Source organism: Castor canadensis, chromosome 1, assembly GCF_047511655.1.
Source record: "Castor canadensis chromosome 1, mCasCan1.hap1v2, whole genome shotgun sequence".
Taxonomy (NCBI): Eukaryota; Metazoa; Chordata; class Mammalia; order Rodentia; family Castoridae; genus Castor; species Castor canadensis.
The window spans coordinates 77437816-77509904 of NC_133386.1; the positions used below are offsets into that span (position 1 = coordinate 77437816).

Here is a 72089-nt window from a genome sequence, read left to right on the forward strand (position 1 = left end):
TAAAGGCACTGCAGGAGCGGGCTCAGATGGAGTCAAGGACCATGTTCTTGGAAGCTGGTGAAAAGGGATCTTTGTCTCATAGTGTCAGAAAGCTTATGTGAATTTTGTCTACAGTTATATAGAAAGGAAAACCTGTAAACAACAAATCTGGAGTAGTTATCCAAGGAGATTTCCAAGCAAAATATTAAATCTGAGGCCTGTTTTCTTCTTGCCACGTATCATAAAATGCAAAAGGAGAGAAACTGAGGGAGTAACAGTTAAATGAAAAGGAAACAGGACTTGATGATTTGGTAAATTCTCAGAATAGATCACAAAAGATTCACTGGCGGAAAAGCATGCTGAGGAAAGAAAGCTGAGGTTGTGACTAGACAACCTTTGCTACAATGTGAAGATACAAAAATTAAGTATCTACTTTGTACCTATCTTAAACAAAATTTTTCTTTTCAAAAACAACAGGAAGGTAAAAGAGGTTCTGCCTGGGGTTGGTAGCAGTGGGAGGAGGGAGCATATTGGGAGGGGTGAAGGAGGGTGAATATGGTGGAAATTATATTCTCCCGTAGGAAAACGGATAATGAGACCTGTTGGAACTATTTCTAAGAAGCAGGGAGGAAGATAAACAAGAATGATGGAGGGGATCATTGACTAAGATATAGTGTAAGCACTTTTGTGAATGTTGCAATGTATTCCCAGTACAACCAAAATACAACAATTCAAAAAAATTAGTATCTAATTGTGTATGGATTTCTTTGAAAAGATTAGGGAGTATGACTTATGATCCCTTCATCCATCTGAGAAAAATCTAGGAATAGAGATGAAGTTCTTCAGGAATGATCTGTGGAGGGGCCTTCTAGCTAATGGAATGAATAGCAGTGAGCTATCCAGGAGACACACAAGGTTCTTGAAAACCTGTAACACTACTCCATTTGAACTGAAATGGACATGGAGAAGACAAGATAAAAGAAGGCGATCATACTCCTCAAATTCTACATTCAGGGAAAAGACTGACAAAACTATTGAGCTACACTTCAAGTTCATTCTACCCTTCAAAAAAAAGGAAGGACTGTTGCAAGAGGAAAACTTCAAGCCCACAAGTTATAGAGGAAGATTTGAATTTTATTTCATAAAAATGATGGTATGCTCGTTTTCCCAAATTTTAAATTTAAGAAACATTTTTTGAGGTACTGGAGTTTGAACTCAGGGCCTACACCTTGAGTCACTCCACAAGCCCTTTTTTGTGGTGGGATTTTTTTTGAGATAGGGTCTCACAAACTATTTGCCTGGGCTGGCTTTGAACCACGATCCTCCTGATCTCTGTATCCTGAGTAGCTAGGATCACAGGTGTGAGCCACTGACACCCAGCTAAGAAACCTCTTAAATAGCTTTCCACCTTCATAGGAAACAGCCCGTGATTTATATTTGATGAAATAAATTATGAATAACAAACTCATAAGTTAATATATCATCCTTTCTTACTCTCACTCTCTTGTATGAAAATAGTATCTATTAGTAAGAATTGTTAAAGTAGCCTTAATTATATACATATTCCACACATATCTGTTTAGTATTAGAGTCAAAAAATAATACTTCCCTGAAAAGAAATTATGGGAAAGGGATTTATTTGGTGAAATAATTCTTAAATGAAATTTCATGCATTTTCTAATTACTAGGATCCCAGAGATGACAGAATCAATATTGCCCACTCAAAGAAATTAGGAGGCATTATAGACATTAAATAATTTTTAAGGAAATGAAAATTGAATGTGTAAAAACAAGACCAGAGAAGATTCCTGTGCAATTAAATATTTATTTTGTAGCTTAAGCAAGACAGTAAACAAATTCATAATGAAAATGCCACCCAGAAATTAGCAGCTGGCCATGCACATGACAGTGTCTGCAAAACTAAGCTGTTACCAACACCAGTGCCTAGGTTCGAGTCCTTTGTGAAATTAACGCCATGTTGGCCACATGTCTCGAGTATCTTTCAGTATGGAATGTACAGCCAGCCCACTGACCACCTAAGCCCAAAGCCAGATGACCATCACTACACATCTGCCAAGTAAACAGACAGCATAACAAGTAGGATCTTCCTTATTCTGAAGTCATTGCTACAGCAGTGTAACCACAGAAATACCAACACAAAGACACACAGAAGGTGACCTCCTCACCTATATGACAACCTTCCCTACATCTCCCGGGAACGCGAGTGTCTGCAATGTGCCATGAGTTTATCTTCACTCCAAGTGGGACAGAGCTGTTCCTAGGTTTGAGCATGGTGACTGGAGGTCCTCAGAAGAGCTGTTTTAACACAACCCAGCAGAAACATTGACCACAACAACCACGTGTTTCCTGACATCCTGATAAAGATCCCCTGACTAAATTGTACCTCAGTTAAGGGTTGAGTGGAAGGTAAAGAGATTCAGGAATACTACAAGACATAGGAGGCAATGCCCTATTTTATAGTGCTTATGTATCTCATAAATTCACAAATTCACAAAACATCAGCATTGGGATAAATCATCTATTACAGACACATCACTAGCATTACAAATGTGGCCACCCAGAATGCTAAAGCAACTTGCTAAAGGTGGAAACTAATGGCGATTAGGATGTAGTATGCTAACCCTCATTCAAAAGGACTGACCTGAGTCTGTGGCCATATTTTTCAAAAATAAGGAAGATGAGATAGTATAAATACTTTATTCCAAAAAAAAGCCCCAAATGTGTTAAAAAGGCAAAAACAAACAAAGACTTCAACTTAATCAGCACTTGAGAGGGCTCTCTCTCTCTCTCATATACCCATACAATTTTGGTAGATGAACATTTTTTTGCCATACAAAGACAGAAACCACATCTTCAGAAAGGCACCGAACATGTGTCTCAGCCCACTTCTTTGCGTGAGGTCTGGGCAACTGGCTTATTTTCTAGAACTATGGGTGGCTCTGAAATCAGAAGATCATCCTCTCCAAAAGAGGAGTTCTGGTCCGTGTTCACAAAGTTAGGGATGTCAAAAGTCATGAGTCTGTTTAGCTCCTCCTCTGCCTGCCCAGTGCTTCTGATGGCTTCCTGGAGTTGGACATCATTGTCGATGGCTGTCGTCTGGTGACAAGCTTTGGCCCTGTCCAGGTGTTCCACTTCATTGATGTAGCAGTGAAAGAGAGACCTGGATTCCTCATGGCCCTGGCGAGAAAACACCTTGTCTGGCTCCAGAGGTTTTCCAAAGTCTGACACAAAGCTGTTCATTCTGAATCTCTTCTCCGAAGATTCTGCATTGCTATAAAGAAAAAAATAAATAAAAGGTTGGTTGTGCTGCAGTTCATTTGCCAGCAGGATCATGGTTTTCTGCATGCAGGGAAGGCCCACACTTTCCACCAAGCACCTACTGAATGTCTCTTTAAAGGCATGAATGTCAAGGCCTCAAGATGGGAGTAGTTGAGACATCCTGAAGACAAATACCTTGCTGGAGAATCCCCCAATATTCTACAGAACCCCAGTATATCTCAGTGGTGTTCTTGGGTCTTCTGCATCAGAATTACTTGAAGAGCTTTATAAAATGCAAATTCCTGGCCTGCAGACCCTCGGTCTCTCTAAAGACAGTTAATCAGTATTTTCGTAGATTCCCAACAGTCATTACTGAAGTTTAGAATCACTGGTCTTGAGTTGATCTGAGCAATAGTATGTCAGAGAGCTGCAATTAATATTTGGCACTGTAGTATCCATTTATCTCACTTGACTCTCAAACTGACCACTGTGGTCTCTTAGGACAAGAATTATTATATTCATTTTACAAATGTATGAACAAAGGTGAGGAGCAAATTACCTGCTTGCCATGCACCATCAGTTCAAGTGGGAATAAAACCCAAGTGTCTGATTCCTTATTTCATTTAGTGTGGAAGAAATTAGTAGTCAATGCTAATGAATGAATGGATGAATAAATAACTCTCAATTAGTCCTAACTGCAAGAAAGAAAGAACACAGCTGATCTGAAAAACTGATACTCCTCTTCTGTAATCACCATCCTTCCAGATCTATAAAAAGTGGCTTCTAAAGGAGAAGAACCATATCTACACATGCTTTCAAATCCAGAACAGACCTGGCAAAGGCAGACCCCAGAGTCTGTGTGCAATGAATGTGTAATCTCAGTGATTCCAGTTCTTTAATCTCTTCCTTCCCATCCCAGGACTCAGTACAAGGTGCTAATAACCAAATTCTTACAGGGTGGGGGAGCATGGATTCAACGACAGGTCTGTTTGGAAAATCTGGTGTCTGTCACTAAGCCCCAAAGTATCAAGAATAAATGTGCATGGCAGTGCACACCTATAATCCTGGCACTCAGGAGGCTGAGGCAGGAGGATTGCAAGTTCAAGTTGTAGGCTATACAGTGAGACCCTGTCTGGAAAAAAAACCAAATTGCCTGAATTTCAGAAGTCAGCAATCTTAAGAGCTTTGCAATCTAGCTAGCTGAGGGACTCTTATATCAGATTCATCTCTTAGCATGATTTCCTGGAAGCGATTCCTCTCAGAAACCTGAATTTTTCTTTTCTTTTTCATTACTAACAAGCCTAATTAACAAACTTCATTGCCTACAAAAAATGTGTTGAGAGGAATAAGAGTACAAATTCAACATGTCATGTATTTAGAATTCAGAGATAAATCATTTTAAACTGTGAAGGTACACTTTAATGCACATTTACAAGGTCGCTTTGTCTTTCAGTAAATGACTTATCCCATAATTGTCCCTTCACTTTGGTTTAAAGGGTGTTTGAGAACAGAGATGAGTGTGCCAGAAACCTGTGACCTAAGAAGTTAAAATGTCACCCAGGAAAAAGAGGGTTTCACACATTTGGAAAGAGTGTGATTAAAATCACCAGGGTCTGTACCATCCTCAGATAGCAGAGCCAACCAGCTCTCAGAAATAGCTTTTCTAGCTGCCCAGGGTACCAGATAAGCGTGACCCAGAAACCCACTGTGTGCAGTGGCCTTCCACCCAAGCTACCTTTCCTCAAAATTAAGAATTGGCGCTGGAGAACTAAAGTACAGAGACTATGAGCCAAGAGCATTTTGCCGATCCCCAGGGCAGAGCCAGGGCAGTGGCCCTCGAGTCGCCTCACCTGCCCCTGCCATTAAACCAGCAGTCGAAGAGCCGCCTTTCACTTCATTCCACTTCATTGGCACACCACAATTTGTCTGATTCTCCCTCCCTGAAAGCACTGAAAAGTGACTCTCTGGGCACTCAAGAGTCTGGTAATCCATATATACTCACTACATTATCCATTTCTCTGTTTTCATCAATTGATAATCTAAAGGACCTGTACAATAATCCTCCTTATCTGCAGTTTTACCTCCTGTGGTTTCAGTTACCTGTGATCTGAAAATATTAATGGAAAATTCCAGGAATAAACAATTTTTAAGCTGTTCATGTTGTTCTAATCAGCACAATGAGATCTCAGACTTACTCTGAGTATGTGATCATCCCTTTGTCCAGTGTATCCTCGCTGTAGACGCTACCTGCCACATGGCAGTTGAAACAGAAAGTGCATGTTAAGCACACATTCATAATTTTTATTATGGTACATTAATTGTTCTATTTTATTAGTTATTGTTAATCTCTTACTACATCCAGTTTGTAAGTTAACCTTTGTCATAGGTATATATGTGTAGGGAAAAGCAATGTGTATAAGGCTTAGTACTAGTTGTGTAGTTTCAGGCATCCACTGGGAGACTTGGAATATTTCTCTCACAGATCCAGGGACTGTTGTATATGAAAATATGATCATAGACACCACTTGTTTCCATTCAGTTACTATTCATTCCACCACTTGGTAAAATTTATATAATGTGAAGGGCAGAGATATTAAGTATAAAAAAGAATTCAATGAGTTTTTATTAATTTATGCATATACATAACCACAATCAAGACCTTAGAACATTTATTTCCTTTATCCTAGAAAGTTTCCTTCCATTCAATTTCCAGCCACTTTAGGCAACAATGCTCTGATTTCTATTTTCATTTGTTGGTGTTTCCTCTTTGAACTTCTAGTCAATTTCTACCTCCTATGGTCAATCTGTTTTGATTTCTATCACCACAGATATGTCCAGCCTGTTCTTGAAATTCATATAAGTGAAAGCATGCAATATATAGCATTTTGTTCCTGGACTATTTTGCTCATCCATGTTGTTACATGTAAGGAAAGCCTGTCCTCTTTCCTGCTGAGCAATTACCATTGTATAAATATACACAATCTGTTTATTCCCTCTCCTGTAGAGGGTCTTTGGGTTGTTTCCACCTTGGAGCTGTTATGAGGAAAGCCACCAAGAACACTGTTGAAAACTGTCTTTGTGGGTATATGCTTTTATTGCTCTTGAATAAATTCCAAAGAGTAGAATTACTGGGCCACATAGTAGGTGTATGCTTAGCTTTATAAGAAACTTTAAAGAGGTTTCCAAAGTGGTTGTACTATTTTACATTTCTACCACCATGTATGAGAATTACAGTTGTTCTGCATCCTTGTCGACACTTAGTGTTGTCAGTCTTTTTAATGTTAGCCATTCTTATGGGTATGAAATAGCATTGTGTGATTTTAATATGCATTTCTTTGATATCTAATAAAACTAATAGGTTGATCTTCTGTTCTGAAGTGTCTGCACAAGTCTTTTTCTCATTTTAGAAGCATTGTTATTGGAATGTAGAAGCTTATATTTCAAGTACAAGTACTTTGTCAGACATGCATATTGCAAACATACTCTCTTAATTTGTGACTTAGCATTTTCATTTTTTCAAAGGTGTCTCTTGACCAGAGTTTTAAATTTCAATTAAGCTTTATCAATTTTTTTCTTTTATGTCCAATGCTTTTTCTACTCTGAGAAATAATTCTCTGAGGTCATGAAGATATTCTCCTGTGCTTTCTTCTGTTTAATACACTAGCCAATCCCCATACTAGTATTTACATTTAAATTAATTAAAATTAAGTAAAATTTAAAATTTGGTTTCTTAGTCATATTACCACATTGCAAACAACCGATAGTCACCTGTGGTCAGTGATTACTTAACTGGACAACACAGAAAATGTTCTCATCAACACAGAAAGCTCTATTGGACAGAGTGGTTCTAGGGATTTGATTCATGTTGACATCAGGGTCAAGGTTCTTTTTTTTTACTGGTACTAGAGTTTAAACTCAGCCCACTTGAGCCAAGCCTCCAGCCCATGGTTCATTTTTTTAAATGTTGGCCTACTTGTTCCTATAGCTGTTTATCCAGTAGTTTAAAAGCCCCTAAACCACTTCTAAAATTTATAGGACTAAGTTTAACAAAGTATGTTCAAAAGCTGTCCATCGAAAATTTCAAAACACTACAAAGGGAAATTAGGGAAGATCTAAGTATATAAACGGACCATACTTACAAATTGAAAGACTTCAGGTAGGAAGTCACACAACCATAGACATAAGCTGCCTTCGCTTTTTGTCTGTTTATTTATTTATTTTTTGTGGTAATGGGGCTTGAACTCAGGGCCTACATCTTGAGCCACTCCATGGGTCCTTTTTGTGTTAGGTATTTTCGAGACAGGGTCTCAAGGAGTGTTTGCCTAGCTGACTTCAAATCATGATCCTCCTGATCTCTGCCTCCTGAGTAGCTAGGATTACAGGCATGAGCCACTGGTGCCCAGTTGTTTATGTTTATTTTTAATACCTATAATAATTGTTTTTTATATTTTGTCCAGATTTTATTGTTGATATTTGCAGGGTTATTCTACAACAAACTGCTCTGTCATTTCTGGCACTAGAACCAACTTGTCCTTCATGAATCATCCTCTATAAGAAGCCTTCCCTGACTCTTCCAATCTGAGGTAGGATTTCTCCAGGAAACACTGGAACATCTGTCTTCCTCTCTGTTTTCTCCCTATTTCTTTACTTCTCTGCCACCCTCTTAAGGTTATAAGCTTTTTAGGGCAGGCATTGTGTATTTCTTGACTATGTTCCTAGTATCATGGATGGTACTACAGCTGCTCAATACACTTTTGTTAAATGAATAAATGAGTGCATCAGTCATGAGGAGATCTTGAGACTAAGGCATACCTTATTTTTGGCAGCATTCCTCTTCTGTGCTCCTTCGAGGATGGAAATAAATTCAAGGTCTAAAACCAGAAGTGGATGACCTTGAATGGCAAGATGACTAACCCTGAGTGGAACTCCAGAGACAGTGATAATATGGGAGGTCCAATAAACCAAGTACATCCAGGTTTCTCTTGCATCAATATTTGGCAAAAGGAAGCCACCTTGTCTGTGACTGCCTCTTGCAATGCTACCCATATCCCCAAACTCTGCCCCAGAATCTTCATAAGGCTTCCTCCCACAGGTCCTTGGAGTTCATGGAGCACAGGGTATCTTGCACCTTCCACATCTAGCCAGCGTGGGGAGCTACAGAGGTTTAGATGCCATGTGGGTGACTTCTTGCCATTTGTTGGTAAGAAAAGCCTCAAGGAAGGCAGCGAAAGCATCCTACAGATGGTCCAAGTTCTAAGCAGTCTGGCTCCCATGAGTCATACTTGAAAACATAGTCTTAAATATTTAATGTAGTGTATGTCAAAGGATGCTCTCTAAAAAGGCAGTGGGACGTTTGGAGATAGATATTGTATTCAGTTTCAGAAAAGAAACATGCATTATTGTTAGGATATCTTTCCAATTTCATAAAACATGGACCTGTGGATGGCCTGGGCACCATCCCACAGGATGTATGCTTTCATGACAGAGAGAAGGCAGTTAGCTATAGCCTCATCTGCTCAAATTCAGGGACCATATGGAAAAATAGTGCTCACAGCATGTGTTTTAGCAGCTAAAGGAGATTAAAATCAACCTTTCATTCCATGGCTTTGGCTGTACCTGTGAAAATTAAAAATTATAGGGCCCGAACATCTTAAATTCCACTTAACTAAAATTATAGGTGGAACCAGAAGCCACCAATTTCAGCAACTGGAACCCTGAGAGAGATATTGACCAAGTTAGCAATTAACACCATGTTACGAAAAAACCCAAATTAGTAGAATTAGGAATGCAAAAGGGGAGATAACAACAAACACCATGGAAGTCCAGGAAATCATCAGAGACTACTTTGAGAACCTATATTCAAATAAATTTGAAAATCTAAAAGAAATGGACAGATTTCTAGATACATATGATCATCCAAAACTGAACCAAGAGGAAATTAATCACCTGAATAGTCCTATAACACAAAATGAAATTGAAGCAGCAATCAAGAGTCTCCCCAAAAAGAAAAGTCCAGGACCTGATGGATTCTCTGCTGAATTCTATCAGACCTTTAAAGAAGAACTGATACCAACCCTCCTTAAACTGTTCCATGAAATAGAAAGGGAAGGAAAACTGCCAAACACATTTTATGAAGCCAGTATTACACTTATCCCAAAACCAGGCAAAGACACCTCCAAAAAGGAGAACTATAGGCCAATCTCCTTAATGAACATTGATGCAAAAATCCTCAACAAAATAATGGCAAACTGAATTCAGCAACACATCAAAAAGATTATTCACCACGACCAGGTAGGCTTCATCTCAGGGATGCAGGGGTGGTTCAACATACAAAAATCAATAAACGTAATAAACCACATTAACAGAAGCAAAGACAAAAACCACTTGATCATCTCAATAGATGCAGAAAAAGCCTTTGATAAGATCCAACATCATTTCATGATAAAAGCTCTAAGAAAACTAGGAATAGAAGGAAAGTTCCTCAACATTATAAAAGCTATATATGACAAACCTACAGCCAGCATTATACTTAACGGAGAAAAATTAAAACCGTTCCCTCTAAAATCAGGAACCAGACAAGGATGCCCACTATCTCCACTCCTATTCAACATAGTACTGGAATTCCTAGCCAGAGCAATTAGGCAAGAAGAAGGAATAAAAGGAATACAAATAGGTAAAGAAACTGTCAAAATATCCCTATTTGCAGACGACATGATCCTATACCTTAAAGACCCAAAAAACTATACTCAGAAGCTTCTAGAAATCATCAATAGCTATAGCAAGGTAGCAGGATATAAAATCAACATAGAAAAATCATTAGCATTTCTATACACTAACAATGAGCAAACGGAAAAAGAATGTATGAAAACAATTCCATTTACAATAGCCTCAAACAAAATCAAATACCTAGGTGTAAACCTAACAAAAGATGTGAAAGACCTCTACAAGGAAAACTATACACTTCTGAAGAAAGAGATTGAGGAAGACTATAGAAAGTGGAGAGATCTCCCATGCTCATGGATTGGTAGAATCAACATAGTAAAAATGTCGATACTCCCCAAAGTAATCCACATGTTTAATGCAATTCCCATCAAAATTCCAATGACATTCATTAAAGAGATTGAAAAATCTACTGTTAAATTTATATGGAAACACAAGAGGCCACGAATAGCCAAGGCAATACTCAGTCAAAAGAACAATGCAGGAGGTATCACAATACCTGACTTCAAACTATATTACAAAGCAATAACAATAAAAACAGCATGGTACTGGCACAAAAACAGACATGAAGACCAGTGGAACAGAATACAGAATAGAGGATCCAGATATGAAGCCACACAACTATGAGCAACTTATCTTTGACAAAGGAGCTAAAAATATACGATGGAGAAATAGCAGCCTCTTCAACAAAAACTGCTGGGAAAACTGGTTAGCAGTCTGCAAAAAACTGAAACTAGATCCATGTATATCACCCTATACCAAGATTAAATCAAAACGGATCAAGGATCTTAATATCAGACCCCAAACTCTTAAGTTGATACAAGAAAGAGTAGGAAATACTCTGGAGTTAGTAGGTATAGGTAAGAACTTTCTCAATGAAACCCCAGCAGCACAGCAACTAAGAGATAGCATAGATAAATGGGACCTCATAAAACTAAAAAGCTTCTGTTCATCAAAAGAAATGGTCTCTAAACTGAAGAGAACACCCACAGAGTGGGAGAAAATATTTGCCAATTATACATCAGACAAAGGACTGATAACCAGAATATACAGGGAACTTAAAAAACTAAATTCTCCCAAAACTAATGAACCAAAAAAGAAATGGGCACGTGAACTAAACAGAACTTTCTCAAAAGAAGAAATTCAAATGGCCAGAAAACACATGAAAAAATGCTCACCATCTCTAGCAATAAAGGAAATGCAAATTAAAACCACACTAAGATTCCACCTCACCCCTGTTAGAATAGCCATCATCAGCAACACCACCACCAACAGGTGTTGGCGAGGATGCGGGGAAAAAGGAACCCTCTTACACTGTTGGTGGGAATGTAGACTAGTACAACCACTCTGGAAAAAAATTTGGAGGCTACTTAAAAAGCTGGACATCGATCTACCATTTGATCCAGCAATACCACTCTTGGGGATATACCCAAAAGACTGTTACTCCAGAGGCACCTGCACATCCATGTTTATTGCGGCACTATTCACAATAGCCAAGTTATGGAAACAGCCAAGATGCCCCAGCACTGACGAATGGATTAAGAAAATGTGGTATCTATACACAATGGAATTTTATGCAGCCATGAAGAAGAACGAAATGTTATCATTCGCTGGTAAATGGATGGAATTGGAGAACATCATTCTGAGTGAGGTTAGCCTGGTCCAAAAGACCAAAAATCGTATGTTCTCCCTCATATGTGGACATTAGATCAAGGGCAAACACAACAAGGGGATTGGACTTTGAGCACATGATAAAAGCGAGAGCACACAAGGGAGGGGTGAGGATAGGTAAGACACCTAAAAAGCTAGCTAGCATTTGTTGCCCTTAATGCAGAGAAACTAAAGCAGATACCTTAAAGCAACTGAGGCCAATAGGAAAAGGGGAACAGGTACTAGAGAAAAGGTTAGATCAAAAAGAATTAACCTAGAAGGTAACACCCACGCACAGGAAATCAATGTGAGTCAATGCCCTGTATAGCTATCCTTATCTCAACCAGCAAAACCCCTTGTTCCTTCCTATTATTGCTTATACTCTCTCTACAACAAAATTAGAGATAAGGGCAAAATAGTTTCTGCTGGGTATTGAGGGGGGGGGAGTGGGAGGGGGCGGAGTGGGTGGTAAGGGAGGGGGTGGGGGCAGGGGGGAGAAATGAACCAAGCCTTGTATGCACATATGAATAATAAAAGAAAAATGAAAAAAAAAAAACACCATGTTACAACTATCAAGAAAAGAAAATATGAAGAATACTTGCCAGAAAACTAAAAAATTCACCAAGAATTTTTGTGCCATTGCTTACTTTTGTCAGGTTTGTGGTCATTTTCATCTTGTCATCATGATATTGTGATGAAGCTAATGTGTTTGTAAGAAATCCTCCTGTGTCAGCCTAGAGTTTAGAAAACGCCCGTTTAATTGGATAGAACCTTGAGTCTTGTTTTTACACTGATTTCTTTTGAGAATTTGCACTTTAATTTTCAATTTGGACTAACCTATTGGCTGCAACAGCAGTTTCCCCTGACAGAATAAAGACTGTTCAGACTGTTCTGATTCTTGCCTTTTCTTCTCAACAGAGCTGCACCATGTATTCTCTGAGCCTATGGATTCTTTGCCCCTGAACAGACATCTCACACGAGGGCCCATTCAGTCCTCTGACACCCACACAGTGATTGTCCTTATTCCACATAACACCCCCTGCTCACCAAATTCAAACTCCCCCACCTCTTCTGCCTGATACCCTAACCACCCACTCTCACGTCACCTGACCTTTCCAGTGTCCTCTCCCATCAGTTCTCTTGCTGACCTTACAGTCTAGCCACACAAGATCTGACTTCCACCTCTGTGCCTCTGCCTGTACAGTCTGTCCACCTAATAAACACTTCCACCGGACAACACGGGTAATTCTCTGAGTCATTCATTTCCCTGGGGATTTTTCCAGGTTTATGAGCATGTTTACAAATGAAGTGTTTGCTGCTGGGCTGTCTCTGTATGACAATGACTGTGCTCACTCAGGGAAAGTGGTGTGCAGACCAGCCTGGCATTACCAGTCGTCACTTCCACAGGGTTTTAAAGATGTGTAAGCTAAACAAAGGCCTACAAAGAGTGAAACTTTCTGGGAGAAAATAATAACAACCACCAATATTTATTGAGCCATATCTATACTAAGGGTTTAATGCCATGTAATAAGCCCTCACAGAAGCGCTGAACAAACCTTTCTCCCTGGCAGTGCCTTTTGGTTGCTTTCATAGTAAAACTGACTTACCAGGGAGATGTCAGTCTATATGGGGCAGATTCTACTACCTCACAACAGCCATCAGCATGGTCCTAAGAAAGCCATAGCTGTGCTCTCAGTAAACACCTCCTAATTGATGGGAATTAAAGGCAACTCCTGAGAAAAGGGTTTGTAGACTGAACCAGATGCATAAAATTGTCAGATTTTCTACCTGTCAATAATGGTAAGCATCTTGAGATGACAGGACTTCCACATCAACTACTTGCAACACCTGCCTTTTGCCAGCTGGTACTGGAATCACAGTCATTGCCAATGTTGAGCACTAACCTTTTCCTGCTATTAGCCCTGGTTGCATATTTCCTATCCTTTAGTGAGTACCACAACCAGGAAAACTGCAATTCAAGGTAAAATGTGATTCCCATTCTTACTAGGTCATTAACAATCCTGTATTGATCCCTAAATAAAGCATAGATGAGGGGTACTTCACAAGAGCTATTTGAGGTGTATGATGTCTTAGATGTGATAATTTTTAAAAGAAGTTCAAAATATTCAACATAAAAATGTAATCCAAGCCTTTCCCATCATCACTCACTCTGTGTTTAGAGATTATGATAATGGACTGTAATGCTCTAAGGAGATAGCATTCAGAGTAAATGGCTCCTCAATTGAGAAGAAAGATGAAATGGTTCTTTATCCTCACCCTCCACAAAGCATCCACAGAAGAGCTCTCCCCACCCCCACACAACAGCGAATACTCCATGGGAAAGATGATCGCCATCAGAACTGCTTCTTAGGCCTAGAAGCTTTAAAGTGGTTTTCTCCCTCTGCAATCTACTTTTCTCATGCTCACAAATACTGGCTCTCTTCTCCTTCTGGGCTCACAGGATGGCCCTTTCTGGCCCAGGGTGGTCAGGCGGGTGTGTCTAATTCTGACCAATGAGCTATGGGAAGAAGGAGTATAGACTACTTTCTAGCTGCAGAACAGAAGGGCAGGCTGAGATCCTCATGTGTTCTTTGCCCCTGTCACAGTGACCCAGGAGGCTGAGAGGGGGTAGCTGTACACAGAGAAGTTTCCATCTTCCCCTCACCAACCCTGGCAGCCATGTAGTAGAGGAAGACTCAGACTTTGTTTTGTTATGCTGAGATTTAAGGATTCTTACTGTCTTATAACTCAGCCTAGCCTGACTATTACACATTCTTCCTGATGCCATACCAATATCACACTGCATTTAAAGTATAGTCCTGAGGGCTGATCCATTATTTTATTAAAAGTAAAAATGTTTCTCCTTCATCTTGTTAGAAGCATGCAGGGTCACAGCAACCCCTGTTTTATGACTGAGCATTGTTCAGAACTGCCACTGAAAAGAACTTACCGTCTAGTAGTAAAAGTGAACTGACAAATGGAAATGCAAGTCTTACCTACCCAAGGGCACCAGGACCTGACAGAAGTGAACTAGTCAGGGTGCTCTAGAGAAACAGAACCAGTTAGACCTGTGTCTGTGTCTGTATGTATGTGTGTATAGAGATTGTTTTTAAGAAATTGGCTCTTATGATTGTTGAGGCTGACAAGTCCAAAATCTGCAGAGTAGGCTGGCAGGCTGGAGACCCAGGGAAAAGGTACAATTTCAGCCTTCTGGAAGAATTCCTTCTTTGGGGAGATCACTCTTAGTTTATGAAGGCCTTCAACTGAATGGATGAGGCCTACCCACATTATGGAGGGCACTGTGCTAAACTCAAAGTGTACTGTAAATGTTAACCTCATGTAAAAAAAAAATGCTTTCACAGGGCACGTGACTCAGATGGTAGAGAGTCTGCCTAACAAGCTGGAGTCCCTAAGTTCAAACTCCAGTACCTCCAAAAAAGAAAGCAACATTTAGAAACATCTAGAATAATGTTTGACTAAGTATCTAGATACCATGGCCTAGCCTAGTTTGACACAGAAAATATAACCAGCACCAGAAATCACATTCTGTTGTTTGTTAGGGTGTTTCCTCCCATAATCATATGCCCCCTCTGTTACTAAAATTCCATCTCTGTGATCCTACAAAAACCCATCTGTATCTCTGAGGGAAAGGAAGACAAAAAGGTATTACTTTTCTTGGAGCACTTTGTGAGATGTGCCTTAATCTGAATTTGTTCTTAAATTTCCTTTCTGTTCTGGCAAACCACACCAAATTTTCAAATTCCCTGGAACAATATAGTAAAAAGCAAAGGCATGTGTAGTTGCCTTTTTTTTTTTGGCGGGGGGAGTCTTTTATGGCTATTAAGGAGATTATCAGCTAATGTCTCCTTATGCTTTAATAAAATGATATTTTCCTTTCATTTAAAATATTTGTGTTTAAAGGATTTTTCTAGCCCCTTGATGACTGGAGAAAGCTGAGTGATGGGCAGAACTGTTCCATTTGCCCAGGCATTCTTTATAGTTCAAGTGCAGAATGAAGAACAAACAACAGGAAACAGAGATTGAGTAATGAGACACAAGCACCAAAGAGAGCTGTGCCAGCTGTGAGGAATGAATGTAAACATGTTAGGATTTATATGTAATTCCTTCCATTTACTCTCCTAGGTCTCTCTCTGCTATCCCCTGCTTTTAGAAAATGAACTTTGATGGAGCCTCTGGCTGCTGGTTGTGTTCAGCCAACAAGAAGCAATGCCAAGAGATGGGCAAGATGAAGTGGCAGGAGGCTTTGAGGCTCCTTCTTGAAGTGGTCACATTGGGCCAGCTGTGTTCCTAGACCCAAAGGTTCCAGTCCTGCCCCCACCACCTTGCTAGGAGACCTACGTGGGGTGGGAATGGCTCCTCAATGTTGTGATGCTACCCTTTCTTCTGTCCATAACTTTATCAAAAGCACTTTTAATTACCAATTTGAGTGGGTTATCATTTGCTTGTTAGAAACAACAAATAAGGTCTCTGACATTATTTTTCTGTTTTTTCTAAAGAACTGGTATAAAAGTGTATCCTTTATGATTCTTCTGAATTTATTTTTTACAACTGAACAGATATTTTCTGATACTAGTGTTCTGATATCAGCACTCTTCATAAATCCATGTAATAATTTCCTTCTTAAATCCAAAGCCCAACACCAATGTTCTTTATCATATTATGAGAATTATATAACCCACAGTGTTTCTCTTTTTATCCTACTTTCAAGGAAACTCAGTGCTGAACTCTGTGGTTAGTTTCAATAAGCAGTTTAGCAGAGCACCTAGTGACAATTATTTTTCTACTCCTTGAAATAATTTTTAAAACTATTTTTTCATCCTTTTTTGCCATTGTCTTTTTTTACTACTTTTAATCTGCCAAGTTGTATAATCCTTTTGAGAATAAAAAGAAAATACATCCTGATTGATCAACATTTAAACTTAAAAATCAAGACTGGATCAATATGAAGCCAGCAGGAAGGCCCAAGAAGATCAATTTCACAAGAGTAGCAAGAGTCAAAATGCCAGGAGGAGCTAGGCATGGTGTTCACACCTGTAATTTCAGCTACATAATAGGCATGTATAGAAGGATTATGGTCTGAGGCCATAATCAAGAAGAGCTGCAGGGTGTGGGTCAAGCAGTAGAATGCCTGACAAGTAAGTGGCAAGGCTCTGATTTCAAACCCCAGTACTGTCAAAATAAAACTAAGGGAAGAGGAGGAGAGAAGGGGGAGGAGAGGGAAGGGAGAAAGGAAAGAAACAAAGAAAGAAAGCAGGAGGAAAGTGGGACCCCACCTCACATAACCTGGGTCCAAGTAGTAAATCCATACCCTTCTGGGTCTCTACATCCCTTGCAAGCAATCCCAGCCTTCGTTTCTGTTGCTTTAGTCCACTATGGAGCCTAACAGACATTTAGGAGCAGCCCGAACTTACTCTTGGTGTGGTGCTCCTGTCTTCGTCAGCAAAGTCAGCACAAAAAACATGAAAATCACGAAGACTGCAAGACCAACCCAAAATCCAATCACAATGGAATCTGTAAGATGGATAATACTGGGATTAGCATTTCACAGGAATTTAAAATTTAAACATTCAATGAATCTGAGCTTTTGTGAGATGTCTTTGTCCATGAGATATGATGGGAAATCAACAGTCACATTGCAGAGTAAAGATAAGGAAGCATCTGCCACCTCCAGGTTTCTGTCTCAGATAACACAAGGACACTTAGGTCTTGTGGATTCTGGTTTCTACATCTCAGTGAAGGACCGATGAAAAAGCATAGATTATCTAAGTCTTCAAGCTTCCATTTTACTGTCCTGAGTTTAAAAATATGATTTTTTGCAGAGAATACTATGTGAAATTACAATGAATGGATTCCAATGAACCCAATTTTGTATTTTTACTTACGTTCATGTTGGAATAATTCAGGTCCACATCATTTCTTGCAAAGAACATACAAATGGCCTCCTGAGAGCTCTCCCTGCTCTGTCTTTCCCTGTGTTTCATCTCTGTACTATGAGCCTGCTTTATCAAACCTGACCTACTTTTCCAGATTGAAAGAGTCTCCATGTGCAAAGCACTTTATGCAATCTCAGGCATCTGCAAAGAAGATATCTCACAGGAACTAGCTTTTATCATTTGAATTACCATCCTTTTCTCCCTACTTTAAGTCCCATTTGTTTCCAATACAACTAAGGGACACTGTGTCCCTGTATTTACCTTAGCTTTTGGCCAGAGCCACACCTTTACAGGGTTCTTACCTCTATCTGGCTGAACAACTTTAGCCAATTTGGAGCTGATCAAAGTCTATCCTTCGAAGTCCATCTTTGACAGCATCCCTGTCACAAAGCCTCAGCTTATTCCCCTAACTGATGTGCTTACTCCCTCCTTTGGACTCCATGACATTTTTGTCTTTGCTTCTCTAAACAGGCCCTTCCTTGGTCCTATCTGGAGTAATAATCACATAAAAATAAGTACAGGTTGTCCCCAACTTAACATATTTTAACTTTATGATAGTGTGAAATGCATCCAGTAGAAACCATACTTCAAATTTTGATCTCTTCCCAGGCTAGAGATATGCAATATGATAGTCTTTCAAAATGCTGAGCAGGGAGAGCAATCTCAGCTCCTAGTTAGCCAACTAGTCCATGAGAAAAATACTGCTGCTCTATCCTGCAATACACTGCTAGGCTAGGCTGTTCAGTAGGACAGGTATACATCAAAGCATAACCTACAATATTTTCAATTTAAAATGGGTTTGTTTATTGGGATGTAACACCATCGTAAGTCAAAGAACATCAGTGTATGTCCCTGGGACACAATAATTAGGTCATATTGTCTACAGAACCTGGCACATACACACTAAGATTGTGAGGGAGGGGAACAGAATTGAATCATTCTGCATTTTCTGGTCTATATTAAGAAGTTTACCTATGTAGTAATACAGTGAGTATGATTAGCATTTAAAAAATAAATGATTAGAGCTTATACATTAAGTATGCTTAAATGCAAAGCATTATTTTAATTAAATTATATTTATGCAATTTTTCTAAAGTAAAAAGTTGTATTTTCATACTACATATACTGCTGCCTAGAGGTTAATAATGTTTATTCAGCATTCTGGATGCAAATTTAATGTATTGTTCCTAGAGTCTTAATTGTAAGTGCTAAAGAAATAGCAATTTCAGCCAGGTTCTGGTGGCTCATGCCTATAATCTTAGCTACTTGAGAGACTGAGATTGGGAGGGTTGTGGTTCAAGGACAACCCAGGCAAAACGCTGAGTTTGCCCAGTACTGCCAAAAAAAATACATACATACAGATAGATAGATAGATAGATAGCAATCACTTTAGACTTTACCTTTTAATATAGTTGAAATGAGACATAAAAAAAAAGACATGAGAACAAGTACCAAAAACATATGTACTCAAGTGCAACACAGAATTACATCTCCATTTTCTGGGCATGGACTGTGAAGAAACATTGTACAGTTATCTTGTTCCACATACTGTATTTTATCTACTGCTGCATAGCAAGAGCAATGCTAACACTGATGTCCTATTTAAGTCCTCAAATTAGAATTTAATCTCATCATGGTGACCTCCATTTTCAAATCTGCTTACTGGGAAGGTGTGCTCATGAGGACAGCTTTCACACTGTGAATGGTAGGCTTGTCCCAGCAGGCTTCCACTTCCATAGCCAAGGGGTGGGCAGAGATGGAGGAGGGGTGCCTTTGACCTAACCCAATCCCCTCCTTTCTCCCCTCTTATGCCCTAGCAAGCCAATAAAAAAGCAGCAATTATGCAGGACATGGGAGGCTCACAGCCATCATGATGGTGGGGCAGAGTGAGGAGATGGAGGGACATAGTTAGAATTTGGGAATCCCTCCCCCTGCCCTGATCCAACAGCATTTTCAAATCATCCTTGATAAGTGGCAGCTATATTTCCCATGGTAGTAGGCTTTAGGTAGCTCTGCTTATTCACATTTTCCTTCAAACAAAATTCTGCTCCCTCAAATTATTTCCACTAATTTTCCCTTAACCTCATCTTCTGCCACATAGCCAGACTCCAGAACACTTTCTCACCCACACAGTTCCTTACTAGGACATTGGAGATCCCCATCACATTCCAAGAGTATCCAAATTCTCTTTAAGTTTTATTTACATGCCAAGTTTCATGGGCATAGGAACTGCATAAGATTGGGTTCTCTAAAGCACCTTTCAGAACCAGAGTTGTGGCTCAAGCAGTAGAGCACCCACTTTGCAAATGCCAAGCTCTTGTGGGCCAGTGTCAAGGGTTCTTGCCTTCACAGGCCAAAGAATTTGCTCATGAGGCAGCTGATTGACTGGTGAGGCAACAAGGTCAGCACACAAAGTAGGATTTATTAGAGAAAGAAAAGGCTACAGCTAGAGCAGTGCAGTGAAGCCCAGAAACAAGTGGCTCCCTGCTCAGGTGAAGGCTGGGGCTTTTTATGGATGCTTTTTTTTTTTAATTCATTTATTCACATGTGCATACATTGTTTGGGTCATTTCTCCCCCGGTAGCCCCTGCCCCCACACTCTGCCCCCTTGCTTCCAGGCAGAACCTGTCCTGCCCCTATCTCTTTATGGATGCTTTAACTCTGGGTTAGCATAAGGGGTTAAGTAGGTTCTTTCCATTCGTGCGGGCTCTCCTCGATGAGCTGGTCTGTTTGTCCCTTATGGGGGAAAACAGCCTTGACAGCGTTCTGTTTATCAGCCCTGTGGCAGATTTATGAGACCATGTAACTCCTCCTCAGGGTGCAGGGCTCATAGTGTTCTCCATGAAGGGACACTCATCTGTCCCTTAGGTCCCCAGACCCAACAAGTCTCCACTCTGAGACAAGTACCCAACTGCTGTTGGGGAGAGGGGTGATGACTCATCTACCTGCTTCCTGTTGTCAATGGGGCAATGGCAGGTAGGTGTAGTGGTACTTGTCTCAGGGGTTGACCTGCATAGTCTCCAGAGGCCCCCAATAAATCTGCATGCAGGGCTCATGTGTAGGCAGAGGTGAGTATCCCTTGACTAAGAGCTGGAATTTGATTCATTGGACCTATTGAGATATGAACATGGAGAGAGAATTTATTATACAAGGCCCAAATAGGAGTATTAGAAGGATCATAAAAAGGGGGACAGCCAGAGGTAGTGCCCAAGGAGCCCCACTCCATATGCTGTTCCAGAAGGACCACGAATTGGCTAGCTTGCTGTTGTAAGGGGTTAGTGGGGTCTTTAAAGGCAAACAGAGGCTGTCAGGATGCAGAGGAATGTAAAAGAAAGCATCCTTTAAATCTATATAGAGTAATATTGGGCTTTTTTGAGGGTATTTGAGCCTTTAGTTGAGATAGTAAATCCCATTCCAGCAGGAGTACTAGAGTCTCAGGGACTATGAGAAGAGTGACAGAAGTGGAGGTATCCCCAAGAGCAGGCCAGAGGCCAGGTAAAATAGTCCTCTAGGGGCTGGCCAGATATGCCCCGAATGATAAACTTGTTATTAGACCGAGAACCAGGAGAGAATGATAAGACAGAGAAACAGGCTCCATCATCTAGGAGAAACATGACTCTTCACTTCTCTACTATTATGTCTACCTGAGGCTCCTCAACATTGATATCAAGAAGTGGAGCCTGGACAGGAAGCCCCAGGAACCATCAATCCATAGGAGGTGGCACACCACCTTCCACCTGGAGACAGGGGCACTTAGACCTCCAGTGGTTACCTTTATAGAAAGGGCAAGGTCCTAGTGGGGCTGGAGCTGTCTTCTGGGCTATCCCCCTTTTGGGAATTCCCTGCAGAAGTGCCCCTCTTGTACACAATGGTAGCAAGCTGGGAATGTAGGCCCCCATTGGGTGGGGCACTCCCTGAGAGCTGCAATTAGATCATGCTGTTTTTTATCTTTTTTCTCTTTCTAATGAGGTCCCAGTAAACAGACATGGCTAGTTGTATTAGTTGATCCAATGACTTTTTCCCTTTATCCATAGACTTTTGGGTTTTTTTTACAGACATCTGGGGCTGACTGAATTAGAAATTTATCTTTGAGGAGAACCTCTTCCATCTGTGACTCTGAGTCTACTATGGTATGCTTTTGGATAGCATCCTTAAGATGCTGTAGAAAGGTAAAGGGGTTTTCATCAGGACCTTTGAATTTAACCCAGTCACCTGGGAATAGTTTAGAGGTTTAACTTTGGCCCTTTTTAGCCCTTCCACCATAAGATGGATGAAGTGGTGTTGATGCCATTCATCCCCTCATTATTTTGATCCCAATGTGGATCTGCCAAGGGGACTGCCTGTGCCCTCATGGGCATGGACATATTTATTTCCTCATTTTCAGGTGCCATGGGTATTGGGGATTGTTGTCAATGGAAATCATCTCCAACCTGAGTGGCCTGGGCTAGGACCCATTGCTTTTCTAAAGAGGAAAGAGTCTGGTCCAGGACAAGCATGATATCCTTCCATGCCAATTTAAAGGTTTAGATTACAGAAATAAAGACCTGGATATATTGGTCTGGGGCATCAGTATAGCTACCCAAATCCTTTTTAATCTCCCTTAGACATTAAAACTGGAAGGGGACATAGACTCGCCCTCTTCCTACCACTGCCTTTTGAAGGGGGAAACATCCATTAGGAGGTCCCAAATATTGGGGTGGCTCAGAAGGCAGGGCAGGGGGTAGAGCAGTAGAGGGATCAGTAGTGACAGGGGCTTTGTCACTGGTAAGGGGCTTTTGGTCCTTCTTCCCCATGTTTATCTTATGGCTTACAAAGAACAGCCAGTGTGTGAGTATCTAGATAGCAATTATAGAGCCATTATGCGTGGTCCTGGAGATAAAAGAAAAGTTGTATATACGGGACCTCAGTGCTATTTTTCCCTTTTACAGAAAAGGTCTAATTGGAGTATGGTATTATAATTTAAGGAGCCCTCTGAAGCCCACTCCTCTTGGTCACCCAAGGGATATTGGGGCCAGGCCTCAGTGCAAAGAAAGATGAGAGTTTTGTTTTTTTTTTCTTGAGATTAGTAGGGTCAAGGTCCTTCCAATGTTATAGTAGACAGGCCAGTGGAGACCACTTGGGTACTGACACCAGAAGACTGGAGGGGACAAGTCCCATCTAGAAAAACCTGTTAGACTCCCCTTTCATCAGCGTCCCAACGGGGGATGGACCTGATAAGAGCAGGTATCCCTGTCTCATGATTTCCTTCTGCCATCCCTGGCCAGGACCGAAGGAAATGTAGTGGCTGGTCAGACTGGGCCACCCTACTGACTCAGTGAAAACCTCTAGGATCCTACCTTTCAGCCTTATGTCACCAAAAATAGCCAAATGGATGGCTACCTCTTTAACAAAGGGATGAATCACTGGGAGAAGTGCCTGTAGAGTTAGACAAGTGTACTCAGAGGGAGTCCCAGGGCAATTACAGTGCCACCAAGGGATGACTAGTGTCAATATTTGGAGGAAACTTTTTTATGTTGAGGCCAAAAGTGTCAGAAGTTTTAAATGAAAGGTCCAGAAACCATGGCAATGCCCATTTATTCGGCTGCTCCTGGAAGATTACATTAGCACTTCTTGGGTACTGTCACTTTGGGATAAGAATTGGCTCCATGGACTGGGTTGGTTTGTTGGGGCCAGCTTGGCTATTTTTTGGGGATTTACTGTGTCTGGTATTTACCTTGGTTTCCCTACTCTGAGTTTATAAGCAGCTTTCTGTTAGTTCTGTAAAAATGCAAGCCTCTAGCTAGCTCTGTAATGTTTCCTGCAACTGTGACTGCATTCTATAGGGGGTGAGGGGCAAACTCTGTAAGTATTTAACTCAGCTCCTGACATAGACTGTGCCTCAGGGTTTTGAGAAATTATTTCCCCTGAGTCTGCTAGCATAATAAACTCCCTGTTTCCTGTAAAAATGGTTTTGGTGACTTTGTTTTCCTCACCATTTCCCACAATTCCACAGGCTCCAGAGCAATGCAGGCTGGGCGCAGCACTTCTGCCCTCCCCTACACCTGGGACAAGTGACCCCCTCCACCCAGGCCCAACCCTGCAACCCGCCACTCCTCCTCCTGCACACATGCATGTTTGTTTGTTTTCCCTCCATCCCTTTTTGGGGGAGTGGTGGTGCAGGTCGCAGTTTGTCACAATGCATGGCCAGCAGTGACTCTGGATGCAAGCTGGGCCCTTTCCATGGATTGCCCTAGCTATGGCCGGCAGTGCTGTTGCGCCTAGTGGGACTGGCTGGTGTCCCCGTGAGCATGAGCACTTCACCTCCTCCCCTCATAGCGGGTAGGGTTAGGGCGCATGTGTGGCATGGAGGCCCATGTCAGTCTTCATCCCTGCCAGGTCTGCCCCTGTGGCCCATTGCTCCTCCTCCTGTGCACACACATGCACATTCATTTTTCCTCTCATCTCTTTTTTTGGGGAGTGGCAGTGGGTCACGGTCGCCCGCTGCGCAGCTGGTGGTGGTGGTGTCTCTGGATGCCAGCTGGGACCTTTCCATGGATTGTCTTAGCTGTGGCAGGGCCTGTGCCCAAGGCCGGGGGTGCGCATGTGGTATGGAGACCTGTGTCAGTCCTTACTCCCACCAGATCCCCCCTTCCTGCCCTGCCATGGTTCCATGTGGTGCCTTTGCCTTGGCTGGCACCCAGCAACCAACTCAGAACTGGTGTGGATCGGGGGCATGACAAACTTGGTGCAGGAGTAACTCAAGAAAGTCATAAGAAACTATGATATGAGTTTCCCATGGGAGGCCAGGGTCCCAGTAAACACAGGGAGGGGAATACTGATAGAGACAAATAAGCCAGTAGGACCAGGGAGGGAGCATGTGAGTAAAAGTATGTCTTCCATTTCTGGTGGGGACAGAAGGAGTGACCTGACATCTAGGTGAGGGAGCGGGGAACAGAGCCAAGAGACAGGACACACACTCGAGGGATTAATGATTAGGTGTGCTTTCAGGTCTTTCCCACTAAGTGGTACTAGAACACTGTTAGCTACACAAAATCTCCACTCTCAGGTTGCTGCCTCTAGCAGAAGGGGGTACTGACAGGTGGGGGAAGAAGAATTATGCCAGGTGCTGAAACCAAACAGGCCTCCTCCAACATAGCATAAGGCATACCTGAATCAACCCTGGGCTCAGTCTCGATCCACAGGGAGGGAGCAAAGAGCACCCCCAGAGCTGGAATCGCTGTGAGGCCAAAGTTGGCTAGGAGCTGTTGGTCTGATACCATGACGGGGAAGTCCCTCAGGAAGACAGGAACACAGAGAGAAACAGGGGCAGTGGCACAGGGAAGTCTGCTTTTGGCTAGTCCTCAGCAGGGGGTTTCCCCCAGCAGGAGTATCCAGCTCACGTCACACCTTAGGCAAACTTATCCTGGCTTGGCCCTCAGTTGTACCAACCCTGGTCCAGGAAATGTGTCCCTTCGTGTGGTTGCCAGAAATGTTGCTGGCCAGTGTTGAGGGTTCTTGCCTTCATGGGCCAAAGAATTGGCTCATGAGGCAACAAAGTCGGCATATAAAGTAGGATTTATTCGAGAAAGAAAAGGCTACAGCTAGAGCAGTGTAGGGGAGCCCTGAAACCAGTGGTGCCCTGCTCAGGTGAAGGCTAGGGCTTTTTATGGATGCTTTAACTCTGGGTTAGGGTAAGGGGTCAGGTGTGTTCTTTCCATTGGTGGTGGTTTTGCACACACCAGCTTTCCTGGATGAGTTGGTCTGTTTGCCCCTTATGTGGGGGGAACAACCTTGAGAGCATTCTGTTTATCAGCCCTATGGCAGATTTATGAGGCACTCCTCCTCCTGAGGGTGCAGGGCTCATAGTGCTCTCCATGGGGGATGGGGTACTCACTCACTCATCTGTTCTTTAGGCCCCCAGACCCAACAAAGCCCTGAGTTCAAACCCCAGTCCCATCAAAAAACAAAAAAAAGCCTAAAGGATCTTTCCTGGGAAGAGATCAGAATAGAGGTGCACACAGAGGGAGCCCCCCATGTGACCAGCTGGTTAAAGAAGTCAAGAGAAGCCTTTTAAAGGGGCTCTACCACACCTAAGCAGCCAATCAGTACTGTCTATATACTGAGTTACTTGAGTCTAACTACGGTGAGGGAGCAGAACAAAATGCCTAGCGGAATTCCAAAGGAAATTTCAAAATAAAATACCTCCCCTTAACCTGACCTTTGATCAGTGGAATGAAATGAGAGCTGAAAGCTGACATGTGCTTTCCACGTTTTATCTTTCCTACTCTAGGGTGGGATCAGAGCAATCACCCTATCACACTCTCCCACCTGCTAAGAATAATTAACACCTTTCCTTTCATGGTTGAATGAAAAACAAGGATTAATATGTCATTTAGAAGACAGGGTTCAGGACACCAGAGCCAGCACTATCCTCACACACTTCTGGTTCCTAAGGTATTAAGGTCAGTTTTGTGCTACAATTTCCAGGCAAGGAGCCAACAGTGATGTTCTCACACTCGTTCCAGTGACACTTCTTACTCTAAGCCTTCGCAAGCAAGAGCTCTGCTTCTTGCCCTGATGACCCAGCTTCCTGCCAACTCATCAACTCATGTATCTAGCGTTATCTGCAAATTGGACTATGAAAACAATGCAGAATTTGCTTACCACTGGTGGCTCAGAATAAGCAGACACCCTACTCTACCCCATTAAAGGGTTGGTGTCTACTCAATGCCTGTAGGCTTTTCTCTAAGAATACACTGTCTCACCAGCCAAGCCCTTCACAGAGGACCCATGTCTCTCCTTCCCTTTATAGCAAACTCTCCAGAGATATCTGTGTGTACTGTTTCCAGTTCTTCTCCCCTTATTTTCCACTTGAACCGAATCCATCACACTCTCATTCACACCATTCCTCTAAAACCACTTTTAAAATCATTGCCTGTAGCTTCCACACTAGAAATGTAAAATAGTTACACCTCAGTTCTCAAACAACTTGACCTAACAGCACCATTCAATAGAGACCATTGTCTCACCATTGATATCCTTTCTTCAGTTCACTTCCAGGAATCCACAAGGGCCCACTTCTTTCCTTCTATTTCTGTGCATTCTTCTCAGGCTCCTTTGCTACTTCCTTCTCAAACACCCTTTTTTTTTTTTTTTTTAATGTATCATATTGAACTCAGGGCCTCCTGCTTGCTAAGTAAGAATTCTACCATTTGAGTCATACCCCCAGTCCTTTTGTTGTTTTTTGCTGAGATAGGTTCTTGTGTTAATTTTGCCTGGGCCAGCCTTGAACCATGGTCCTCTACCTTAGTCTCCTGAGTAACTGGGATTTCAAGTGTGTCACCTCACCCGGCTTCAAGCACCCACTTCTAAATATTAGTGTGCCCTTGCATTTGGCCTTCTTCACTTTCTTATCTAGACTCACTTAGCAGCCACTTGACTTTTGATTCCACTTTCATGCTGACACCTCTCAAATACACACCTTCACCCCACTCCTCTCCCTGTGTCCTCTTGGATGTCTGAGAGATGTCTTAATTATTAAATTAAGGTTCAAAACTGAGCTCCTGATGTTCCTTGGTAAAACCTGTTTCTCTCTTGTTCTTGTTCTTCCTCATCTCATTTAATGATAATTCTATCTGATCACTGATCTTGAAAGCATCCTTGACTCTTCTCTCCTTCTTATACCCATTACCAATCTGACAAATCTGATCAGATCTATCTTTTTAAAATATCCAGAATATATGCACTTATCACCATTCTACTGCTTCCACGCTGGTCTAAGTCATCATCACCAGCCATCTGGACCATGGCAATAGCTGACTGATCTCTGCTTCTAATCTCATCACTCTTGTTCCTAGTTGCAGAGCTATTCTACTGAAGCCTAAGGCAGAAGCCATTCCTCTGTTCCAAACCCTCAAATGACTTCTCAGAGTAAAAGCCAACATTCCTAGCATAACCAGTAAGACCCCCAGACCCTGCTCCCATGACGTCTCTGACCTGTTCTGGTACTCTGCCTCTTATTTCATTCCCCTGGCACCATGCTGGCCTGTTCGCTGCTCCTTGCATGTTCCAGTTCACTCTTGCCACCAAGCCTTTTCTGGAATGTTCTTCCCTCAGATATTTTATAGCTCAGACTCATACTTCCTTCAGGTCTCTTCTCAAATCTCTCTCTTTCATTTAGGCCTTTAATGGCTGCACTATCTATGCTTTTACCTCATACTGCACATCCCCCCTTCCCCATTCTATCTGTCCTTTGTCATTGCCATCTGACTTTGTTTATTTAGCTTATCTACTGTCAGTCTCACTAGAATACAAACTCTATAAAAGGAGGTATTTTTGTCTCTTCAGTTCACTGTTGTATCTCTAGTGCTTAAAATAGTATTTCACATAACAGATGCTCAATAAATATGTTGAAGCAATAAATTAATGGATTTCCACTCTACTGTTGCCACACATATGTCAGATATGCATCCACTTCTGATATACCATAAGTTTTAATGCTGGATTCAAAATGGGCAGTCGGGCTGGGGATGTAGCTCAGTGGTAGATCACTTGCCCAGCATATGTGAGGCCTTGAGTTCTATCCTCAGCATTACAAAAGAAAAGCAAACAGCAAGCTACCTGAGGGCAAAAGGAGAATTCACAATGACCATCTGAGGTTGTTTCTTAAATGGGAGACTCTCAGAAAGTAGGAATCTTAATTTCAGTAGGTAGAGTAACTTCATCTAAGGATGTACCTTTTGTTGCCAAGTATGGTAGAAGAAATAAAGATGACTGTCATAGTCATTCCTACTCTCAATAAGTGCTTCCCCAGGAAATGTTTTTCTTTCTGTTCACCTAGCTCGTTTTATATGTTGCTTTGCAAAACAATGCATCATGTTTAAGGACCTGAATCACAGCTTTATAAAATGGAAGAGACTGTACCAATGTACATATTACAAGAGTTGACTTAATCTTTTCCCTTTCCTGTATATCTGGGGGTAGTATTTATGTTCTATTCCTCTATCTCATATATTATCAGATTCCTGATGCTAAGAGCCTTTATAATCATTTCTCTTATACCAGAGCAATAAATTCTCACTTAGACATTTTTGTATTTTCATGATGTGAATGTTAAAACAAAAACAATCCTCCTAAATGGCATAGTTGGTAAAGGAACTATGTAATATGTCACTGCCCTGCCTAGGTTTTAGAGGAATCTTTCCAAGCTACAATCATTTCTAGAATATAATATGCTCAAGAAAGATATGCCTCGGTTGTCTTTGGAAGTGTGTCAACAAAAATTATATCATCAGGCTGTCTTCTTTGCCTCTTAAACTAAGGAAAAGAGAAAGAATCAAACTGACATAAAGTTGATATAAAGCTCACAGTACAGAGAACAATTTGCCCAGTAATTCTGGTTTCCACCACAATTTAAAACAAGCAGTATCCTTACTTAAAAGTTATTCCAGAAAAACAGCAAATTAAAGAATTAAAATGAATTTAGGAGGGTGATTTCACACCCAGACCATGAAAGCATTCCATGAGATAATTAATAACCTAAAAGGTCCATGTGTGTTTTTTTCCCCATTTCCTGATGTCCACAAAGGACTGAGAAAAATCATTTAATTGTTACTTTAGGGATAAAGGGCATATGATTTATTAATGACTTTTGCTTAAGGAAGAAAAATAGAGAGCTCTCCTTGCAGCAAATGGAAGCAGCAAATGGGTATAAGGTTAGAGTTGGAAGCAGCCAGAAAGTAAGTAAAGGAAGGAAAGCATTTCCTTTGCTGAATCATGCCTCTGATTCTAACATCGCCTGTATTTCCCAATGTGTCACATTAGTCTGGACCAGTTAAGAACCTAAGAGATGGGTATGGTGACAAGTGCTACTGTGATACCAGCACTTGGGAGGTTAAGGCAGAAGGATCATGAGTTTGAGGCTAGCCTTGGCTACATAGTAAGTTTCTGTCCCAACATAAATAAATAAATAACCTAAAAAAATTTTTTTACAGTGTATAGATATTCAGTCCAAAACAACTGAACATCTCAGCAATACTTACGGGTTGACGCAGACAGAACGTGGGAGTGGGCAAAAGTCCTATATATCAACTCTGCCTTACAAAACATGGATGCTTCATGCTGGACAGCGAGCATTGGACAGTCAGTCTGGTAGGTGTTGAGTAGTAGCCTTTCACAGAAGTACAATTTTCTGGGGGCATTGGATCATTAATCCCCCCAATAACGTGAAACACAACACATGTCCATCACACAAAGTTAGGAATGAAGGCAGGCTTTCTTGTCTCTCATTGTGAACACATCCAGACTGTTCTCCATAGATCTAGAAAACCAACTAGGCTTAAACAATGCCATTGACTATGTTACAAAAGCAGAGTCTTCACATAATAGCTCCAGATTCTACTTCTGTACACATTTTTGGCAATCCAAATATTCATACTTTGGGGAGCAGGAATAGTTAATGCCCCCCAAAAAAGGCTCAATGTAAAGTTGACCCTGATTCCCATCTCTCCATGAAGGGAATTTTTTAAGTACTTCATGACAAAACAGTAAGGTCCCCACATAATACCATTCCTGATCAATCAGCCTATGTGTGGGGAGGGTGTTTTATAGGGTTTAGGAGGTAAAAGGTAGTTCTGTAAGAAGACAGAGTGTTCAGGAAAAGTCATCACTGAGGATTTCACTCATAGCTTAAGACAAATACATTTTATACTTACAACAAGAAATTGTATAAAGCTTACATTTATGAGCCTTCAGTCCATCAAAGGAAACTGGTCCAATCTCATAATACTCATATTCCCAGGTATAATCAGAATTAGATGCGGATTGCTGGGAGGTCTTATTAGAAATTAGCCTCTGGGCAGACATCTTCAGCCTGCACAAATGGAGAAAGGTAAGTTCAGAACATGTTCATTCATGCACAACTACACAGTGCCCTAACTACTCTTGATCACACTCAGTTCAGGGGCAAAAGCCTGAAGACATCATCAGGGAGAGGCTCTCACTGGCTGCCCTCACCTCCAGATGGACACTATTTCCTTTTATCTCTCCATTCATCTAGAATGTGTCTGAAATCAGACACTGTATCTGTGTGTGTGCACACATGCGTGTGTGTGTGTGCATGTGTGTGTGTGTGTGTGTGTGAATCTGACTGAATCCCTGGCATGTAACCAATGCTAAATAAGTAATACAGCATAAAAAGGAGAGGAAGAGGATGTCAAAATGCCAGAGCTTATACCTTCAGCATTACCACTGTGCAAAGAGCCTATAAAGACTGAGTGAAATCAGCATCAGAAATGAACCAGCTCAGTGGGTGTCTCTTGAACCTACTATGTAACAACAAAGATGCCTAATGGGATGGAATGGAGCAAAGAGAAATGGACAACAAAAACTGCACAAGGGGAGAGACCCTCAGTAGAGCCCCATATCTTTCCCCCACTTATTCCTGAGGTTAACCCATTTTCAGAATTTCCCAAGTATCTTTTTTGTTAATTGTAATTATTTTGGATGATAAAATTCAGTTTCTTTGGGAGATGTTGTACTGTGTATCTGGAGCCAAAGGTGACAAGTCAGTGCAGCCTGTGTCCAGTTACTGTGTTGGAGAATCTAATGTGCAGGAGACTTCAAACTGTGGGCCCAGTAGAGATGCCTGAGACACAGATCAGGGCCCCATTGACCTTTTATAATGGGGATAGGGAGAAAATGGATGAAGAGCAGAAACATAAGGGAAAATATGAATGAAATACCAGCCAAGACCCAGATGTTTTTGAGCAGTTACCACCATTGTACCCCACCCAGAAAGTACTTTCTGAAGTTCCCCTTTTCCCACCTCCCCATGGGACAAAGTGCCCCATCACCATCTTCGGGCACAACCCCCAGGATAATAACTAAGATAAATTTACAACCACTCTTCTACCCAGCATAAGTCTCTCACTTCCCTTATCTCTTCCCCGCCAAATCCTCAGACCTGGGCCCTACAGAAAGAGACCCCAATTTCTCAGCATTGTATTATTCAAAGAATGTGGTTGGGATCCTGAGATGTCTACAAGTGTCAAGAATTTGAGTGTGACACTGAGGGCTCAGCCAGACAAATCACTCTCCCAAAGGTAGGAAGAATGTGCCAACCCTCACTTGGGAAAGAAGATTACACAAATTATAAGGAAAGCTGACCTTTACTTTAGGCAAACATTTGGTTATCTTTCCTACTCCAGCACAAAAATAACAGAAAGCCATCACCACCACATCATCTTTGGCCTTTTAGTTATTTGAACAAGAGATTATTTCCCTTGATGATAAAATAAATTCCCTCAGGAAGTGAAAATTAACAGCTCAAACCTAAAAGTCACTATCCCAATTTGCAGCACTTCCTCCAGCAGAGAACTATGGCAAGGAGAGTGACTCTTCACTGTACAGTCAGAGATAAATGGTAGAGCAGAATAAACATGACCTCCATGTGAAAGCATTAAGAGTTCTAGACCATACAGGAAGAGGCACTGGATTTGAAGCCAACAGCTTCAGGGTCTTCATGCTCCATTTCCAGTTGCTATATTAAGCCAGACATTTAATCTCTCCCAGCAATATTTTCCTCATGTGAAAAACTGATCATGACTACCTGGAAACATTGTTGTCAGGAGTGGTGCTGGCCAGGGCATTAATGGACACCATCATCACCCACATGTTCTGTTCCTCAGGTTTCCTGTTTTTCTTCCGCTTCTATTCTCATTAACCCTAATGAGTCATTCTCCACCCTCAAACACTGATCTTTTAAAAAGACATATTGTACTTGCCAGTCCTATGCTTAATCCTTTTAGTGGTTTCCCATTGTTCCAAGGACAAAGTCTAAAATCCTTAAAATGTCCTATAAAGTTGTTATAGTTTGGATCAATAGTGTTCCCAAAAGTCTCATGTATTAAGGTTGGCAGTCTGTGAGACTCTTTGGAGGTAACTCAACCTTTAGGAGGTAGGGCCTAGTAAAAGGAAGTGAGGTCACAGGGGCTTGAAGGAGAAATTGGGATCACCATCTTTCCTCTTTACTTCTTGACTACCATGAGGTGAGCAGCTCTGCTCTCACCTCATGCATGCACTCTTCACCATGTTGTCCTGCTTTGCCATAAGGCCCAAAGCAATGAACCAAATAACTATAGACTGAAACCTTTAAAATCTTGAGCCAAAATAAATCTTTCTTCCTTATAAGTTGATTATCTCTGGTATTTTGTCACAGTGATGGAAAACTGACACAAAGGTCATAACATGGACCCTGGTGTCTCCTCTTAACCTTGAATCATTCTGCCTCCTCTTACCTCAACAAATTGTAATGCATTTATTGCAATTCCTCAAACTCTTCATGTTCTCTGCCACCTGCATGAAGGCTGTTCCCTCCAACATGAGTTTTTTTCCTTCCACCCCAACGTGACTCTCCCCCTTGCTCCCTACATATTCTCGTCATCCACATCAGAAGCTGACAAATCTAGATTGTGTTCATATATGCTTGCAAGGGAAAAATGCTCACATTCCTGAATGATTGAAAATATCAAAAGGATAATCCCAGTGACACAGGACATTGTATGAAAAGCAAGTATCAGTGTCCATAAGTGAAGTTTTATTGCCACACAGCCTCCCACTTGTTTTTATACTTTCTATGACTTCTTCAGCATCACAACAACAGGATAAAGTAGCTGCAAGAGAGGTGGGTTGGCCCTCAAAGCCTAAACTATTTGCTTTCTGGTCTTTCATAGAAAAATATCTGCCATGATTTGCTATAGAGCTATTCAAAAAATTACTTGAACTTCAGTTTTCCCACTAGGAAAAAAGATGGTAACAATACCTACTTCAAGGAGTTGCCGAAAATATTAAATGCAATATTGCGTGGAAAGTAAATAGCTGAAATTCAGATTAAGATGATAAACAGTGAGCTGGCAGAGTGGTAGCATGCCTATCTAGCAAGCACAAGGCCCCAAGTTCAACCTCAGTACCAAAAAAAAGATAAATAGTAACCAGCACAGTTACTATTAGCTAAGAAATGCTGGTCTGAGCCAGGAAAAGCCTAGATTTGTTCTTCACACATCACCACCTCCTTGCTTGGCCAATTCCTATCAAAAACATCATGTAGTTAATTGTGTGTGTTCTAGACAAGTGACTACAATGATGATAAAAAATACGGGCTGGGGGTATAGCTCAGTGGTAGAGTATTTGTTTAGCATGTGTGAGGCCCCATATTCAATTCCTAGCACTGTCATAAAAAAGAATATAATAAAAATAGCTCAAGTAATAGTCATTTGATTATTTAAAATTATATTTGATTGTTTATAATTATCAACACATATACCTTGGGATTCATGCTGTTTTACCACTTCAGAAATACAGTAATAGTCCCTTTTTTTAAAAAAGGAAAATAAGATGAAGCCTGTTTTGATTATTGGAAATCAACATTACAGCCAATGAAACAAGGAAAGAGAGGCATTAGGCTTTATCTAGAACAGAAAAACAGCTAGAGTACATAAAACAGAGAAAATTAGGATGGAGAATGTTGTCTGTGCTCCCTGTAAGCACTTGACAAACACCAGATCTGCTTTCCTGATGGCTGAGCTTGGACACACAGTGGCGACCCTTCCCTGGCTGCCAAGGCCCTCAGGACAAGCAGGTCTTCCGTTGCTTTTGGGCAAGAAAACAGACCACCACCTTCACAGAGCCAGTCAAGGACAAGCAATGAAGGATATCTGTGAGAATCAGCTGTCAAGGAAGATCAACCACCTTTCTATGACAGTAACTTTCCATTCCTTCTGTTTCCCTCCTGTTCACTATTCTTCTTTCATCTAAATAAATCATTAAGGGATAGATTACCAAAGAGTATTATTACTAAGGGGTAAGAAATTTCCACATGCCAAGGTCCTAAAAGTGAAAAGGCCATGATTAGATAAACACAGTCCCAAGAAATACCCGAGGACCGAGTGGGTGAATATCGTGGCCAGCATGGAGGGCCTCCACGGATGACCGTGGGACCTCCACCCACCTCTTCCCACACAGCAGCCAATTTGGTGACCTGGGGATAAAAGAAGGGGCTTTTGTCTTTACTGGCTGTATCCTTTCCATTCTTGACTCCCAGGACAGAACCTCTGGCCTCCCCCTTTAAAGTAAGTCATCAAGTGCCCTTGAAAAACTCCACCTGGCACTATTTTTTCATCCAAGCCTCAGGTTAATCAGCTTAGGCCATCAGATGCATAGGAAAAACAAATAGAAGGCTGTGGTAAGGCAGAGTTTTGTATCATGCTGGTTATAATTCTTTGCTGAAACAGAGACTGGACCAGTTCATCACACGGGAACTGCCAGGCTGTCTGTGTAGCAGCCTCCAGAGTCTGATGTTCTCACCACAGCGAGGCAGGTCTGGCTCACACAGTGAGGACTGTCTGACCCCAGGGCTCACCCACTCACCAGGGTACTAAAAGCTGGCAGCTTCTCTTTTGAACACTACAAACAGGAAACAGTGGGGCTCCGTGGCACAGCGGTGTCCTGCAGCTCTGTGCACCACACCTACCCCCACCAACATTTCTTAATGTCAGAGCATTTCTCCACAGTACTAGAGTCATTAAGAATAACTTCTCTGACAGGAAACATATCCTAAACAGGCAGCAGAGAAAGAGAAATTATTCTTTTGAGTAGTTGAAGGCACTGTTGCCAACAAAAGCAATAATGAAAATTACAATTGCACCTTGAAGCCCCACCTGAAAAGAAGTTTACCTTTTCCAGGTGTGCACAGTGTAGTCTGGGACAGGACCACTTACAGGGGTCAGACCCAAGCAGGGAAAGTGTGATTAGCAGGCCCCATACACTTTTTACTAAACCATCACCCATTCTCCCTCCCACATCCCTATACTTTCATCCCTCTTCTAACCCCCCAATTTTCTGTCCTCTAACCCAGCTTCCCACACCATGCCTGGCACTCTTTTCCTTAAGAAAGGACAAGCAATTCTCTACACCTTCCTGAACATGGAGAAATATGCTTCCCATGGAGTGACTAAAGGCTCTTTCTCAATCTGCTGGGTTACAATGATGCACACAGCAAGGGGGACGTTCCTTGGAGTTGGAAATCTTTTATTTCCATGTGAAGGGGTGTTGGCAGAGGTGTTTCTCAGTTACTGCCAATTCAAGCATAGAACTGACACATAAAAAAAAGTCCAAGAGGGGCTGAAAAAAAGCACACACATGCACATACACACAAACACACACAAAATGGTGCAGCCAGAAAGGCATGCCAAGAAGCCACTGGGCAGTACCACAAATCCAAAAACCCACAGCAGCCAGCATGTACAGAGGAAAACCTAGTAGCACTCATACTTGAGATCAAAATTCTCAGTTGTAGGGCTGGGGATGCAGCTGCCTGGTAAAGCATGTGCAAAGCCCTGGGTTTGGTCCCCAACACTAAAAACAAATTCCAATTGCATTGATTCCATCTCCTTTCTCTCCATTTCCCAAACTCTAAAAGTAGGTACACCACCAGGACCAACAACCTTGGCTCTGGCTTGGGCCAAAATGTTCTCTCTGGTTAGTTCTTATCTCTTTTTTCCTCTTATTCCCAGGAACAGTTAGGTGTCCTCAACACAACCCAGCGAGTCACCTCTTGATACATCATCTTCTCTCTTCCAGCAAAGACACCTGAGAAACCCTCACAAAGCCAGTCAGGTTACACTTTGGTAGCTAACCAGCCCAAGGTCAGATCTTCAGAATGACAGGTTCAAAAGCTTAATTTCCTCATTTCACAGAGATAAGATCAGGCACCCAAGTCAGAAGTGCCTGTGTATCCAGCTTACCCATGTCTAGGTGAACTGGCACACAGAGAATATGAGACCAAAAGGCTATGAGCCAGGCTCCTGAGTAGACCACAGCTAGCATCTCTATAAGGCCACACATCCCAGCAAGGAATCCTGCTTGACCTCCGGAGTCAGAGCCCTTAGTCTCCTCCCTGGACACTGGTCCCACAGTGCTAACGGACACCAGCATACGATGCCTTTGCTCCTCCTTTTTACAGTCTCGGTGAACCACCTTCTACTTGAATTTGCCACTTTCATTCCCAACTCTGCTGATTTATTTCATTAAAAGGAAAAAGCCTCAGACAAGTTAAATTTAAGAGTTAAGTTTAAGAGCAAAGGACAATTTGAGATTCAGGCCACCCTCAGAATCAGAACAGTTTCTAATAACTCCAGTTTGCAAGCTGGTGAGGAAGCATTTCTGACAGAAGGTGGAAGGGAGGTACAGAGACAGCTTAACCAGTTGCAGTTCAGTGTTTTGCCTTATTTGAATCAGGTGGCAGCCTGTGTGTTATTGATTGGCACTATTTGTTATAAAGGTGTAGTCCTCAATTAGGCTCTCTTGAGTAGGTTATATATTCATTAAGTTAAGTAGCAGTTTGTTCCTTAAGGACTCAACTGTGCAGGCATCCTCAGGCCAAATTTAGTTTAGCACTTTTCTGTGAATCCATTTAAGTCAGCAACTTCTTTCACAGGGTGTGAATGTTTTTCTCCTCCAATTAGAGGTTTTGCTTCCAGGACTTTAGCGTCTTCTCTCACTACTATCCTTTGATTTCACTGTGGCTCTTCCTTTTTGAAGGCTACTGAATTTAGGCTAAAGACACTACACACACACACACACACACACACACACACACACACACACACACACACAGTTCCTCCTCCTTCCTCAAAAGGACATACTTTCCAAATTTTGCTATACTATTGAGTTTTATGCCATTCCCTAACGTTTCATAGAAAGTACTCAGTTACCCAACAGTCCTCCCCCCCATCCCCCACCACAATAAGGTGACTGACTGCTAAGAGAGAAATTCAGGACACATCTTCTTCCTTTTTATTTTTTGCACAGCAGCAACTGGTTTTCCAGAGCTGGACACAGAACAAAATGTATTACCAAGCCTAAAGACTTTATATTAAAATCAGGATGAATGCCAACAGAACAACTTCCAAAAAACAGAAATAGGACTTACTATTTTATTCAGATAGATATCCAGCCACATGAAACGGAGACCCATCTCATTAACAAGTGGGCATCCTTCTTCCATCAACTCAAGTCTCAAGCAGTTTGGACCTCATAAATCCACTCCTCCAGTTATGCCCTATACACCCAGGTAGTACTACACAGGCTAGAAAGTAATTTCTCAAGTTTGTGTTTTCTGACTCTGTGGTACTCCCGCGTTCAGGCCAGTTCATTACCTAAACTCTTAGGTGCTGGGACAGGATGACGGTCCTTGAGCTTTGGCAATGTTTTTGGAGATGGCAATACATCATAGGAAAGTTTCTGATACAACTGTCACCCAGTCCTCCTTTGCCCTTCTCTTTTCCTTTGACCTCTTTTTCTGTAAGCACCACGGGGCAGAGACCTGTTCTGCTTTGCTCACTGCTGGATTTCCAGTGACCTACATGTCTGAATGTTGATGTCCCCCCAAAATTTATATATTGGAACTTATTACCAAAATATGGTTGTATTAAGAATTGGGGCCTTTAGGAGGTAATTATGTCATAAGGGATAATGTGATTAGTACCCTTATAGATGAAACCTAAATGAGGTCCCTTGTCCCCTTCCACCATGTGAAGACACAGCAACACAGCACCCTCTGTGAAGCAGAGAGCTCTAGCAAGACAATGAATCTGCTGTCACCTTCACTTTGGACTTCTCCGCCTCCAAAACCGTGAGAGGTAAGTTCTTATGTATAAGTTACCTTATCTAAGGTGTTTTCTTTGGCATCATGAACAGTCTAAGACACTGCACAAGGCCTGGGCCACAGCAAACATACAAAATAGACTCATGGAATCCATTTTTCATGATGTGAAGGAACCAAAAAATAATCTTCTGCTCTCCTTTTTAACCTTGAACTTGAGAACAGTGGTTTACATTCTAACAGAGATGTTAGCTGGATATCAAGAAGAATTCCATGCCCACAAAGAGATAAAACACCCTGAGAGAAGTTGTGGAACCTTCATTTACAGAGGATTTCTAGAGAAGAGATGAGGCATGGCCCTGAGGTGCACATGGGGGTTGCAGGCACACTGCCCAGGCCAAGTGAGGAATGACTGCACCTATGCCACCAGCTTCACAGATCCAGGGAGTTAGATTTTCAATCTTCTGGGGTGAGAAGGCCCTGATGGACTGAGTCATGCTAATCAAGCATACGGAATGGTTTACAATCAGAGCATTCATTTGTTAAACTACGGTAAAGAATACAATAGCCAAGCATATCAGAACACATGCTCTGAACAAAGTTTAAGGTCAAACGATGAGCTGGTAAATGTGGAATCAGGCCAAGAGACTTATGTAATATAATGAAACAGGACATTACTCCTCCACCCCCTTACACATCTCAGGTGCTACCCTATTGTCTTCTATCTCAACATTGATGTTCTGTCACCACCACAAAAGAAGGCCATTCCTGTGATGAGATTGGGGCTCCTATCACAGAAAAGCCCATAGCTTTAACTCCTGCTTCTTTCTGATCCTCTCTTTCCTTAATCTATTCTTCAAAGATTTCTAGTCTTGTTGAGGGCATTAATGGAGTCCCAAGCCAATCAATCTATTACAGGTAGGTTTTCTGGGTTCTCATGTGTGTTTAGTTTTGACCTATCGCTAAAACTTCAATAAAAGTATGTTTTAAACTTCTAGAGTAAAGTCAAAGAAACAACTATCAAAAAGCAATACTTCACAATGAGCTATCACTTCAGACCTATTAGGAAAGGTATTTTCAAAAATCAGAAATAACAACTGTTAGCAGGAATATTCAGAAATTGGAACCCTCGTGCATCACTGAGGGAATGCAAAATGGTGCAACCATGGTGGAAGACAGATAGGGGTTCCTCAAAAATTTAAACACAGAATACCTATATGATCCAACAATTCTACTGCTTGATACATACCCAATAGAACGGAAATCAGGAACGCAAACAGGTATTTTGTACACTGTGTTCATAACATTATTCACAATAGTTAAAAGATAGAAACTACCCAAGCATGCACTGAGGGATAAATGAATACACAAAATGTGTTAAATACACTTAAGGGAATATCATTAATCTTTAAAAAGAAATATGGACAACTTTGAAAACATTATGCTAGATGAAATAAGCCAGACACAAAGGGAAAAATATTGTCTGATCCCATTTACATGAGGTACCCAGAATGACTGAATTCCTAGAAGCAGAAAGAAGAAGAGTGGTTACCAGGGATTAGGGTCTGGGAGAAACAGGAAATTACTGTTTAATGTATATAGAGTTTAAATTTGGGATAATGAAAATGTTCTGAAAATAGAAAGTGGTGATGATTGCACAACAACGTGAACGTACATACTGTTACTGAATTGTACACTCAAAAATGGCAAATTTTATGTTATGAATATTTTACCAAAGGAAAAAAAACCTAAAAATTGTTTTAAAATAAATAGTAATACGTAGTGCTTTTTAATCAATGCATTTGGAGAGAAGGTAGTTGAGAGAACATAAGAGGAGCCCAAAAGATGAAAGATGGTGCTAAGATAGCTAGGCAGCCCTCCTCATATAGGTCCTTCCTCCCTGCCAATCTCAAGGACCCAGCTTTGCTCCATTCAAGAGCCCTATCGGGGTGGGCATGGTGGTACACACCTGTCATGCCAGCTACTTAGGAGGCGGATATAGTAAGATCATGGTCTGAGGCCATCCTGGGCAAAAGACCAGGGGTGTGGCTCAAAAGGTAAAGCCAAGCACAGAGCCCTGAGTTTAATCCTGAATACCTTGGGGGAAAAAAACAATAAAAAGGACCTCTGGTGGGGATTTCTTTTAAGGAAACAAATACTTATCTAGTCTATGAGGAACACCCTTCTCCATCTAAGAGAGTCATGGACAGCTGGAGAATATCTAACTGTACTGCTCCCTGACCAATCTGGGAAACACATGATTGCTTCACAACTCTCGTTTTTATAAATGTCACCTTCTGTTGTCTCTTCCACGAGCCCACCTCACTTCAGGAGAAACCTATTACAAGTTGTTATACCAAAGCTCTCAAGTCCTTCTCAGAAAATGAAATTTAGGTTCTGCCTGGAAGTGGGCATTTGGAGGTGGGGGAGGGGGAGGTGGCACAAACAATATATATACATGTAAGTAAATGTAAAAATGATAAAATAAAAGGAGAAAAAAAGTTAGTGGTTTCCCAATGATGAAGAAGAAGCACCTTAGTCTCATTAAACTGACCCTGGTCTCTTAGGAATGTTTTCTGGAGGTCAGCACAGCACACAGACTCTCCTATGGGGTCTGCATTATTGTGCCCCTGTCCGCTGCATTCATAAAGGAGCTCCTTGTTGTGACTTAAACCCTCACCTCTGCTGAAAGCAAGGAATAGGACTGAATGGGATGTAGTGAGAATCCTTCTAGATCTATCACTCTGTAACAACAGAATGCCAGGATGCTTCCTATTTGTGCCACTAACTCAATGTATGCATCTATTTTTTAAAAAGTATGGGTATGTGTGCATGTATACATGTGTGTAGATATGACAATTAATATGAATTGTGTACTGGAGGAAGGACTTTTAAGGGGGTAATCAAGTTGAAATCAAGCTAGGAGATAGCCCTGGTCCAATCTAATGGACGTCCTTATAAGAGGAGGAGATTAGGACACACAGAAGTACCAGGAGTACATACACAGAGGGAAGACCATGTGAATAGGCAGCAAATATAAGAGGGGACATCTGCATTCCAAGGAGAGAAGCCTGAACCCAGCCTTTCTGAATGGCCCTCAGAGGAAACCAGCTGTGATGGAGCTTAGATCTTGGGTTTCCAGTCCCCAGAACTGTGAGAAAATAAATTTCTGTCCCTTAAGCCATCCAGTCCATGCTATGTTGTCAGGAAAGCTCTAGAAAACTTATGTAAGTGCTGAAATTAGTTTTGGGAAAACACTGTTCTCTTTGATGAATTAAACTATCATTAGAAATTACACTGCCATTTAACTGAATCAGAAAGCCCATTAAAATTGATTTTCTTTATCTCCATCACTCTTATTGTACCTAAACAACAAACATATTTTTGAAAATAAAACAATTTTTAAAATGTCATTAATCCTTCTCACTGTGTACCATCTTCAACAAGATATACACTATCAAATTCTCATACACACGCCCTGTAAGTACTAGTTTGGACATGCTAAAATTGGTGTAGGTCATTTCAGATCAACAGGATATATGTAATATATGATAGCTAGCTAGCTAGATGATAGATGTATAGACCTATAAATAGATACACAGATAGATAGGTAGATAGATAGATAGATAGATAGATAGATAGATAGGACGGGGACTCAGGGCCTCATATTTTGCTAGGCAAATGCTCTCCATTTGAGTCACATGCCCAGCTCTTTTGTTTTTGTATTTTTCTTTTGAGACAGTGTCTCCCTAACTTTTTGCTTGAGATGGTCTCAAACTCTTGAGCCTCCTGCCTCCACTCCCAAGTAACTAGGATTACAGCCATGCTCCACTAGGATCATTATTTAAGTAGTAGGAGCTTAACTATGAAAGATTTAGTGCAGATCAAAAAAGTCCATGCCTGAGCTCTCTAAGAACTCAGACTTATATTTGGAACCATCCTCTCCCCTACTCAACCTCATCCCCTCAAACACACACACACACACACACACACACACACACACACAGATTAAGGGGCAACACAAAAGCCTGATGACACAAACAACAGGAGCAATGGAATCATTAAGTGGTGGGGAGGGAACTTGGTATAGCACAGGAACCTGGGACCTCAAATATGGTCCTTAGAGCCTTTGCGCATCCTTTCCCACCTACTAAGATGACTTCCACCTCTCCCTTTCCAGATTCCTACCTTCCTGGAAGGTAGGGCTCAGCCAACACCTCCTCCATTGAATCCTGCCCAACTATTTCAGTCCCTAAGAATCTCTCTTCTCTCAAATCCCATGAGAGAAGAGAGACAAGAGAGTATAAATCAGACTCCCTAAAGATCAGACTGTCTTCTCACTGAACTCTCACACGGATTTATACAGTTGCTGTTCTAAAACATCATAGCCATGTGAATTAAAACTTTAAAACTGGACCATTAACTACCCTTTAAATTTTAATCATTGGAGTTTTTGAAACATTTGGCACAATAAGACTACAGAGAATGAGAGGGGCTATACCTCAAATCACTGGGAGGATGATTTGCCAAACAAGCCTCCTTTATATTTATCACTGGTGGTATTATCTCCAAACAGCCCACACCATTCTTTATAGTCGTAAGCTAAATCATTCTTTTGATAAGCAGGGGAAAGGAGAGGGACCAGGCATTTCCATCTCTGTTCTACAGAGAAAGAAATGTAAACTAACACAGTGGCTGACTAACAGCTTGAGATAGAGCAGCAGGAATGCTCCATGTTCTACTGTTCATCTTCTCCTCCCTGGTCTGGGATTCTGAAACTAGGGAGTTTGTCTATTTTTCCACCTAACACAACCACAGTCACCTCAGTACAATGGCTGATGACAAGCAAGGCAGCATTTGGTAGAGCAAGTGCAGTGTAGGCTCCAGGCAGCCCCTGGCCCTCTGAACTTGCAGGACTGGCCTAGTCAGAAGACATCTAGACTGGGGCCTTGTAACATGAAGGACTGAAACTTGGGCCCATCACCTTGTCTAGGTCTGAGGATGCAAAATAAGTCCTCAGGTCCACAAACACACCTGGCTCATCTTCTGGAATATCAGTTTTACAAGCAGACTCGGAGGACTGCTTTCTATGTTAAATAAGTAGCAGAGCTATATTACGAATTGCAAATATGAAATGCGTGTTTATGATAAACATATACTGGCACTCTTGCCTCTGCTTCAGACTCCCAGAATATGGGTTGACTCTCCTCTCCCACTGGGCTGAGTAGAAGGTTTACAGCACTGGTCAGAATATCATGTAATTCTATATGATACAGTTTACACATCTTCATCTTAAATTTCTGCTTCTCTCCCCAACCCCCTTTTTTCTTTCAAACATGGTAGAATCCTATTTTCTGGAACAACGTACACAAAGGTTTACAGAAAGACAAGTAATGTTTACAACCATAACCCTCGACTCATTGCCTGTTTTTTCTTTCTTGATCCACAAGGCAACGCACAGACACCACTTCACCCACCCTGCCTTCCCACGACCTGTTTTTTTCTGTTACCAAGGACATGTGTGAATAAAACAAATGTACCTGTGAGGAAAATTATTTGAAGCTTATAATTTATTTTTACTTGCAGGGCTGTGACATTTTGCTATTGTTCTCTAATCATGCAAAAATTACATAGGCCTTGATAAAAGAAACACTTGGAACAATTAAACCCAGATCTTTAACTTCTATAATTTCACATCTCTTAGCTTCTCAACTTCTAGTTTTTTTCCTTCACATATCAGTACTCCACTATAATGGAATGAACAATCATGTTTTCAGGGAAGAAGGAAAAACACATACTTTCCCCTTTTTTCTAATAGGACTCAGCACTTTTAATACTCCTGTCAAGAAAAGTCATTCACCCAGACATAATCCAAAAATAATATCATCATCTTATCTAGAAGTTGGTCCCCTCAATAGTAATACCTTTAACTGTCCCATTCCTTTTTGTTTAGTTTTTTTTTGTTTTATGGCCCATTCTGCCATTGTACAAACTACAAATGCTTGCTCAGCAGCTGAGAGGCACTCTTGTCCCATTCCTTAAAAAAAAAAAAAAACTAACAAATTTTTCCTGGTTGTTTTTTATCTGATAGCTGAAGATAAGTCACGACTTTTGGGAAAATGAAATGGTGTAAGAGAGTTGTTTTCAACCAGAAATTGTACACTTGAAAACATTAGTAATTTTGTGAGGTGTTTTCCAATAAGTGCTTGTTTTGGTTTTATTTGATGAGCCAGTCTTCTAAAGTAGGACTCCTTTGTACTCTCGACAGGTAAACGTTTTCTTTTCTAACTGCTCATGCCTATACATCTTCCTTTGTCAGAAGGAAATGTAACACCAATCAAACAGCTTGCTACTCTTTACTATTTTAATCCAAGCATAAATAACCCATACTCTGAGCTGGCATGATTTGTGGGGCTTGGTCACATGTCTACTTTACTTTTCTTCTCCACCACCCCATAAAACATGATTCATCTTCCCTGCCCTCAAATGAACACCAGAGCAGATCTATAACTCTTTCACTCATACAACCACCAAAAAAGACTCCAAAAAATGAAAATGTCTAGTGTTTGAACACAAAAGGAACTCTGGCCAGGTGATAGTATGAAATCTGTCCTATTTCAGCAAGGTTTTGCTATTCTTGCCTCCTGCTGGGGTTGAGGAAGGTAGACATCTTTTCTCTTTCTTCATCATCTGCCCAACATTTCTCACCACTCCACAATCAAAGCAGGAAGACAGGATTGCATTAGCTATCATTCCATTCTTTCCACAGGTGTGCCAGTGAGATCCATCTTCCTTTAGCTGGCTACTCATTCCTTCTTCTGCCTCTAGATTTCTGGAAATTATCTCCTGGGCTTCCCCTTACCCATGAGCTGCCCCTCCCTCCAACATGGTCCCATCTGGGCCCCAGGAAATCTCTAGGCATTCTCTGCCCCAGCAAACTTGTGGAACATAAGTGATCTTGCAGCCCAGACCACTGTGTGAGCCCCAAATGCAGGAAGCAAATATACAACTCAATTCATGGTCCCTCAAAACCCCAATCACTAGGTTTCAGATGAAGGAAGTGAACACATCTCTTCAACAAAGTCTCTTCTCTCAACCCTCTTTTTCTTTCTCTTTCTTTCTCTCTTCTTTCTTCCCTCCCTTCCCTCCATCCTTCCCAGTGCTGGGGATGGAACCTAGGGCAACACATATGCTAGGCAAGCACGCTACCATTGAACTACAACCCAACCCTCAAATTCTTAAAGTTTGGTTCTCAAGTTACCAAAATATTCTCAACTATCCATAGCTACCTTGATATTTCTACTTGGAGGTTTAGCACATTCCTTTGGAAATTCACAAAACTTGAAAGTGTGCCTTGATCAAAAGTTTAGTTTAGTACTCTTATTTCGTTCACATGTGCACACAAATGTGTAAGATAGACTGCTAATTTCCAATTATTTTTACTCATATTTCTCGGGGGAGTATGAAACAGGTTCTCACTATATAGCCAAGACTGGTCTCAAACTTGGGATCTTCCTCCTCCTGAGTGCTGAGATTACAGGCATGTACCATCATGCCAGCTTTTATTTCTAATAGAATTGAATTTGAGTGTAGAGAACCCCTTCTCTACACTGTCCTGAAGGCTGCTCCTAATGCTACTGTTGGAAACAAATGCAGTTTCTGCCTCTCAGATGTCTCAGGACTGGCTTCAGACCCTGGCCACAGTTCTCTGCCAGGTTAATGCTTCCCATCCTTTGTTATCCAGGCACCTCCCCTCTGAGACCCTAAAGTTGGTCTCTGACCATTATGAAGGTGCTGCCCAGAATAGTAGAGTGGACCCTGGGCTCCTTTGATCCAAATACCACAGGGAAGAAGTAGATGGCAGTCATTACGGATCCAGGTTCTAATCTTGGCTCTACTATTTACTGCCATTGACCATGAGCAACTTATTTCATCCCTTTGTGCCTCGTTTTCTTCATTTGTTAAAAGGAATGGTGCTAATTATATTCCCTACCTCATGGGTTTGTTACAAGGGTTGAGTTAAAGTTGTGAACACTCCAACAAGCTCCATGTCAGTGTCTATAAGAAAAGCATGTCCTTGTCAATGAAATCCAAGTTTGCTCCATAGCAGCTGCTTCATTCAGGGCCTGTGGTCCGTCAACACCCCAGGTATTTTCTTTCACGTGACCTGCACCTCAGTGGGATGCTCTATCCTTTTCTTTTAAAATTGACTCTGAACCTCAATGAGTAACCAGACCTTTGATCCTCCTGGGAGCTCAGCATTCTAGGATTATTTCTTGTCCAGATATAATATAAGTCTTATAAATTATTCTCGTAGATTTACAGGTACTGTAACTCTGATTCATGTCATCTTTATGTCTTTTTCCTGATGACTGACGCCATAAAGGAAAAGGGACAAAACCTTACTGTGTTCACTCTTTCCTCTCCATATCCTCAGATACAGCAGCAGACTGCCCCAAACGCCTCTAACAAAGGCTGGGCATGCTTTAGACTGCCCACCATGGGATGGCTAATGACTAGTCTGTAGGTCCTCTGTTTGTAAAATGGAAATAACGGTCACCTCACTGTGAGAACTTAAGGCACTTAGAAAGCACCTGGCCAAGTTTCTGTCACTCTGAAGACATTAAAAAAAGACAAAAATAAAAAATCTAGTGGTAAATTCTGATTGGTGAAATACCTCAGCCTTTAGGAGTCAACAGAAATCAGGAGAAGGAATGCTACACTTTCCAGAATGTTTGGATGATGACATTTTCTTCACCCTATAGAAGATGAGCCCTACTGTGAGCACAGTGGGATTAGCCTGGAAGGCTAAGCCGGGGCACCTAGGGCTAGGTATGCAAAGGCAACAGGATAGATGAGACACACACATGAACACAGTTCACAAAACAAATACCCTCACTCATGCAATTCACTCTGATGTTTTCTCTTCTCTTCTACTGAGTTTTTTTTTTTATGCTGGTTGCAACCCCTAAACTGATACCATTATCCTAGTGAGTCATAACTCACATTTGAAAATTAGTAAATATGGCATGTCCCCATTGATAACCCAGTACATTGCTAGAAAAGGGAAAGAAGTTAGAAGCTAGTTTGCCCTAAGTTGTCTTTGGAAATGCTCTCCTGGGTAATCTTGAGCATTTTTTCTTTTTGGCAGTACTGGGGTTTGAACTCAGGGCTTTGTGCTTGCTAGGCAGGCACTCTACAGTTTGAGACATGTCTCCAACCCTTGAGCCATCTCTTTAAACAATTTGTTCTGGAATGTTACCAGGATTCAATGAGTCCCTCATTTGAAAAGTCTCCTGGCTCGTTCTTGTCTTTCACACCTGTGCAATGGTGACTATGAATACTCTCGATGTTCTAGGGTGCCTGTCACTTGAGCTGTCAGTCATCTAGCCCAGTTTCAGGCATTAGCAACTCTGCCTATCCCTATCACCTGTTAATGTCACCTCATCTTCCATCAAAACTGGATAGACTCATTAGAACAAACCTTGTGAGTTCATCCATTTTATAGTGTTCTCTCACTTTCCCCACCTTACACCTTGGGCCACACTGGGTCATGTGATCAGGGTGATATGATATGCTCTCAATTGATTTATCTAAAGGACACTGGACTCACAGTCCCAGTTTCCAGACCCTTATTCCCCACTGTTAACTGGTGGAGTCAGATTGGAAATCTATTTACTATCTCAACCTAATTTTCTTCACTTGTACCTGGAAATGCTGCTTCTTACTTTGGGGGGGGGGTTCATAAGAATTTATTTATGTATGGGAGTTCCTCTCTCTTCCTTAAAGTAGCATGGATACTTTCCATCTAGCTCTTTTTGTTTTCAAAACACCCTGTTTCATTGTAGTCAGATTAAATCGAATATCTCTGGGATTCCATGTCATCTAAAATGCCGCGGAAACCACAAAGCGTCAAAACGGGTCTGTAGAGAAGCAGCTCTTAGAAGGCCTTCCTCAATTCATTACACAGAAAGGATGGGAAGGAGAGGCAGGATGAAGCCGCAATTTCCCTCTCATCAACAAAATGACGTGCTGGCAAGCTCCCCTGTCTGAGCAAAACGAACTGTCAGGTCAGGGTTTATTGTCAGAACCGTGCCTACAGCAGGGGACACGCGCCTGGGACCAAGAGACAACGCATTTGGCTTGGAGGGTCAAGGTCCCCCCAATGGCAAGGCACCTCTGGCAGACCGGCCGGGCGGCTGGGAAAGTTTTCTCACCTGCGCTGTGACCTGGCCGCGGGGGCCGAGCCGCGAAGCCCACCTGAGCCCAGAGCGCCGCTGCCTCGAGCTTTTGCCGACGCCCTCCAGCGGGACACACGCACATCCGCGGGCTGCGGAGATGGTTTTCAACTTGGGTGCTCTCCAAGGGGTCCCTACTCTTCCCAAGGGCACCCTCAAAATGCAGCGCCTCCTCACCAATCCCATTCTTCACTTCTCACCCCCGTGGGTGCCAAACTAAAAACCACCCCCAAACCCAAGGGAGCCCTGCTGCCTTGGCCAGAACCGCACGCGTCCCGCGTCCCGCGTCCCGCGCCCCGCGCCCCGCGTCCCGCGTCCCGCGCCCCGCGCCCCGCGCCCCGCGCCCTGCGCCCCGGCTTTGCTCGGCCGCGTCCCGCCCCGGGTTGGATTACCGGTGTCGCGCCCTGGCCGCGGGCTCGGGCGGGATCACAGCTCCTCCAACGTGCGTGAGCTCAGGAGCTGCCGCCTTCGCCGCCTGGGCTGGGCGATCGCTCCCGGCGCCGCGGTGCGGCGGAGACGCGCGCTCCCGACCTGCAGCGGAGGCGGCGCTGGGTACAGCGGCTGAGCGCCGAGAGCCTCCAGCCCCAGCGCGCCCAGGAGGCGAGGATTGCAGAAGCTTCGCCAGCGCACGCTGCTCCTCCGCTTTTGGATCAGAACCTGCCACCAGCACAGAAAAAGAACATCTCAGGAAATTCTTTGCCCTCCCCAGCTCCGTAGTGGGTCCCTTAGGCCAACTTTGAGAAACAGAAGCTCCTGAGACTGGGGCAGCATGAATTGAGGTTTATGAATTATCCTCAGCATTGGGTTCAAGTTCAGTAAGGCCAGGGCCCTCCGTAACGTGCTGTTTAAATTATTACCTCCATTTTAGTGCCTCCTCCTGCTCACAGGTGCACGTACCAATGGGCAATCAAATGTCCTCCAGACAGGGCCCCAAAGGAGCAGGACTGGGACAGGAGTAGTTTCAATTTAGTATCTTGGCTCACTCCTCCCGGCAAATGTTCCTGGAGTTCATGTTCCCTGCCAGACACTAATCCGGGTGCCGAAAATATAGCCTCTTAGAGTTTATATTCTCATGAAGAGACAGGTAGGACACACTGCAAATAAACAAATGAGGAGTACATAAAAAGTGATAGTGCTGTGGACAACAAAATAACATGGGAAATAGAATTTTTAAAAGGGTGGTCAGAGATGAGCTCACAAAGGAGGTAAGGGAGCAAGCCAGGCTGATATCTGGGCAGCAAACTCTCTGTGTGCCAGGCACTGGGATGTCCTTTAAAATATGGTCACAGGTGTCATATCAGGTAGGTTGTATTGCCATTCCCATTTTACAGATGAGGAAGCTGTTCCTTATGGAGGCTAACTGAATTGTCTGGGGTCACATTAGTAAATGGGAGAGTTAATCTCAAGCACAGGAAGTCTCAGCCCCAGAACCCTACATTAACTACAACCATACCACAGTGGGGGAAATGCAGCCCCCGCAGGCAGGAAGTTAATGTGGTGATGCCAGAAAAGAATCCCTGGAAATCACAACTGATTCACTGATTTTTTTTAAAGTAGTTTCATTATCACATGTAAAATGAAATATTTTGAAAACTGTCTTTATAGCATATGTGCATGTTCCTCTGCCTCATTCACAGGTAGTTTAATTCTGAATGGCATAATTTGACCATCTGTGATGAACGTTGTTAGTGGTTCCCAAGACTCCACACTGATTCATTCTAGTTGCACCATCCTGTTTGTGGGGATGAGATCCATCATCCGTGCAGTGGAGTCTGTACTGCACATCAGGGCAGGATGAGACTGTGCAGAAAGCAGACCACAGAGCTGCCACTGCTGAAAAGCAATAGCACCAACAGGCCAGTCTCCACCTTAGCTGTCAGCTTCATGAGATGGATGGGAGGTGAGAAAAAGGATTCACTAAGAAGGTAGAAGGTATGTATCTGTATATATAGCCGTATGAAGAAATGCCCATAGAAGACAAAAAGAACAAAAATATGGAGGCATGGAAAAATCCAATGTTGTTTGGAGGATGGCTATGATGATGGGAGGGAGAGTGCAGTTCAGTAGAGCAGCGTGGAGAGCACACAAGAAGGGCAACCAAGGCCAAATCACCAGGAGTCCATGGAGTAGCTTCATAGAGTCTATACCTGCTGAAGATGCAGGAAAAGGCCTTCATATCTGTCCATGTCAGCCTCTCAGAGGAGAGGTTCCTTGACCTTAGTCAAATTCTCAAAGGGTCTAACTGGCCCAGGGCAGGGGGGGTGGCACAAGGTGAGGAAGTCAGTTTCGCTTCCTACAACCTGCTCTGGGACCACAGTAACCTGAAGGAATTAGGACATCAGCCAAGATATATTGAACACCTGAATCTGAGATTGATGCGAGGCTTCTCCTGACAGACTGCCTCCAAACATGCAGTGGTACCTCCATTCCTGCGCAGGAATGGCTGCACCCAGCCCTCTGGGCACTTCTCCCATATTCACTGTAAGGATGGAGGGGTGCTAGATGGCTGGCAGGCAAAGAGGCAGGGAACTAGCAGCTGAGAACATGTCCTGGGGAGGCAGCAGACAGCAGGACAGCAACCAGGAAGATCTCCGAGCATTTAATGCCTTCCATTGCTCCATTTCACTTACCACTAAGTTGTGTACCCCAACGTCATGTATCCTGACCCCAGTTGGAAATGGAACCATAAAGGTGATTAAGGTAAAACCTTAAAGGTGATTAGAGTTAAATAAATCCTCTCACTAGCTTCATGAGAGCAACAACTGTTCTGTATCAATCCAGCTCTAATCCAATCTGACTGGAGATTAATATACAGAGGAATACCAGGGGTGTGTGAGCACAGAAGGATGGCCTTGTACAAGTTAAGGAGAAAGATCTAGAACAGAACCTTCCTTCACTGTCCTCAGAGGAAACCAACCCTGCTGGCACCTTGACCTTGACCTTCCATTCTCCAGAACAGAAAGAAGATGAAACTCTATCATTTAATCCACTCAGCCTATGGTATTTTGTTGTGGCAGCCCAAGCTGAAGAACACTAATTCAAAATTAAAATATAAAGTTTCAATGAATTTGAAGATGGTGACTACAGAGCATTAAATTCCAAGGGAGGGGCCCCTTTAAGCAGGAAGTCCTATACTACTGCACTGGTCAGATGGCCATGAAGCCAGGCGTTAGGAATTTGGGGATAGAGACCTGAATATAACCTGGGATGCACCAGTGGAGAGGTAGAAAGTGAAAAGAGGGCTGATGTCAGAAAAAACAAATAGGGAAATAGGAGGTGAACAAGAGAAGGTGGAATCCAATGGAGAAATGGGTGACGATGTCCAAGGGCCAAGGCCACGTGATTAAGAGTCAAAGCTAAGGGACCTTATCCATAGACGTCATATGGTGAGAACAGGGGCCAAACTGATACTGGTAAGGAAGAGGTGCTCCTCCAAGAAGGCTGGAGGGAAGACCTTCTGACAAAGGTACTACATGGCCACGCCTAGTGCACAGCTGTAGCTAGAACTTCTCTCATTTGTTTGTTTATCTGAATCCTCTCACTAGCTTCACGAGAACAGCAACTGTGCTGTCTCAATCCAGCAACAGGAGCAGCACCTGGCACACAGCAGGCCAGAAAATGTGGAGAATAAACAGGATGCAGAGGCAAGGGAAGAAGATTGTATTGGTTTTATTCAGTTTATTCACTGATTTCAGATGAGAGACAAACATGCTTACAGATTGAGAGCGAGTACCTAAAAGGAACAAAAAAGAGTTGAGAGAGAAAATATATTATGAAATAGGATACTAGACAAAAGAATAAGAAAATAAATCAAGAGAAGGCTGGAGAGGAAAAAAAAACCCATTCAGCGGTGCGTATTTTGTATTGTCTAAGGCCCTTCTGGGAATGGGAAACTTCTTGGGGTGGGGGTTAGATACAAAAGAAAGCACAAGATATATTCGGCTCTGTTTGTTCAAAATGACACCATATAGTTAAGAAGTTTTTGTGGGAAAAATATGTAGCAATGAAACATAGCAAGGATGTTCCCAAGCATGTGAGTAATACAGAAAGATTGGAAACAGAATGAACTGGAAGAAAACCTGGAGGCATGACTGCAGAGGTGAAGAAAGCACAAGGATAAGAAAGTAGAGAGAAAATAGAGGAACATGGGCTCTGCTCTGGCCTGCTGGCAGTGGGCCAGCTTGCTGCTCTGAGGATCTGAAAAGCAAGGGTTTAGTGCTGGCTCAAGATCTGGGATTGTAGTTATTTTCCAATTGATTAGGACCTATGCCAGAGGGCCCAGCAGGAAGCAGTAAAATGAGACCTGTCTCAGACAAGAGTACATCCCTAATACATAATATGTCTGGGCATGGAAAACCTGGCTGTGTTCCAGTGAGTTCAAAAACAAGAGAAGGAAAATGACCAGAGAGAAAAACTGGGTGTTCAGATGCTAAAATAATGATGTGATACGGTTACCTCTCAAGTTGTTTTCTTTAGAGGATGGGATTATCTATCATCTATCCAAACCACAAGTAGAAACACACACACAAGTATTCCACTACCGAAAGACATTCAAGAGAAAAGTGCAACTCCCTCAAGGTCACACTTTCCTCCTTCTGCTCAATGAAGTTTCAGAAGTGAAACTTCAGGGTGAGTGTTCAGAAACCCAAGGCCTCCAAGGTGTGAGAAGCTCAGCTTGCAGCTGGCCAGGAACCAGGTGCCAATCATGAATCTGCCCCGTCTCAATTGCAAAGGTCACTCCCTACCCATTTTTCCTAGGTAATTTGAAGGTTTTCTCTTATTATAATCTTTTTCTTTCTTACTCTTTGGCCTAAATTGGATTTAATTTGCTTTGTCTTGATTTTATACTATTTCTTTTTTCAAATTAGCACAATTATTCCTGAATAGATATACAATGCTTTCACTAGCTAGCAGTCCTTTTTATTCCATAAATCACACACCAGGGCAGGCAAACCCCTTCTTGAGCACAGGGCCCCTCCTCATAACATCCATCCCATTCCTCCCCTTCCCATGGTTAAGCATGTACTCAGAGCTTCCCTCTTCTTTTTACTCTTATTGTTCCTCCGATAGAACTGTACAGATACCACCCACGGGTTGTGGCACCAGGCAGACAAAACATCTAATGTGTTTTAATTTGTGCTTGGCATTCAGTCAGGAAGATGAAGCTTTGAGCCACTCTGAAACATCAACTAGATTTGACGGGGTTGGGAGGGTGGTGGAGAAACTATAGCCTCAAGGGCTTGTGTGTAGCCCTGGGCTCTAACACGTGTGTCTTTTTGTACCTTTCCTCCTCTCAAAATTTAATTGTTGCATTTCTGGAGAGAATTTCTGGTAGCTCTCATGTGTTTACTATCATAGAATAATGAAATGAAGAAGCTTCTATTTGTTGGCTCCAGACTCATCCAGTCTGTGACAGCAAATGGAAGAGGGTACCCAGTCGGCTTGCTCTGGGTACTTGCTTATTATTTCCTAACTTGGATCACAGCCAATGTAAGGCATGCCACAGTTATTCCAGAATGGGAAAATATATTGAGTCCACCTCTGACATTGGTGGTTACTGCTATGTGGGTGTTGTGTCACATGTATTTATGCTTCTTCTTTTTTCTGCATGCTGCATTCTTTGCTTGGCCTTGTCTTCCAGTAGGAGGCACTGTTCACTCAGAAGTTTCATCCTCCTTTTCTGGTACCAACTTATGATCTAACCCATGTATCTGACATCTTAAGCATGCACTGACCCAGCTACAGATCCAAAAATGCTACTCAGAATGCCTGCAGACTCCTGATCTTGAACCCATCCAGTGTATTTCACATCCTCCTTGTTCGCCCTCATCTCAGGTTACCATTCAGCAGCAGGTAGTCAAGCCCTAGTCTTAAGGAGGCTGCCCTGACCTCTCTGCCACAGTCTTGTCACCCTGGTCACCTCCTTGGGCCTTCCTTGATAGTTCAAACTTTTATACACACACACATATACATTTTAATCCATTGCAATTTTACCATGGAACTAGAAGCCAATACTACTCAGAGTTCTTACTCCATGCTATTATACCAAGCACTTTGTAAACAAATGTCACTCAGTCCTTGAAACTACCCTATGAAATACCTGTGGTGATCACACTGGCCCCCAAAACAGAAACATGGCCTATGTGGTGAAAGCATTTGGCCTCTCCTCAAGTTAGCTCTCGAACTCTTTTTTTATATTTTGGGCCTCACCAGAATGCATGTCTCTATTTTGTAGAAACTGAATGTGAAGAAGATGGATAATGAAGATGTCTGTGTGCATGTGTGTCTGAATACGTGTGTTTCTATATAAAATCTTAGAAAAAGAAATATTGAAATGTTAGAAATATGGTGCTACCATGATCACAAATCAGATACATGCTCAAAAGCTGATGAACAAGGCAAAATTCACTTCTGCAGAAGGGTGTGTTTGTGACTCCAACCTAAGTCAGGCAAGCTGGCTCACACACTGTGCTCAAGAAGGGGTATGCAGGTCTGTCCCTTACCCTGATGGACAGGTTTGGATTCACAGTCTTAGTGATTGGCTAAGGTTGAGGTTTAGGGGAGCGCATAGGGGAAGAACAGACATGATTGGGGATTATGGACAGAAACTTAATTTGACTGGTGTACTCAAAGACAAAGAGGTGACCCATAAGGTGAGAATTTTGGAATTCTTGGGAAACTGAGGCCTGAAATGAGTGTTTGACCTGAAATGGCAGCACCGAGTATATAATTAACCCATGGGCCAAGGGGACCTTGAAGCAGAGATTCCTTTGGACAGTGACTATCTTAAAACTAACAGCTTGAGTTTTAGGACATCCAATGACAAACAATTCTCTGCTTAAAGGCAGAAACTTTATGGCCAGGTGACGTGCCACTGAGCACATAGACAACTGGGGAAATTAGCTAATATCCACACAATGACAGACATACTCCATGGTGTGATACTGGGGGAAGGAAGGGGTCAAACCCATGACCCTGAGATTAAGAGTCTCGTGCTCTGCTGACTAAGCTAGCTTTTTGACAGAAAAGATCTGGTTTAGTTGATTCTCACAGAAATAAGTGTAAAAACATTTCAATTTTCATTTATTTTAAAGCTAGAGTCAGCACCATAGAAAACTAAAAAGAAGAAAAGAAAACCATCTATTACTTTGCTACCATAAAATCATCAATAATAGCAGAATTTTGCACTTATTTTTAGGTTGCTGTAAGACACAGCTGTTTATGCAATACTTATACAGTAGTCATATGATACCTATAGATTAGAATATTGAGTTTTATGTGATTCTACTATTTTGTAGGCATCTTCTGTTTCATTATGTAATCTTTATAAGCATTAGCTTTTTTATTTTGAGATAGGGTCCTTCTATGTAGCCCAAACTGGCCACAAATTCAGTACCCTCCCACCTCACCCTCAGAGTGCTGGGCTTACAGGTTTATTATCACCACACCTAGCAAGCATCAACTTTTAGGGTTTTTTTTTTTGTGGCGGGGGAAACTGCCAAGTTTGAACTCAGAACCTTATACTTGCTAGGCAGGCATTCCATTACTTGAGCCACACTTCCAGCCCCAAGCATCAACTTTTGATAGCAATAATATAACATCGAGAAGGTACCACAATTTAACTCTCTTGTTCTCAGTAGACATTTTGGTAGACTCCAGATTCTTTTCTACTAAGTATTCTTTTCTACTAAGAATTCTAAGGATTCTTCTAAGTATTGGTACAGTGATATTTATATTGATCTTACCTGATGGTAGACAAAGCAGCTATTTTCTCTTTACCTTACTTTTGCAGGTAAGGCCAGAATGTCCATCTTTGTAAACAAGAGCCTGCCGTGGCTAATAGCAGATATATACTAGTAAAAGTTTTTGTTTAAAAATCTTAAGTTTCTGCTTATCTCATTAACAAGAAATATAGTTAGCATCCTAAAGGAGAAATCATCCCATGTAGTGTAGACATGAGAAATCTGAGGGTAGGGAGAGATGTCTTCAAATACTTGAAGGCCCAGGAGCTGTGGGTGAATTGTTCCTTGGCCTCAGGTGGAGGCAAGTTTCAAATGAGTGAGAAGAACTTCTGACAGGCAGACCTAAGAGCACCTCCCCAGTGACTGTGACTTGGAACAAAAGGCTGGACAAGTGCACAGCAAGAACAGAATAAAGAGTATTCAAGTCACCCTACAAGGATGAGTATTACACTCTTTAAGATCTCTTCCAAAGGGCCAGGAGTGGTGGTGCATATCTATAATCCCAGTTACACAGAAGGCATACAGGTAGGAGGATCAAGGTCTGGGCAAAAAACACGAGACCCTACCTGAAAAATAACTAAACAAAAAGGGCTGTAATCATGGCTCAAGTGGTAGAGCACCTGCCTAGCAAGCACAAGGCCCTAAGTTGAAACCCTAGCACCACAACCAAAAAGAAGTATTCCATCCAGCCCGGAAATGCAGTGATTCTCCAAGCGCTACAAAAACGAGTGTTTTTCTTTTGTGAAACAGAACATAATCAATTACCATAATTTTGAACTATTTAAAGTAAAAAATTCTTTTATTATGGTATGCATTCATTCAATAAACACATACCTTGCATATATCACAATTCAGGCTTCAGAGATGACAGGGATCTATGTGGGAACAAAGAAGACAAAATTCCCTGCCTTTGTGGAGCTAACAAATACCTGACCCATTTTTCAGAATCTTTCACAGGTGCTTTCTTACTGGACAGGTGTTTTCTTACTTGCTTGAGGCAAGTAGAATAGCTTTTATCCTTGCTACAGACAAGCTTAGAGAGGTTCAGTGACTTGCCCAGGAGCCCACGGTGAGCGGTGGTGGTGGAGGAAGAATGAAAACCCTACCCTGCTGGCTCCTGCTCTCCTGTTCCAGGCCTGCTACACCTAGCCTGCACCCAGCACACAGAGGAGCCCTTCTGAGCTCCCACCTCAGACTTCTAGAGTGGGCAATATGGCCTGATTTATCCAAAAATTGTCACTTAAAAAAAAAACATTGGAAATAGCTTAAGCCTCAGAAGTAGTTCCTTTACAAGTCTAACATATTTTAATTTTTAAGCCATAAAATTCTCAAAGGCACACTTATCATTGTACTCATTTTTGAAAACTCCATGCCTGGCACATGGCAAGTGCTTTATAAGTGTTTGTGAATGGATAAGCACAACTCACGAAAGTCAAAAACCCTTCTTATATTGTTTTTATGAATAATAGGAATGCTTGGTAACACATATAGAACTGATGCCTTGGGAAAAGAGAGGTCTGATTGAAACTTCATCTCAAAGTATTCTTTTGTGAGTTGTGTAATCATGCATACTTTTCAGAATATTTCAGTATTTCCTGATTAATTAAATTCTGACCCTTCAGTTTTGTACTTTACCAAGTTCATATAATCATTGGATTGTATTTACCCCAGAATGAGTCATCTTGTAACATCAGAGGCATACGCTGCACTTGGAAATTAAAAAAGGTAAAAATACCTCTTTGTCTAATGGGTTTCCTGCATGTCTGTGTTTAAAGAGAGATGTTAATGAAAAGACAGCAGCAGTCTGCCTCTCAAGTTCTCATTGGCTGAGGACAAAGCCAGACTAAGCCTACAGTAGAATTGGTAATATATGTACATACACAAACACATTGTCTTAGGCTACTTGCTACTGCATCAAAATACATAAACTGGGTGTCTTATAAACAAGAGAAACTTATCTCTCACAGTTCTGGAGGTTGGGGAGTTCTCAATCAAGATGGCAGCAGATTCAGTATCTGGTGAGGACCCACAACCTGGTTCATACAAGTGTAGCAGGGAGGAGGACCAGAAAAGAAACAGACAGGCCTGTATTCTGACAAAGTAGAAGGGAGGAAGGGATGGCATCGCAGAGAGATAAAACCTGAGGAATCTGAACATGAAGAGGTCACATAGCACTGGGGGTAGAAGGACACTTAGCTACTTCACTAGGGTGAAGTAGCCAATAGAATTGCATATAACCGTATATGGGTTAAACCTTGTTTGTTTGTTTTTTTTTAATTTTATTGTCTCTGTAACCTGCTTGCAAGGGTACCTAAGGTGAACCCCTTTTGTTCTCTGGGCTCAGCCTTTGGACACACGCTGAGTCTGTGCAGGCACAATAAAATGTTGCTTCCTTGCCTCAGTGTCCCGTGTCTCTGTTCAAGTTCCTATAACAGAAGGACACCTTCTCACTGTGGTAGAAGGGATGAATGAGGTCCCTTGGGCCTATTTTATATGGGCACTAATCCCATTCATAAGAGCTCTTCCCTCATGACCTAATCACATCCCAAAAGACCCCACCTTGTAATATCACATTGGGGTCTGGAAATTCAACAAATAAATTTCAGGGAGATATGCCACACATATGTGACATATTTACTTATTGTAAAATTTAAATTTAATTTAAACATAAATGTATATAGATATGTGATAAATTTATATATTATATGTAATGTATGAAAGGGAAAATATTTAACGAAAGGAAAACAGCATTAGGTGGAAATAATTTAAAATGAGATTGTACCTAGGCAGATGGGAAAGCCTGGGAAGACAGCTCTGAGCTCATATGTGTCTGTGTCTTGGCAAAACAATTGCAAACTTTTGGTCACTTGTGAAAAAAATAAATCAGTTAATGAAAGAGAGGCAATGCAGCAAACAGTGACAACACAGAATCAGAGGAAGATCAGAAGTCAAATGTCTGTTCTGCCGCTAGCTTGATCTGTGCCTCAGTTTCCTCCTCTAGAGAGTAGGGATAAACAGCATCTCCAGTAATAAAATGAAGTCACATATGTGAAGAGTCAGGATGGTGTCTGTCTGGTGACCCTCATCCCAGAGCCACAGCTGTCATTCCTGGCTGTACATGATGTCCACACCAATGACAAGTCCCAGTTTCTGCCTATGTAGAGAAAAGTGTTATGTGTCATGGTGAAATGTAGGCTGGTGTCCAGGGTTCTTGCCTTCACAGGCCAGAGAACTGTCTCCTGAGGCAGCTGATTGACTTGTGAGACAAGGCTGGTACACAAAGTAGGATTTATTAGAGAAAGGAAAGGCTGCAGTTGGAACAGTGCAGCAGAGCCCAGAAACCGGTGGCTCCCTGTTCAGGTAGAGGCTGGGGTTTTCTCAGGATGCTTTAACTCTGGGTTAGGGTGAGGATTAGGTGGGTTTTGTTCCATTTGCCATGGATTCGCGTGCATGGCCTCTCTTCGATGAGCTGGTCTGTTTGCCCCTTATGGGGGGAAACACCCTTGAGAGCATTCTGTTTATCAGCCCTGTGGCAGATTTATGAGGCTATGTAACTCCTCCTCAGGGTACAGGGCTCACAGTGCTCTCCATGGGGGATGGAGTACTGGCTCACTCATCTGTTCTTTAGGTCCCCAGGCCCAACAAAAGGACCTTTGAATTTAAGCCTCAAAGTAAATAATTTTGCTATTCTAGAACCACCGAACCTGTTTATGCTCCTTTTTGTGGCAAAGCATCATGTCCAGTCCTCACAAGTGATAACCAGTCTTGCTTCAATCCACAGTTGCATAAAAAGTGGAATCAAAGATGGCCCACTTCAAAGGAGCATTGCTGCAGGAGTCGAATAGGCTTTGCCTCAGATAGACTTTCCATGAAACTAGGATGTCTTGCAGGAGACACTGCAGCTGCTCTCTGAGGTTCAGGTTTTGCCAGGTTGTTTTTTCTTGGTGCCCAGGGGCATTTTCTGGAACTGGTTTGGTTCTTTCTCACAAGAAATGCTGCCTGCTTGGGAACCTCAAACCCTTTATTAAAGGAACTCCAGCAAAACATAATGAGGAAGATAAATCTCCAGGCAGAAGCATTCCCAACTAGAAAAGAAGTTGTCACTATATGAGGGATCTTATACTTTGTTCTTCGTTGAGAGTGGACTCTGAGAGGCTTGCTTTAACTATGCATTCCCTAGAGCAATGATTGCTCAGGCTTTGGAGCAGGGGCCTTATGTCTGATAAGGACAGAATTAAGCAGTGAATTAAACAGAAGGCAAACAATCCATTCACCTTGTTAAGGCAGCCCCCCAGGACATAAAGAAGGCTGACCAGCGCTAATCGTCTTGTCAAGATGCTAATGACAGGTCTCCTGCCAAGCAAAGTAATGAAGCAGCTACTGGGAGAGTCCTTTAAGAATAGCTCAAGTATGTACCAGATTGCCTTGGCTGCTTCTGGTAAACAAACCCAGCATCTGTGAATTCCTGGGAAAGAGTTCTCTATCTATCACAGACCCAGGAAGCTATGTAACTAGCTGAGTATAAAATGCAGAGCTATCAAGACTCAAACAGCCCTCTTCTGTTAAGTGTTTCAAGCTGCACACATCACTTTGAAACCTCCTGTGTTGCATTAGGCTTGAGTGAATCCAATACTTGGAGAAAGAGCCTGGCCACCTGTGCTGACAGGCCTACCCACGGGTTCCTGCTTAGCCTATGCCTCTTGAATACTTGTTTACTTGGAATTATTAGTAAAGCCTGCCATTGGAGGAGATCTCCGACTGGTTTGAGTCTGATTTGACAGTCCCACCAGTGGCCAGTCAGGAGTCTAGTGAAGGAGGTGGTAGGGATGTGTTCAAGTTTCAAGGCAGCAGGCTGGAAAGTAAACTGCCTGTCATTGGCGAGGGTTCATAAACTGAAGACAGTACTCCTTCAAGTCCCTTTGAGAGCTGCCATATATGAGAACCTGGGACCTGGTCCTCAAAGAAGAGATAGTCTAGATGAGTACTAAGTGGACAAAGGTATAGAATTTAGAAACCTAAGTGTTGTTTGTTTGTTGTTTTTGTTTTGGTGGAACTGAGGTTTGAACTCAGGGCTTCACACAACAGGCACTCTACCACACCTCCAGTCTAATTTGTTTTGGTTGTATTTGGATATGAGGTCTCTGGAAGTATTTGCCCCTGCTGGCCTTGAACCATGATCCTCCAGATCTCAGTCTCCAAGTATTCAGATTATAGGCATGAGGCACTATGCCTGGCTTTTTATGTCATTCTACCTTGACTAATTTCTCAAATCCCAAATAAAAAGCTTCACTATAAACCCCTCTTTGGATCTCCTAAAAGGATTCAGTAAACCCATAATATCAAGTTTAATTCTATACCAGATGGCTCTACCAAACACTGTCAAACATCTCCAGAAGAATGCAATGCTTGAGGGAAGTCGTTAATTAAGCAGGGCAACCATGCAAGCAAGAATGCTTGATGTTTTCCTGATGATGTGTGGATCAGCAGCCCCTAGGCACAAACTCCTTCACCCACCTCCAGCTCGGCCTCTTACCAACCCCACCACTTGGTCTATAAAGTCCACCTTTGTGCTCAGACTCCCAATGGTTTTGATTTTCTGCCCTTTGCCTCTTGTGCCATTTTAATTCCTTCTGTGCCCAACCTTGGTAAGGTACCTGCTTCATAAGAAAAAAAACAAAGTTCAAGAAGCACATCCTCATGTCAATGGGATGACTTCTGTTAATTCCCTTGAGTGCAAGGCGAGCCTGTGCAACTCGAACTCGAATGAATCAGTGGTCATCATGTTGCCTGATTAAATTCAGAATATGAATGTGCATGTGGGGTTGCTGTGGTCAACAACAGATTTTATGGAGTGGAGATGAGAAACTGATTGAGCTGTCATTTTCCTCCCAGGACCAGGTGAAACCATTTAACTCATAAATCAGACAAACTAAGTCATGTGTGTGTTTAGATGCTAATTAAATTGTTTGAAACCAGTTTTCCCCTCTAGCTTCTGAGGCAAACTCAGTCTGCAGTGCTGATTAGAGAACACAGTTTCTGCCAAAACCTAATGGATGTTCCAACAGACTTGGGAAGCGGAATGAAAAAAAAGTCATCAAAGAGCAATCAGCTATGGGGTACTTTTTAGATGTCTCATTGGGCAGGAGAGGTTTCATTCTATACCACATGCAAGGTTTATAGCAATAATTCATGCTTCCTTAAATTTCATATACAGATGTGGGTTTTTGCATGCTCCATAAACATAAAATATAGAAGGTTTTCAATAGAAATAAGAGACCTTGGAGGCTAATACACATGACAACATCCTTACCTTCCTTCCCAAAAAGACAAGTGTTGAAACTTTACATTTATATGGCATTTGCTATATGCCACATGCTCTTACAATATCATATAAGCAATTAACTCATTTCATCCCCCATATCTACCATATCGAAATAGTGGATGCTATTATTAACTTCATCCCCATTTTATAGATGAGGAAACTGAGGCATAGAGAGTTTGAACTAGCCCAAGGTCACCGAGCCTGCCTAATTCAAACCCAGAGTCTACATGGTTCTATACTATGTCATGTTGCCTTATTAAATATTTAATCACAAAATTTAAAGCATTTATTTTATTCTCTACTTTAAAATATCCTTACTCTATCCTTAAAAAGATACATGTATGGAAACCTCAGCACGTGTGTTAGGGATATTTCAGCAGAAACGGGGCAGAGATCATCCACAAGAAGGTAGACAAAGTGGACAACTGCTGCTTTGATTCAACTGCTTTGCCAAGGCCGGTGATGTTCCTCTTATCACAATTCTCCCTACACTGGTTGGTTCTGAGTGGAGGGTTCCACCTATTTCCCTGTTTCCTATTCTGTGCCCAAGTTCCTGCATTACTGTTGTCCATGGGGCACAAACAACCCTTCTACTATCATTCGTTCATTCATTTCATAAACTCCTTCCATGTGTCAAGCCCACACTTGGCAGGAAGAATATTTCAAAGCATCTTCTGAAGAGTTAATTTATGTTCCTAACTCAGTGCTAGCTTCTGATGGCATATCAGTAAACAAAATAAACAATGCCTAGTTCAACAAGCATATAAGCTTTGGAAAAGGCTCCCAAAAAAGGAATTATAAATGTAATTATAAGTAATCTGACATTATATGTTATACTAGGTTTGATTTTTGTCTAGTGCTCAGATGCCCTGATGCAGCAGTTATCTACAAGAGTTCTTTTATCCTGTCTGACAGTTCTTCACATTAGAGCTTTTGGAATGATATTGGACACTGTAATTTCCCAAATCACTACTGCTGGGAGGCAGAAAGAGAGTCAGTAGTTACACATCCTGTGTACCATGGTTGGATCACTGGGAAGGGAGCCTTCCCTCCAATTTTTCTAGAGAGACAGAAAACCATGTCTATGGTATAATGTAAGGTAGCAAACCAGCCCTTAAAAATCAGCAGACATGATGCTATTCCTAGTACCAAAAATAAGTAAATAAATCTCAGATGACAAAAATCAACTGGATTCATTCAGCACAAATACTCTCATTGGAGCAGATTTTAAATAAAAAGGCAATGACTTTGTCATAAGGTCTGAACAAAAGGCAGAAGTCAGTTCAGTATAGATGTTGAAGAGCCACAGGAACACATATGTGACTCCAGGTAGTTCTACAACCTAGACAACTTCCTTTGTAAAGTTGTCATAATCCTTTTAGTGAGGAGAAAGTAGCAGCTGGTACTAGGACTTGAGTTAGAGTCTTTGCAGACTGTATTATGTAAATATAGTGGATCTACACATTTTTCTTAGGGAGAAGGGGCTAGCACTTCTTTCTGTCATTTCACATATTTTTATATACATACCTGGGGAAGGTGAGCCCTTTCTAAGAAAAATGAGCCAAACTAGGTAAGCAGACCTGCTAAGAGGTGTTTTTACCTACTTTAAACACTTAGAGAACATACCAAGCCTATGTTCTCTGAACTTGGCTTCAATCAGCATCAGGTAATAAGTGTTCTGAAAAGAAGACATGTCATCAAGAATACATCTCTGTTTTACTCTAAACTCTGCTATTTTGTTTCAGAAGAGCACCTGGGCTTCAAGAAAAATAATTGACACTATAGTCCTGAATATTTCTTCAAATTAGCATTTCATTTTCATATTCTTTAGGCAAAGCTTCAATACTTTTCATAAGATAATTCATACTGGAACGTATCCAAGTCATAACAATAAATGACCAATGTGTCAACCAGTGTGCCAGGACTTTTTAACTAAATTATCTTGCCCCATGGAGGATGTTGCAGTCCCAAACAGTGTGGGAAGAAGCTTTTGGCACAACTGCAAACTCATGACTGCAAAGTCTGTTTAAGGAAAAGCCCTGTGTTCAATGGCCCCGGTCGGCTTTCAGTACTCAATTAAACAAGCCACAGGGCAGGGCAAGGCATTGGTTTTGCTACTCTGGGGTAATAGCAGCACGTGGGAAGGGGAGGTAAGAAGGAGGTCTGAGCAAAACAACTGCCAGTTATATGCCAAGAGCAACGTTCTGACAACATTCTGAGATGCTGCCCCCAAGAAAGCAAAGTAAAACTGGTTGAAGGTAGTACTGAAGGGTAGTGAAAGGGTCTTCTTAAAAGCCCTAAGCTTCATACTGATGGAGCCAGCCAGTTGGCTTTCTAAGTTAAACAAATTCCCCTTTCCCTTCACCAAAAAATCAATTGCCCACAACAATATCTGAATAAATTATGAGTGTTTATGATCAGTCTGGGGATACAGAATTACAAATAGGCAATGTGTTGGTAAATGGAATGTGTTAAGAGATAAAATGAAGTGAGGTGGTCAAAATGGCAGAGGAATAGAAGCTTCCATCAGACTCCATGAATGAGAATAGTAAGAAAAACAAAAGAAGAAAGTCTATATTCAGAAGAGCAAAAGAGAGAAAGAGCACTGAGAACCACAAAAAAAGGGACAGGACAGCAGAGAAATATGGCAAAACAGAAAGGCAACAGAGTAAATTAAGAAACAGTTCGCTGCTTTAGCCCCAGGTTCCCTGGGGGGAAGGGAACCCAAAGCCTCCACCTCAAGGTAAGCCAGACAGACTCCACAACAGACTAGCAGACCTTGCGGTGGTACGAAAACAAACCTCCCACAGACCTTAACCCCAGTGCAGGGATTTGATGGGACAGCGACTTCCCTAGCAAGATGGACCAGCATCAGGCAAGACAACCTTTTATTCTCTATACCTCAGAGAGCTGTGGCAAGGTGCCATCTTGAGAGAGGATCTCCTGATCAAGACTGAGGTACTAACTAGGGGGGTGAAAACAAGGATCAGTTGTAGCTCTGGGCATCTTGAGACACCTGGCCATGCTGTGTTAGAGGGGACAGCCATGAGAGGCTCATGGAGAGGGAGAGGCTTTGACTTGGGGTGAGTTGAGAAGTTAAAGGGACCTGGGGAAGGGAAAGGTATAGCCCCCACTCTACCTGGCAAAAGCAGCTCCATTGCCCGAGGAAAATTTCAAAAACATGACACCTAGCCTTTGCTGGCAGAGAGCTCAGGTTATAAAAGCTGCACCTAAACAGCCTGCAGGCAGGTAAGATTTGAGACTGAGTAACCCAAGGTTTTTGAAAAATTGCAGCCTATGGATTTCTTCGACTTTTGGCCACATTGGCTGGGAAACGTCCACCATAGGAAGATATAAAGAGGGAGAGGTTTTGACTGGGGCATGCTGAGGGCTCCTGGCAGGAGTTCAGGAAGCAGCAAAAGACCCAGAGCTCCACAGCCCCACCCTACCTGGCAACAGCTGCTCCACAGTCTAAGGTCAATTTCAAAAGCAAAGCACTTATTCTTCACTTTCAGAGAACTCAGGATACAGGGGGTTCCCCAACCTGCCAGTGACCAAGCAGATTTTGAGGCCAAGCCAACTGGGGCACTTGGAAATTTAAGGGACAATCACAGCAGGAGATCACAGTGTTGGGAAAGAGACAGCTATGAAAAGTAGTCAAGGAGAGGGAGGGGCTTTGATACTGGCAAGCTGAGAAATTAAAGCAGCACCAGGTGTTCAGGCAGTGAAGGGCCACCCTCCCTGGCTAGAGCAAGACCCAGTGCCACAGGATGACTGCAGAAACAACACCAAGCCCATGGACAACATGGTACTCAGCATCCAGGAGCTATCTGGTGACTAGCTGCCAAGGCAGGCGGTGGGACTGAGAGTTCTAAGCACAGGACCTGGGCTCATGCAATATCTCCCAGCCTCATTCCTTCCACAGGGTGCCAAAGTGCTGGGCAGGGTCTGAAAGAACTGAAACCTGAAGGCAGAGCATGTGAGTAACTCAGTTCTCCACCACCAGTACAGAGTTCAGTGCACTATCTGTTCCCTCTACTATCGGGTGCATTTGAGAATATCCCATGGGTTGCCCATATATGGCACCAGGCAGCACAATGGGGCAGGGGGAACCAAAAGCAGCATGTGGCCAGTACACAAAAAAGAGGATCTTCTAAGGTGGAAACAAAATAGAAATGAACTCTTGACTCTTGACAAGCCATGCTCTCAACATATAACACCGACCCACACACAAGGAAACATAAGAGACTCTAACTCCGACTCCTCTATTTAAGTGGTCCTGGCGAACAGGCCAGGTGCTTGGACAAAAAGCAAAAGCTTGTCTATAGAGTTACCCCCCAGTTCAGTGGTGAGAAACTATGCTGTAAACCTCCCACTATACCATCCTACCTGAACAATGAGAATACTTCAACTGCAAGACCACTAGTGATGAAAACATCCAACCAATAAATTTGGCCTTAGGTGCATAAATCTCAACACAGAAACATAAGAAATATTTTTAAAAGAAAACAAAACATTGCTACATGACTCCCCCAAAAGTCTACAATCCACAGTAACAAACACTAAGGATAGAAAAGAGGAAGAAAGCCACAAAAAGGAATTCAAACACATGTTTATAAGAATAATAAACAAAATGAAAAAGGACATGTACAAAAATTTGAATGAATTCAAAGAGGATACCCACAGCAGAATGAAACTAGGAAAATAGTGCTTGACATGAAAGAGAAATTCAAAAAAGATATGGAAATCCTGAAAAGCATCAGACTGAAATTCTGAAAATGAAAAACTCAAGTAAAAAAATGTGGAAAATCTCTCCTGTAAAATGAATCAAATTGAAGACAGAATATCAAGGACTGATGACAAAGTAGATGTATCAGAACAGTCAGATGAAGAAGAAGGTAGAAAAAATTAAAGTAGTACAAGTGGAAGATGGAAGAACTCTGCAACTCTATTAAAAGACAAAACACACAAAACATGAGTTGAAGAAGGAGACGAGGTACATGCTAAAGGAAATATATTTTAAAAGACAATAGCAGAAAACTTTCCAAATCTGGAAAAAGAAATGTCCACCCAGATACAGGAGGCCTCTAGGACTCCAAACAGACATGGCTAACATAGAGTGTCTCTATGGTATATTATAGTTAAAACATTAAGTACATAGAACCAGGAAAGATTATTGATATCTGCAAGGGAGAAGCTCCAAGTCACCTGTCAATGCAAACCCACCACAATCACAGCAAATTTCTCAACAGAAACCTTAAAAGTAAGAAGGGCACGAAATGAGGTGTTTCAAGCACTGAAAGAAAATAACTGCAAACCTAGATTACTCTATCCAGCAAAGCTATCATTAATAATTGAAGGAAAAATAAAAACCTTCTATGACAAGCAAAAACTAAACCAATTTATGACCACTAAACCAGGGCTACAGAAGATGCTAAAAGGAGTTCTATATAGAGAACTCATTCCAGGATGCCAATATTATTCTCATTCCAAAACCAGAAAAGGAAATAACAAAAAAGAGAGAATTGTAGACCAATCTCTTTAATGAACATGTGTAAAAATTCTCAATATAATACTTGAAAACCAAATTTAACAATGCATTAAAAAGAGCATAATCAAGTTGGTTTCATTCCAGAGATGCAAGGATGGTTCAACATACTTAAATCAATAAACACAACAGAATCAAAGACAAAAATTACCCAATCATCTCAATTGATGCAGAAAAACACCTTTGATAAATTCAATACCCATTCATGATAAACTCTCTGAAAATGATTATGATAATGAGACATTAATGTATATGGGGGACCGTTTAGGAGAAGGATCAGTGGAAGCGGGGAGAGGGGAAAGAAAATGATACTAAGGTGAAGAGTATGAAAGTACATTGCATACATAAATAAGAAGACAGCATGATGAAACCAACCAAGCACTGTGCAAAAGAGGGGGAAGGGAAGGTAGGGTGAAAAAAAAAAGGAAGTAAAGAAGGTGAAGATGGTTGGTGTACCTTCTATATAAGAATGAATATAGAATATTCAAGCCTATAGAAATTACCATAAGAAGATGAGTAAGGTAGAAAGGAGAAAAATGGAGGGGATGAAACAATTCAGGATATAATACATATATACATGGAAATGTCATAAAGAAACTCCCTACATCTTAAACAAACAAAAATGTCTTCTCTCAAAAATGAAGAACAAGGAAGTAAAACAGGTCCTATCTGGGAGTTGGTATCAGTGTGTGTGTGTGAAGAACATAAGGAAAGGATGAAGGAGGGCGATATGGAGGAAATATGTTTTCGTGTATAAAAATGGAACAATGAAGCCTGTGGAAACTGTTCCAGGAATGGGGGGAGGGGGGACAAAGGAGAATGATGGAGAGGGTGAATTCAACTATGAAATATTGTAAGCACTTTTGTAAATGTCACAATGTACCCCCAGTACAACCATAATGTGCTAATAAAAATAAAAATTAAAATAGAAAAAGGGGGGAAGAGGAGAGGGGAATGGAACTATAATAATAGAGGGTCCAAACTTGTTCATAGCACACTCTATGCATGTATGGAATTATCACAATGAAATTTCCTTGTATTATTAGATACAATAAATCAAAAGATTTAAAAATAAATTCAAAGAGACAAGAGGACTTTGAAAGGAAAAGTCATTGTGCTTCTCAAATTCCCATTTGAGAAGACCTGACTAAAAGAGAATATTTAAAAAAAAAAAACAAAACCCTCCATTCTAATGGACACATGAAGACTTTAATTCATATTGTGTAACAAATAAATACAGATAAGGAAAAAGACATTCAATCAATATTTCTTTTTTAATCCCTGTGTTCATACAGAATAAGGATTTGGGAAGGAAAATCCTAAAACTATGCAATTGATTACACAGCCTTTGACTAAGTGAGGATTGATATTTGGGAGACTACACAGTTTACTTGGACCGCAGTTACTTCCAATATCACCCAATGTAATGGGTCCATCCAATTCCCCTCAGCTGTGACAATGGAACTTTTACATCCTCACATAGGTGGACATTTTTGAGCTCATACTGATTTTTACTAACTTGAATGTTTCTAAGCAGCCAGTCCACTCCCCTAGGGCTCTATATAAGTCTTTAGAACTGAATGTGAGGCCCCTTGAACAAAAAGAAAGGGGAAAACTTCAATCATGATTTTGATGCTGTGATTCAAAGTACTTGTGTGTCCTTTGAAAGAGACATAAAGATATAAAGAAGTAGAGATTCCCAAGGGTATGTCTGCTTGCAACAGAAGAAAATTGTTTTATAGCAATTATAAAAATGGAAAAAAGCATTGCTGTAATGCTCTTGGTGGTGCAATTTCTGGTTCCTGTCATTGCTCAGGACAACCTTTTATGTCCTAAGCAACACATCTTCTAGTGCTGGATAATACCAATTATTTCTGTCTAGCCAGTATGTAATTTTGTTTAACCCGATTAACAGCAAGTGACCCCAAAAATCTGGGAAAGTTCAAAGACCATTGACTCATTTCCTAATGCCCAGAAATAACAGTTCCCAGCTTTGTAACTCTCTGACTGAAGACAAAGTAAGTATTACTCTTTTACTTTCATCCTTTTGAAAGGTCAAATTCTAAGGACTTTACCACATAAATCACAATAAACAGAATGAAATTCTGCCCTTGGTTCTAAATGATTAAAAAAAATCTCAATTTTTGTTTCTGAAAAGAACATATCAAAGTTTTACATGTATTTATGCTCCCTTTCTAAGACCAAGACTGGGATAATGTGAATTAGGTGATGAAATTCAGGACAAAAGTAGAAAACAAATGTCATTAGGACCTGGTGTGGTGGCACATGCCTGTAATCCCAGATATGTGGGGGGGTGGAGATAAGAGAAACATAGTCTCAGGCCAGCCCACCCCAAAACACAAGACTGTATGAAAAAAAAACCTAACAAAAGAGCTGGGAAAGCACTTGTTTAGCAAGGATAAGGCCCTGAGTTCAAACCATACTACCACCAAAATAAGTAAATAAGCCAGAACTGACTGGCTTTTTAGACAACAATTTTTCCCTCTCAGTTCTTGCATTTGGAGGAAGAAAATCTGTTAGCAGAAAGTGCACAAATTTTTCTAGGAAGTAAAAGCTTCCTGTGGCAGAAACCAAAATCCAACCCAGAATGTCTTGCCAGAATTACCATCTAAATGTGATACACATGTTAGTTCCTGCTTCTACTGATGAATCTCTACCTGGATTTTTATTTACAGTCTTTTCTAACTGATGCAAAAGGCATTGTTGATGATATGGTATGGCTCCAGGGGAATGAAGGATGAATGGTGACTTTAGAAGGAAGAGTTACTTATGGTCCTATTGACTTCTGAAGCTCTGTCTACAAGACGTCATCACTTTGACCAGTGTATGTCTCACTCACTTGTTGGTTTAAAACAACAGAAATGTATTATCTCACACTTCTGGAAGCTGGAAGTCCCAAATCAAGTTGTGGCCCAGAGGGCTGTGAGGAAGTGTTTTCTGGGTCTTTCTCCAGATTTCCAGTAGCTGTTCCCAGTCTTCGGTGTTCCCTGGCTGTATATGTGTCAATCTACTACCTTCCTCCATTGTCACAGAGTCCTTCCCTTTGTGCCTATATCTCTGATGTTTATTCTTATTAGGATATTAGTCTCATCAGATAGAGACTCACCCTATTCTAGGATGACTTCATCTTTTTTCTGTCTCTCTCTGTGTGTCCCCCCCCCCCCCCCCCCCCCCCCCCCCCCGTGGGACTGGACTTTGGACTCAGGGCATCACACAGGTGCTAAGCTGCTTAGCCACACACCCAGACTTCATCTTGACTTGACTTGTATCTTAATTATAGCTGTAAAGACTCTATTTCCAAAATGAGAACACATCTATAGGCACCATGAGTTAGGACTTCCACATATTTTTTTTGGTGAGCGGGCATAATTCAACTTACTGCAATTCATAGTTTTCTAGTTTTGATAAAAATGACCTCTAAGGGCAGGAAACCACTTTTTATAAGCTGTTTTTTGTTTGTTTGTTTGCTATGCATTCACCCCTGAAAATGTAAAACCTTGGCTTAACCTGTAAGATTTGGGTGTCACCAAGTAATGTGTTATATAAGAGGCCAAACTTGAGCATGTGGCTTTTTACAGGGTCTCTCTATGTAGCTCAGGATGGCCTCTAACTAACTATGTATCCCAAGCAAGCCTAGAACTCCCGATCCTCCTGCTTTAGCCTCTCAAGTACTGGTGCCAGCCTGCCCAGCTAGCAAATGGCTTTTGAAAGTCATTCATCAGGACAGGGCTCTTGGCCTCATTAAAATAATACATTTGACTTTCAGTATTTTAGACAATCTCTAGAAATATTCTATTTGAAGTTGACTTCTAGCAACCAGGCTTGGGTTTGTTTGGTTTTTCTTACATTTTTATTAGAATATGTTAGTTGTAGAAGGGGGACTCATTGTGACATTTACATATGTGCTTACAATGTATCTTAATTAGATTCACTTCCTCCCTCATTCTCCTTCATCCTCTTTCTTAGAACAATTTCAACAGATTTCATTGTTCTATTTTC

The 72089-nt window shown here is 41.8% G+C and overlaps 1 protein-coding gene across 1 annotated transcript; it reads right to left on the reverse strand.

Annotated features, from left to right (window-relative positions):
• Nucleotides 1–2655: 2655 nt before the first annotated feature.
• Nucleotides 2656–49100, reverse strand: Mrap2 (melanocortin 2 receptor accessory protein 2). Its single transcript, XM_074078683.1, has 4 exons — nt 48850–49100; nt 30298–30431; nt 17061–17160; nt 2656–3271 (listed from the first exon to the last, which is right to left on the reverse strand). Exons 2-4 carry the CDS (start codon nt 30422–30424, stop codon nt 2878–2880), a joined length of 621 nt encoding a protein of 206 aa, XP_073934784.1. The 5' UTR covers nt 30425–30431; nt 48850–49100; the 3' UTR covers nt 2656–2877.
• Nucleotides 49101–72089: the final 22989 nt, after the last annotated feature.

What these genes read in the sequence shown, in the direction of transcription:
- Mrap2 (XM_074078683.1), bottom strand. Translation starts at nt 30,424, where the DNA reads ATGTCTGCCCAGAGGCTAATTTCTAATAAGACCTCCCAGCAATCCGCA. An exon ending in TGGACTGAAGGCTCATAAAT is followed by an intron (nt 17,161 to 30,297) that starts GTAAGCTTTATA and finishes TCCATCTTACAG; the next exon opens with ATTCCATTGTGATTGGATTT. An exon ending in ACAGGAGCACCACACCAAGA is followed by an intron (nt 3,272 to 17,060) that starts GTAAGTTCGGGC and finishes TTTTCTTTATAG; the next exon opens with CAATGCAGAATCTTCGGAGA.